We start from the raw sequence: 72,089 nt of genomic DNA on the forward strand, positions 1-72,089 counted from the left end.
GTCCATAGCGTATGAATGCTTTCTGCTGTCTGGTAGACCCTCTTCACCTGATTAGATCCACGGGTTTCACTATTCATTCAGAGGTTTACCTTGTGAAGTGGAAATAAATCATCCGGTAATTACCCACACACCTAGGAATGCCGACTTTTTCTTGCACGCGTCGGGGCCGTTTGGGATGACATCTCAACTTGTTTCATTGGGGTGTACAGACCTTTTCACAAGTACCAAGATATTTGGCCTGCTGAACCTAGGAACTGGAGGTTTGCCGTCAGGCCAGCCGCCTGAAGGTTAAAGGAGCTCAATCTTAGGTGGGTTTTCCTCATATCGTATGAATGAATTGTAAGTAGGAGCAGCAATAACTGTATGCGGGATACTATTTGTCCATAGCGCTGAAAGTAGCTGGGGCCCATGTATAGAAAGGGAGAGAAATTGAAAAACCTTGCGTAGAACCCAGTTTTGCTTTCGTTCGCAAAGGGGAATCTGCAGTTACCTCCTGTGTAAGTCTAGGGTAGTCAATATGGGCATTCCAGATGGTCCATAGGTGCATCTAATGAGGTATGGGTATGCATAGAACTGAGAAATATTGTTGAGACAATAGAGTGTTCGTGGAAGAACTTGTGGTCATAGATTGGCAACGCGTGATTGGGGTCTGGACCCTGGGCTGTGGGATCATTCGATGATCCTAACTCAGCATTGTCTTTACTTCTGCTTTATTTCTCTCGTTGTGCGCTGGCACCGTTAGGGCCACAGTTATCTGGCCAGGGTTGTGATGAGTGGTGATATGTCTTCGGTTGTATCGATAGTGGTTTGTCGAGAACATTTGGTCGGAAGATACTCAATAACTCATTCTTTCTGGTCTGAGTGTTCATTGGAGATACTCTCAGTGTTTGAAGGCTTGGTTCCTGGGTTAGCTGTTTGGACAGTTTATGCACGCCTCTTGTGCACAGGTTCAGAGGTTGATGTGATAATTTGTGTTGTTGCGTCTGGCTGAGACGTCTTGTAGTTAGCTTCCCATGAGGATTCAACACTCATAGACATGAATTGGGGCCAGGAGGAAGGTCCTGTGGTGAGGATAAAGAAGGTGTTTGGAGGAAGCCATAGGGAAGTAGCCCAGGGAGTTGTAGCTGTCATGCAGTTGTTACAGTAGGCACTATAGGCAGCTGCAAACCACAGGGCCTGGGCTGGAACCTGGAGTAGAGGGTGGGCCCGGGTTCCCCCCAAACCTCCCAACTCCTGATCAGACACAGAAGAAGTTGACCCAGACTATGGGGAAGATCACTGAGGTGAGCAAATCTGCCAAATAAGCGCAGGACCCACCAAGGTAGAGGAGGAACTTTGTCACACTATGCAAAGACTGTCTGCTCCTGAGGTCTTTTCCCAACGTTCATTAATAGATGGCAGGAGACAGCTTATTCAGACCACTGGTTTATACAGTTTTTATGGCCCATTGTAATCTATTTCTTCATTCATTAAACCAGAGTCCTCTAAGGAATGTTGCAAATGCTGTATTTTGCATTTGGGTCTCTGAGATTGCTAAAGTATGTGGAAAATCACACACGGTCAGACAATTCTCAATTGACTATGCAGCTGAAGAGGCTCACGAATGCTAGTTACTCCATGAAGTGATACAGAACAAAGAGCACTCATTGAATTTGCCTGTCTGGGACGACATAACATGAATAATTAGAGTATTATGAATAACCTCACACTTTTATTCAATCTATTTGGGGAGAGGGGATGTACTAGCACAGATCGATTAGACCCACATATTTACCAGCCTGATACATTTATTTGTAGGATAGCAGAAATCTCAAAAGAGCAACAATGTTGCATGTAAGCTGCTGATAGCTCCTCAGATGCACAGATTACTCAATTTTTTGATGATATGCATATGTCAGTCTTAAAGCAAAATTGAGCCCTTAGGGCAAAATTCTCCTCTCAGATCCACACATCAATGGGAGTTCCACTCATGGAGGGAGAACAGACTATTGTTGTTGAGAGCTAGAATGTGTACTGGAATGGACAATTTTGTGTGTAATGTTTATTTTTTTAAATGTTACAATTTAAAATATAAATATAATTTGTTCTAGAAATAAGGATTTTAACGATACCTGGAGGTGACCTTCCAGCATCTCAGCGAGAATACCATGAAGACAAATATAAACCAATTTTCACTTTGCATTATGTCTTCAAAATGTACCCTAGCAAAAAGCTAAAGACCTTGAATTTCAGCCTCTCTCTGAAATGGTGGATATCTTCAGTGGGAATCACAGAAATGAAAAGCACTTTAGGTTAACAACTCCAGTGGTCATGATTTGTTTAAAGGATCAGCTCTGAGAAATCCTTGAAAAAGGGACAAGTCATCACCAACAAGAACATTTCCAAAAGAGAACTCTTAATAAGAGTAAATCGTATTAACACTTAGCTCTGATGTAGTTCCTTTAATTCATTGATCTCAAACACTTTACAAAAGAAGATAAGTTTACACTTCTAACCATTTAAAATCTTTCACTTGGGAATATTCTAGTGATTTTTAGGAGGGAGAAAAATTATATCTATTCTAGTGTAGTCTTTATAGGTTCTTATACCATAGTATAGCATTACTTTAGAATCTGAGCAGCCTCCAGCAGCGCATTAAAGGACAGGTCTCACATCTGTCACCTTTTGTTTTTTATCTAATCCTTTTACCAGAGGGAGAAGCATATGCAGTGGAATGTCTTGTTTTTGGTAGAGTTTTGATTTGGTTTTGTGTAGGTTTTTTGTTTGTTTGTTTTTATTAATATATCTGTTGCTGTGTGTTTATGTTACAGGTGAGGACAAAGAAATGTGCTGTACACTTGGAGTGAAGGTGCCGAGGTTTGTGATGGTCCTTAGTTCCTGGGGAGTACATTCTACAGTCTTGGTCCACCCCCTGGGGAAGATTCTCTCTACCTAACAGAAGAGCTTTACTTTTGTTGTAGAGAGTTCCACTGTGCTGGAAGGACATATTTGTCTTCTAAAATCTTCATGTCAGAGCTTTCGATCATCTTTTAGGTATCTTGGGCTCAGGCTATGGGGTGATTTGAAGATAAGGAACAAGACCTTGAACTTGATTCTAAATGCTATAGGAAGCCAGAGTAGAGAGTGGAGAACTGGTCTGAAATGAAGATAAACCATTGCATGAAACCAGGGAGAAATGCAGCCATGAAATCTAAACTATTGTCAATCCCACTTGGAGTTTGCCAACTTCTGGAACTCCAGACTGAGCCTCCAGGGGTTCCGTCCCACCCTAGGGACTACCACAACAATGGTTACCAGAGCCCTGTGACACTATTACCCAGCACACTTGGAGTCAGGATTGGGCACAGGATGAACTAGAAACTCCTGGGGAGGCCAATAGGGAGGATTCTGCACAGGGTAACCTGGACTAGCAGTTTGCTGTGCCAATGATGAGATAAGGATGCTCAGCCCCTCTGTGGGCAGGGACAACCTGACTCAGTGACAAAGACACTAGTTTAGTTTCAGGTTTGGACTGTTGAGTTTAGGAGCTGAAAGAGAAGCAGAATGGTTCAGGGAGTGTCTGATTAATCCCATTCCTCACACAAGGAGTCTTTGAACTGCTGTGGGATCTAGTATATGGATTAGAGAGCTCCAGTCCTGCAGAGACCAGCATCCAGAGTGGCAGGTATATGACCTGGTGTTAGCTACCAAGATCCAGCTGAGACCTCTACAGGAGTCCAGACCAGGTAGCTGCAACCCTGGTAATAGCTAGGAGAAGACACTAGCTTCTTGTTTAAACCAGCCAATGTTCACAGCCCTGCAGCATTCATTTCCAGATTCATCCACAGCATACCATCTGCTTGGGAAAGGGCCATGGAAGGAGTTAGGAGTTGGGATGAGTTGTGAAGGTTAGCAGTGGTGGAGACAGGTTTTGCAACAAGAGGTGGGGAAGGGGGGTGGGTCATTGGTGGTGCCACCTTCTTCAATTATATCTATTGACTTTGCTTTTTAAAAAATAAATAAATAAATAAATAAATAAATTCTCCCTCCTCAGAAGACTCTTCTGGTACCCCAGTACAGAAATTAATTGACCATTTGGTTTCATTTCCCAAGTCAATAATAGCTGCATAGCTTCTTCTTCTTCTAGCCTTGGTCCCATCTATACAAGGTTGAGTCCTTCTTCTCCACTCCAGTCTGTCTTGAAGCATTTCCTTGGAAACTGCACAGCTAATCAAATCCTTTTGTCTGACATCAATCTAGTCCTCCAACCCTTCTCTTACCCTCCACTTTTGAGTTTAACATACTATTTCTTATATATTGTTCTGATCTTCTTTTCACAACCAGCTAAACCTGGATTCCCTCAACTTTTCTGTAATTGGTGCCACCTTCACACTTCCCCAAATTCATTCATTCTGAACATGGTCCATCCTTGTAACTCCAAGCATTCATCTTAACATTTTCATTTCCCTTGTATTCAAGATTTGCACCTGGCTCTTCCTCAGTGCCCAGTATTCAGAGCCATACAAAAGTGCAGGCCTACTTACCATCTTGTGGATCTTACTTTGATAGGCATTTTTTCTACTGCAGATCACTCCTCTGTCTTCTCTACATTTAGTCCATGTCTTGCCTGTTCTGCTTATAAGTTCATAGCTGAGGTCACCTTTATCCTGTATTATTGTACTTGAATTTCTGTCTCTTTGATAATGGCTGGTTTCCTAGAGTTACAGTTTCTTTGTCTTCCTGGAGTATCATTGAATCTACAGATCATATACTCTATTTTATTTCTGCTGATTTTCATGCCCTTTCTTTCAAGTACACAACCCCATCTCTCTAAATCTTCTACCACATCCTCTTTGTTCTCCCCTACAAAAACAACTTTGGCTGCAAAAAGCATGCATCAGGTTGCCACTCTCTGGATGTTGCATTGCCACTATCCAGTTTTGCTTTCTCAGCTGTGACAGCCCAAGACTATAACTCTTACAGAAAGAACAAATGTACATTTACAAGTGAAGTGAACAGATTTGTATGCATGCAGTTAAAGTTTTAAACACAGTGTAATCAAGTGGATTCAATGGCAGATGCAGCCTCCCTATTCAATGGGTGCAATCCTCCGCTGCCATCACCTTCTTCTCCTCCTCACCCTGCTGAGGGGGCATCAACCACGCACAGCAGCACCCTCCACCCCAGAACTGCAGCCCCAATCCCAGCCTGATGCAGAGATGAGGCTGGGCGGAGGGAAGCTTGGGCCACATCTGAGTGAATGGCATTCCAACATGGCACAGTGGTTTGCAGCACCACTGGACCCTGTGTACCATGAGGCAATGCCCATAGCAGGGAGCCGGGACTAGCCCTCCAGGACAGGAGCCTCCATTGCTGGGTGAGTGCAGGGTGAGCTTCTTTTGTCAAGTACATAATACTCTTCAAAAGGTGCCCCACACACACCTAAAAGGCACCATTAGCTCTGCCACTGAGCATTGGGAGGTTGGGGAATATGTTGATTTGTTAATGTTTAGCACTTATTAGTTAAGCCTAAACTTTTACTTCCCCACATCCTCATTTCCTGCTCCCAATAAAGTTAATCTTTGTTATATTGTTATCTTTGGTGTGTGTCACTTCTTTGTTTTCTTGCTGTATTTTATTGCTTCATTGTGTCCTGGGCCTTATTCTCCTTACCGATCTATAGCAGTATTCATTCTCTCAAGAGACAGCACTCTTTGTGTCCCAGACACAGTGAGGAGTCTCTTTGGAGGGAGGCACCAGGGGTCAGAGAAAAGAACCCGGACCAAACCCAAGCAAAGAAAGGAGGAAAGCCACTCCAATTAGCAGGCACCACAGAGGAGCTTGAGCCAGGCCCCAGGGGAGGGGCTATACTGTAAATAAAGAATATCCTCTCGGTAACAAGAATTCTTGAAAAGAAGTTTGACACTCTTCTTGTATACAGCTGTGTTTTTTTTTCTCAACCTCACCATAGTGTTTCAGGTTACTAAAATAATGACCTTGAATTAATACACTCAGGACTCTGTCCTACAGGGGTTGAGCACCTCACAAGATCAAGCCCTAAGACTCACTACTAAAGTAACTATCAGCTTTCCTGAATATTTATGACCCAATCCAAAGCCTGCTGAAGTTTTTTAAAGTACTTTTATTGACCTCTAGATGAGGCCTCACAGACGGCATGGACACCAACATGGAACAAGCTAAAATCCTAAAGTTCTATCCCATATCCAATGTATAAGAAAGAAATTAAGTTTTCAGGGTGGGAGGCAAGGTAATTATATCTGTTATTCCAACATTCTAATAAAGAACCTTAGTGGAATCTTCATAGGCCTTTACCCTCTCCCCCTGTACCTGAATCTGTGTTTAATGTTAGGACATTTGGATTTCCAAAGAAAGTGGTTGGGCAAAGTTGTTATTGTACTTAAAGTGCACTCCTGAGACAGATCCATCCTCATTTTATCCCTAGGGAGTAGGCCAGAGCTAAGCCTATGAAATTTCACAGAAGACCTCAAAATAATACTTATGTAGGATTTTAGTGGCACATAGGCCTTGTACTGACCCTCTGGATGGGTGTGATTTTTCACCCTAAAAGCCAATAAAGTAATGATGGTTTCATCATTTTATGCTTGTAGCTTCATTTACGTTGAAAGACTCTCTCACACTCATGCTATTTGGTCTCTTTCAACACCTTCTTGCTTGAGCACTTCTATATTCATTTGTCACTATCAAGATCATTAGCACTCAGCCTGGGTTCTCCGTAACTGCTCCATAAAGTGCCTTCTCATGTTTCTTACTGCAATTTTGGAAGCATTGATACTGCAGGAGGGTGGGGAGAAAAAGAGCTTCAGACACATACAATATGAGTGTAGCAGCAGTCAGGGACAACATAAGGCTATAAAAAAGCAGAAATATTTTAAATCATTAAAAACAAAGAGCTAAAATAAGCAACACCGTTAACATGCCTGTAAGTACTATGCATCCCCAACACAAAAGTTTATGAATTTTTACTAAACATTTAGGTACTATTTAAATAAATAGCTATATCCATGTGATGGGGTGTTTGCCTACACCTGCCCAGAAAGGGTTAAATCAGAGTGACCAGGTGGCTAATTAACCTAATGGGTCACAGCTGAGGGGAATCAGGTGTCCAAATAATCCCCTGAGTGAGTGAGGGAGCCCAGCCGAGGAGGAATGACCTAGGCTGGACTTATAAAGATAGAAAATTTGAAGCGGAGGGGGCTACCATAAAATTCTGCAGTCACTCCCTGGGAGAAGGGAGGTGCATTTGGGCTGGCAAACCCAGAGAAGGGAAAGGCAGGAAGGTAGGATGTGACTCAGGCAAAGGCAATAAAATCTACAAGGGAACAGACCTTGACTATAGACTAGAGGGTCCCTGAGCCAGAAGCCAGAGCAGAGGATGGGCAGGCCCGGGTTCCCCTGCCAGTCACTGAGGGAGCGACATTACAAGGCAGTGAATAGGAAGACCATCTAGGACTGCTGGCAAGGAAAGACTTTGATATCCCAGAAGAGGAAACACATATTTGGTGACCTGATTGGAGGGCCAAGTCACAAAGAGGCAGCAGCATCTTGTGGAGGAAGAAATGGGCTGCAGACCGAGAAAGGAAGGCGGAGGACAGCACGCAACCATGGGAAGAGGTGTTAAGCTATTCCCCAGAGTGACCAGGAGATGGTGCTGGCCTAGTGGTAAGTGAACCCCCCATCACAGTTTGGTGGAGAATGCTGGCAATTATGGTTGCCCCTGACACAAGCGGAGTTCAAAAGACTGTATGGGTGATTGCCCTGATACAAGAGGGAGTCTGAGAGATTGAGACTCTTTAAGACAGCTGCCCCTGATATAAGGAGGATGGGAAAGGAGATAGAAGAGACACTTGGATAAAGACAAAATGGAGTCATCATGTGCAAAGGTCTTCTTTGCAGAATGGAGCTGTATCCTCCCAAGCTCCACCACAGATTTGCTGCTCCCAGTGAAGGGGGCTGATGAACAACAAAGGGAGATACAGGCCCTGACGAGACAGATTCTAGAGAACCAGTGGAGACACTGTGAGGCGCAGAGATACTGCCTACAGTTGGTTGAAGAATGGCTATATTTGTTCAAGATTTTCCAGAAGGTGAGTAAGGGCCAGAGAGTCTGGGGCAAGAAAAGAGATCTTAGGGTCAGGAGACCAGAAGCCCAAGCAAGGTGTTGTTATGCCTTTAAGGGAGAGTGCCCCTATTGGGAAGATACGACGCCTAGCCCCAAGGGAAATAAGGTAGAAAAGCCCCAATGTTTCTGACCCATAAAGAAACCAGGAAGAGGGGATACTTGTTTCACTTGTGGGGAACCAGGACATGTGAGGAGGCAGTGGCCTCACAGACAGAACAATAGTCCGGGGAAGGGCAGAGAATCAATGAGGGAAGAGAAAAAAGAGACAAGCCAAAAGAAGGGCAAAGGTCCAGAAAGGACCAAGAACTGCCAGATGCCCAGAGGGGGTGCACTAATGTGATGGAGAAGACTAAAGGGGCAGGCACAGAGAAGAGAAATGAAAATTAGAGAGAAGAAAGTGTCCCTCAGAGGTCAAGTTGAAGAATTTGGGGACTCATACAGAGACTAACTGCGGTGAGATAGGGATTCAGACCCTGGGAGAAGCGGTGCTACAGCACAAGGACCCAGGGTAACAGGTGAAACTGAAAGCCATCAAGTGGCTTTGCAAGTGTTGCTAGAAGTCACTAGATAGCAGAGTTTTAGGGCTGGTCTACATTGGGGTGAGTATCGATCTAAGATACGAAACTTCAGCTACGTGAATAGTGTAGCTGAAGTCAAAGTATCTTAGATCAATTTACCTCAGGTCCTCACAGAGCAGGATTGACATCCACAGCTCCCTGTGTCGACTCTGCTACCGCCGTTCGCTCTAGTGAAGTTCTGGTGTTGACGGGAGCACGTTTGGGGATCGAGATATCGCGTCTAGATGAGACACGATATATCGATCCCCGAAAAATCTATCGCTACTCGCCGATACGGCGGGTAGTCTGGAAGTACGAGTGGGAAATTCAGGGACGCCATGGATGAGAATGACTAGTTGTTCCTCATGGCTGGAGACCTGGAGCACAAGCAGGATGACCAGTGGGCCCAGCTGTGACAGCTCCAGGGAGAAGGTACCTACCCACCCAATGGTTGCAGTCTTGAGAAGGAGGATATGTGATGGGGTGTTTACCCCACATTTTCCCAGAAAGGGTTAATGCAGAGTGACCAGAGGACTAATTAATCCAAAGGCCAGAGCTGAGCGGAATCAGGTGGCCAAGTAATCCCCTGACTGAGTGAGGGAGCCCAGCTGAGGAGGAATGAGCCAGGCTGGATTTACAAAGATAGGAAATTGAAAGTAGAGGGGGCTGCTGGGAAAGTCTGCAGTCAGTCCCTGGGAGAAGGGAGGTGCATTTGGGCTTGCAAATCCAGAGATAGGGGGAAGCCAAGAAGGTAGGACAGGGCTCAGGGAAAGGCAGTAAGGTCAAGGGAACAGACCTTAACTGCTGGCTAGAGGATCCCTGAGCCAGAACCCAGAGCAGAGGGTGGGCAGGCCCAGGTTCCCCTGCCAGTCACTGAGGGAGTGGCACTACAAGGCAGTGAATAGGAAGACCATCTAGGACTGCTGGCAAGGAAAGACTTTGATACCCCAGAAGGGGAAATATATATATGGTGACCTGGCTGAAGAGCTAAGTCACAAAGAGGCAGCAGCTCATGAAACAAAAGAAGGACCGCAGATCCAGAGAGAAAGGCACAGGACAGCACACAACCATTAGAAGGGCGTTAACATCACAAGCTGTTCCCCAGAGCGATCAGGAGGTGGCACCAGTCTAGCAGTGAGTGAATCACCCCGTCACAATCCTATTTCCCCTCTGGACATTTATTTGGACATTTCTAGTATTTTGCTAGACTAGACATGAAAAAGTTAACACCCTATTTCCTCTTGAGAGACTTCAGACTTTGGTTTTGTTAAACTGGTCTCTGGGAGATGTATTTTTGAGACATTTCTCTCTAACTATATTTTAACAGGCTTTTTCCATAACACTGTTTAATAGGAATAAATGTTCTTTGAGTACCGGTATTAAATGTATCCCATTGATTGGAATGACTGTACTTTTTAATTTGCTTCGCAAAATTTGAGGTATGCATAAATCAATAGTTGCAGTAAGTTGTTCTTTTCTAACTTAGTGGCTGCTCATGTTTCCCATTTGAAATACAATGAGTATGTGTTGCCATACTTACATGGAGTTTCTGAAATAAAGTTGATTTCATCATGATTCTTACATCCATATGCAAACAGCTGAACTCTGTTTGCTTCTTTCAGTTCCAAGCAACATAGGTACAGCAAGTCAGTTTAGCTAGTTAAAACAAAATGACTGTATTTTCACAAAATGCAGATATTTAAAAGTGCAAACACTATGATGGATAATAATCCTCAGACTTTGCCAGTGATAAATGCTAACACAACATTGCATGTATAGATAAAACTTTCATAGCAAAAAGGACCATTTGGAGTATTCCTGTAAGCAATCTTGGAACATATGGTGATGATGATGATTTTAAGTTAGCAAGAATTTTTTTTTAAAAACAGATTCTTTAAAGTATGCTTGTTTTGCAAACCTAAAACCTCTTGTGTGCTAGCCCAATGGAAAAGTGAGTAAGTGGTGTTTCAGAAGTCAGAGCAAATAGCTGAGAAGGGAGTACATGCAGTGCTACAGAGGAACATACAGTTCCTGGAACTCTGTACAGCTATAGTCGAGATGACTGAGGTATGATAGTCTCACTCTCCAGACTGGAAGAAAGTGCATTGTTGGACAGGACTCATCTCAACCTACTGGATCTAGCCAGGAACTTAAGCTTCAGAGGATTCTTCCTTTTGCTGATTGTATTTTGGGCAAAATGTGAACTGCTGCTCTGTGACTGATGATTATATGCAGGATGAAAATGGCATCTCAGAGTAGAGATGATAGAAATACACTTGAGGCTAGATCATTCCTCAGAAGCTTTAGTAAATAGCTGTCTTACATCATTCCTTCAGAGACAACAAACTAGAGCTATTTTGGACCAATGCAGGAAGTAAGTTCCAAAGTTGAGGAGATCCCCTGCCAGCAGCTCACCTCTCATATACCAAGTAGAGTCCAGCTCAAGCACCCCCACTGACCAGTAATACACAGGGTGGTCTCTGAGGTAAGTAGATTCCAAGTAATTAAAGACTTTAAATGTTGAAACCAACACTTTAAACTTCAACTGGAAAAAAAAAAGGCAGACAATGCAGATATCACAAAGCAGCGGTGCTATGTGCTGCCAGCAAGATATATCAGCTTCCATTTCTGAGCGGATTTAAGGTGTAGCCTCATGTAGAGCACATTGTAATACCAGCAGGCAATGCTCCTGCTTATGAGTGGAGGACCATTCAGCTCAAGATGAAGTCTCACATCCTGAGACCTGTAGTCTCCATAGGTCATAACTCCATGTTGAAAAATAAGGCCTGCACTATAATGTGATGTCTAGCTGTGGAATTAAGTGAGTGATAGTAATGTGTGTGTGACCTTTTTAAAATAAGATGTCGCAAAGAGCAGACATTGAGAGGTGACACCATCTGGATGGAGTCTGGTGTTAGTAAAACAAAAGGATATTGAATAATTGACAATGAAGAAAAGTTAAAATAATTAGATTAGGATCAAATGCCAGAGTCTTGGGGCTTGATCGTCTCTGCCTTGTAGGTACAAGTAACTTTGGTGGAATTTACTCATATCTGGCAGGGAGAGAATCAGAGTCCAGACATTTAAAGGAGATAAGAGAAACTCTGATTTGGAGAGCTAGCCAGGAGATTATCCTCCCCTGCTATCACCTTCTTTTAGTGACTAGTTCACATAGGCTATGTCCTCCTATCTAGTAATGCAATGATTTTCAGCCTTTTTGCATTTGCAGCTCCATTACAATTTCAAATGGAGATGCAGACCCCTTTGGAAATCTTAGACATAGTCTGCGCACCCCCAAGGGTCTGAGGACCACAGTATGAAAACCATTGTTTTATGGTAACAACATTTTGTGGACCCCTTAGCAGGGCCGGCTCTAGCCATTTCGCCGCCCCAAGCACGGTGGCACGCCGCGGGAAGCGCTCTGCCGCTCGCCGGTCCCGCGGCTCCGGTGGACCTCCCGCAGGCGTGCCTGCAGAGGGTCTGCTGGTCCCGTGGCTCCGGTGGACCTCCCGCAGGCGTGCCTGCAGAGGGTCCGCTGGTCCCGTGGCTCCGGTGGACCTCCCGCAGGCGTGCCTGCAGAGGGTCCGCTGGTCCCGTGGCTCCGGTGGACCTCCCGCAGGCGTGCCTGCAGAGGGTCCGCTGGTCCCGTGGCTCCGGTGGACCTCCCGCAGGCGTGCCTGCGGGAGGTCCACCAGAGCCACCTGCCTCCCTCCCGGCAACCAGCAGAGCGCCCCCCGCAGCATGCCGCCCCAAGCACATGCTTGGCATGCTGGGGCCTGGAGCAGGCCCTGCCGCTTAGACATAGTCTGCAGATTCCCAGGGGTCTGTGAGCCACAGGTTAAAAATCACTGTACTAATGCAATGAACTTTGTATCTCAATTGGTGACAGTCTGTATTACAGTACTGAAGGTTGACAGATCAAACAATAGTGATATGTGATGGGGAGGAGGCTTTTGCAGGTGTATGGAATAGACCTTTGTTTTTCCTTTTATTTATAAATAAAACACACACACAAAACTAGGAAATTACACTCACCAAAACAAAAAAAAAATGACTCTGTGTTCATAGAATTCCATTATGGCTGCAAAAGCAAACACTCAAAAGTTAAGAAATGCCAGTATTGAAGTTGACTGTGCAGTCTTAATTCTTCCCCTTCTCCTTATGCATTATGATACAATCTCTAATTACATGATGAGTCACATACCATTTTGTCCACAAGACCACTGCCTTTTTCAGTGCACAGTGCTCAGGAAATAAGACAGCTGTTCAATATTTGTTTTTAGCCTCATGCTTTATTTACTGCACATCATCCAACCACTGCATTGAAGACAGAGCTATTAGTTACCTCATGGGTTTTGATATGGTGCTCAGCAATGTAGTATCTTAGCGTATCACAAACATTAATTTATGTATTATCTCAGTCCCCCTGCGAAATAGGAGAGTATTGTTATAGCCATTTTATAGATTGGGAAACTGAGACAAGAAGACAAAGTGACTTGCTTAAAGCAAAGCAGTAAATCCATCATGGAGCCAAGATTAGACCTCAGGACTGTCTGAATCTCAGTGTTCAGACCTCCAAATCACACTGCCTTACTACTAAATGTATCGAACACCCATAACTTTGGTTGACTTCAGTTTCAGTGGCGAGTGCTCTGCACTTATGAACATCAGACCCCAGGTGTCTCAAGTCAGGCACTCAGATAATGAAGAACACGTTTAGTGACCACATGCAAAAATTTTGGTGTCAACAATTTGCCCAGAAGCACTTAGGAAGTCTGCGGCAGAGCTCAGGATAGAACCTTCTCCTTCTGGGAGCGGGGAGGGGGACGGACATTCTCAATTGTCTTAAGCACAAGACCAGCCTTTATTTTTCTGCATTAATTTGCAACCTGCTTTATTCTCTGCACATGCATACCTTCCATTTTACAGTGAATGAGGAGGGGTCCTAAAGAAAACAGCACAAAACCTTGACTGAGTCCCTGAACACAGACCATTCTATGCACTGAATGAGGCAGAGGTCCTGTGGAAAAAATATTGTGTAATCATGTAATTAAAGACTGTCATAATGCATGGGCAACCTTAATTCTATATTTCATTTCCAAAGGTACATATAGTCCCCAATCAGAGCTTTCTATAACCAAAAAAGAACAGAAGATTGCATCAGGTGTCTTAGAAACTTAGCTATGCAAGTCTAATTTACCTAGAAAATGCTTAGATACTGCAGTGGTGGGCTCAATAGAAATCCAGTAGATAGGTAGACAGATCTTCCTTCCATGTACCTGCATAGGAAACAGCTGTAATTTGGTTGACTATGCTCCTAGAAGACACACTGTGAAGAACAGCCAGAGCTCAAAATGTCATTCTCAGCCCAGGAGAGTAGCCTCCGCATCAACTCCATCACTAATTTGTGTCTGTGGAGCCATGCTGGAGACAACACAGTCTGTTTGCAGACGAGTGTAGTAAATTCTGCCGCTGGATATCTCATTGCCCCCTGGGTGCATGGAAGTATTATGCCTATTCCTAGCCTACATGGCCATAGTGCCTCCAGCTAATCCCACTGGAGATGTGTACCTCCTCCTTCCTCTCTAATACAGCTCTGTAGTGGTCCCTCACTCTCAAGTCGTGAGGGAGGCCACTGTGCCTCACTGAGTCAAGCAGCAGCACTTGGGCTCGAGTCCTGCTGGTGGGGCCAAGCAGTAAGCAGTCTATAATTCATAGCCTTCTAGCAGAGGCAAACAATCATTAGCTGCCTGGAGCTCTAATCCCCTAGGGTGGGGCAGAGCAGTAAGCAGTCTTTAGCCTAGAGTCTCTCAGCTACAGCTGCCACCAATCAAGAGTCTAGGGCTCTGGCCCCGTAGATAAGGCAAAGCATAAGCAGTCATTAGCCCACAGCCTCTTGGCTGGGGCAGACAGCAATTAACAATCTACAAGGGAAGCTCTGGCCCTCTGGGTAGGGCAGAGAGCAGACTATTGCCTACATCTCCTGGCTAAGGCAACCAGCAAACATACAGTCTGGGCCCACAGATATGAGTAAAGGACATGCCTTCCGGCCTAGGGGTGAATAGGCTACTACCTCAGGGGTAAGGTTGGGGGCAGGGGATAGGGAAACTGGGCCCACCCTGCTCCACAAGGTCCCATCCCAGGGCCCTAAAAGGTGAATGGTTCCACCATGGGGTCAGTGGGGATCCTACCAAACACATTGACCCATGTTCCAGCAACAAAACCTGACTAAAGTCTGATTTTCCAGGGCTACTTCCTACCAAAGTCAGGGCAGGGGGATCCATAGTCCAAGAGTCCTGTCTCCTCGGCAGTACTGGCAACCCCTCTATAGGGTTGGTCTCCTCTGGAAGAGTGCTACACAGCTCCAGCATTCGACAGTGGGCTGGAGAGATCTGTCTTCTTCCTAACTCCACTCAACTGAGCTGCAGGGCCCTCCCTTTATATTTCCTGTCCCACCCCGGTACTTCCAATGAGACATGCGGGACAGGTATGGCTCCGCCCACCAAGGGGAATGTAGTAGTCTCTCGATGTCAAGTCTGGAGGGAGGCCACTCCACCTCACTATAAGTTCTCACCTTTAGGACACAATCCATCTAGCCCTGAAATCAATAAGTTCTTTCTATTGACCTAATGGGAATTGGGTCGGCCTTTGGAGACTATATTTTTTATAGCCAGTCAGTAAAGTTTGTAAAGCATTTTGAGAGATAGTTAAATGAAAGATATTATGTCAGAGCAGGATTATTCCCCTTAATGATATGGTAATGAAGTCTGGATATTTGGTTTGGAGAATGGAAAGGATTTCATACATTTTTCTTTGTTTTGGTACTCACTCTATAGCATGTGTTACTTGAGCTCAGATAATCTCTCTTTTCTAGGCTGATCCTGCGTATCTTAAATACACAGATCTCCCATTGACCTCAGTGAGAGTTTTCAATGTGCAAGGAATGCAGGATTGGGCCATATATGTGTGAGATTTTCCATGTTTCAGATGTACTATGGCCAACAGCTACCCCATCCCGTTTCTTCTCTCCTCATATGTTCATTACTACATTTCTGTACCTCAGGAAAAAAGGCTGAGAGAGAAGCTTCTCAGGAAAGAAAGAAATACATTTGTACTGACAACTTTTAAGGAATTTGTTTTGTTACTGTGTTTATTCTTATCCTATTCAAATTCTACAAAGAGAACTAGAGACAGTATCAAAAAATGCTAATGGCAATAGGTCAAACTATAACTTTTTGGAATTGAAAATAAATTCTCACTTAAACCAGAAGAAAAATAAATACAAAGTCAGGCAGGAAATAACCCTCAAAACTGCCAATGATTTCAGAAAACAATCAGACAAGTAATATTTGAAGGAACGTACTTAGTCTTCTCAACAAAAATAGAGAGGAAAAGGATGAAGGGTTGAAAATAAATCACTTCCTACAGGCCAAAGCTCAAAAAAAAGTGTAATTGTATTTTTTGACATTACTAAATTTCCTATAATCATTATTTTCTTTAGTTCTCTTTTAAATATTTTAGTTGAGTATGAATAGACACAAAAAGAGAATTAAAAACACTTATTTATAATTGCTATGAAATTATCTTCTGCAGGAGCTGCTCTTTGAGCACAAAATTATGTAGTTTATATTTTGCGTGAGAGATCCTATAGTACATATTCCTGATCACCATCCATTGTTTGAGTACTTTCAAGGAACAGAAAGAAAAGATTTTTTTTCATGATATCCCATCTCTTCCATAGTTACAGACTTCATAATATTTTTTAGGAAAAGCAGAATATCAATGAGTAGTATTGGCTGGGTGTGAAACAGTAATTGAGATATGTACTGACGGCATTCTATCTATATAACAAAGAGCAAATGTAAGAGCCTCAAACAGATGAGCAGGATTACAAAAGCCAAATTCTTGTTCTGACTTCAATTTACATAAACTGCTACAGAAAAGAAATAAAATAAATATGGCTCTAATAAAAAGGCACACTGGCAGGAATTTGGAGAGTTCCCAGTATAAGGAACAATCACTCTTGTAAGGCTGATTAAGCTTAAATACAACAAGGATATCATGGACTGTGTTTCCAGAGAGATTAGAAGTATGGTTTAACTCTTGAATGACCTCTGAATTTAGGGCCTGGTCAAAAGTGCGTTGAAGTTAATGGAAAGACTCCCATTGAATCCAATAGGGTTTAGACCAGGCTGATAATGAAGTTATGCAATGAGCAGTGGCAAGAAGGTAAATTGGATATACCTTTCCACCTCAGGGTTCTGGATTTACTGCTCGCAGGGGTTAAGTTATGAGAGAAAATTGCATCCAGTAGACAGACAGTGAGGGACATGACAAATTTCCTTGCCCCTGGCCAAATGAGTATGACTTCAATGGGCTTTGGATCAGATCCACATAGTCCCAAAATGGTCATGCGTGCATAGTCATTTGTTTAAAGGGATGATGCTAGAGGAAAAATTAGCAGCCCTAAAAAAAAAAATAATGATCATCATAGACATAAAAGTAAAAGTGTAAAATTGTGGCATCTGTTCATCATTGCTGATCCATATCTTGCTATCCATTTCTATGAAAAACTTCCACTGACTTCAGTGAATACAGTCTGATGGCAGGGTATAGCATATTGTATTCGTTCTCTGAAAAACCCTAAAGAATGAAAAATGGTAAATAAATGAAAAGCTCTGTGTATGTTTAATGAGGTAAATGGTCCACTATTAAATAATCACTTTGGCATCAGTTATTTTGAGTATTCTTTAACACATGATTACAAATGTTTATAAGTTTATTCATATCTCACTTTTACAAGATGTACATTCATATCATGGATTCAACATAATTCACTCTGGAACCGGAACTCAACATGTCTGGTGAATTCATGTAGGAGCATGCTGACATAACCAAAACCTAAAAAAGGTTTCTTCCACAATAACAGAAGGGTACAAACTTTAAGACCAGTTGGTTTTGGAGAGTTTTTCATTTTAGCAATCCCTGAAATGTCTGCAAACTCAGACATACTATGTATGCATAAGCAAAACAATGCAATGGTACTGTAAACCATACTGGCTGCCCATAATTTTGCAAAAGCAACAGATTTAAAAAATATAAAAATAAAAGCAAAGCACTGTCAAATTTACACTCAACATAATTAAAATATTACAGATTTAGAAATTTTCAAACAAAATAATAAATAAAACATCCACATACATCAATAGAAAGAAACAGAGATATTTACCTGTCTTTGATGTAATTAATACATACCATAGGCCTAGATTCATGAAAGTATTGCCTTTCAATAAATATCTTCAGCTTCAAAATTTGATATTTTCTACATTCTTCAACTGATTTTAATTAAATATCTGTATGAACTGCATCAAGCTTTAATCTTTATTAAAAATCAGCAAATTCTTAGGCTGACTTTTAATAAATTAGGCACCGGCTGATAATGCAAACCTTGTCCAACGGACACCCAATATTCGAGGGATATTAGACATTGTACCTCTTTTGAAGAATGCCTCAAACACAGAAGTCCGTGGCCTATCATTGCCCTTGTTAGAGAAGCCAATTGCCAAGAAATAACTGGTATAATATAAGCAGCTGGATTGTGTTCATGTGACCTGGGTTACAACTTTGAAGGAGGGAGTAAGTCAAAAGGAGGCACCATTTTACCAACAAAGTGAAAGGTTATATTTTCTTCTTGGTACATATAACTCCCATTACCACTGAGCAGTGGTTCCAGTGAGAGGATATGTATTAGTACAGCATATAGGGCTATTTCGTTGTTGTTGTGTCCAAAGAATATCAGGCCCTAGTTGATGTCACCACATCCTCCTGCAACCATCGTATGTTTTTCAAGGTACTGAATCAGAGGTTCTTCCAAATCACTATATTACCACTGCCACTTGGAGTTGTTACCACATGGGAATTACATGCACACTGAGGGAAGAATGCAACATAAAGGATTTACCAAGCTACTTACAGAAGAGGACTGGGCACATCACTGTCTGCTTTAACCATCAACAAGAAAGATCTCCAGCCACGTGGATTGTGTCACTTTACAGAGCTGAAGATGGTTAGTGATTCAAGGATAGTAGATGTTATAAAAATAAGTACGTTTATTCAGAAATATGTCATTTATTTTTTCTACGTTTTGGTAAAATTTCCTCAGAAAGAAAGGGAAAAGGAGGATCCTGGCACTGCCATAGTAATAACATCTCCATAAGTTATAATTATCTATAAAAAGAAATGAAACAATCCTTTTGCCTCGCATAATTAAAAGAGTAGAATGCATATGTAATTTCTCCCACCCTCCAAAAAAATCTGTGTTTATCCTTATTGTTGTCTCAGATTTCCACAGGACTGTATGTACTAAAGTATTTGAATCAATGATCCCAGTGTGTCAACTCAAAATTATGTTGCTAGGGCTTTTTTTTTTTTTTTAAATCATTTCATGGGCAAATGTCAAAACAAAAAAGGGCAGAACAAGCATGCAAAAGAGTGACATCAGGGGTGTTTAGTCTGTGTGAGAAAATGTTAGTAGATGAGACTGGCAGTCAGGATATTCTAGGGAATTGTGCATGTGATTAGGCGCTAGGAAATTCTGAGTTCTAGTCATATTTCCAGCACAAACTAGAGACCTGGGATGAAATCCTGGCTCCACTGAAGTCAAAGGAAAAATTCCATTGACTGAAAAGGGCTTTCGATTGGGTGGTAGCTGCATGGTCTTAGGAAAGCAAATTAAGGCTTGTCACCCATAATCATGCTGAATATTACCTTTGGAGTAAGGTAGTAGATGGTAAACTCTCTGGTGCAGGAACTCTTTTTGTTATATGATTGGATGGTGCTTAGCACAATGGAGTCCCATTCCTGATTGTGGCTTGTAGATGCTACCACAGTACAAAAAATAGTATTCAATATGATTATGGATGGTAGAATCTGGTCCTTAATTTCTATGCCTTCATTTCTTCCTCTGTAAAATGGAGATGATAATTTTTACCTACTTCATATAAAAGGCATTATATGAGTGTTAAGGATTATAATTAATAAACTAAAATATTACTACATCTATGGTCCTACTGATCCAAAAAAATCAGATCTCGTTGGTTTATTTCTTGACTTTCCCAAATCAATAAAAACTGAGTTATAGAGTCAGCTGCTTATTCAAATTGATACAAATACTTACACATATTTTGACAGTTCAAAAAGAAATCTGTAGCGAGTTTCATCTTTTGATTATAAAGGGCTGTGTATGATTAAAAACTGGGACCTGTTTTGAATTTTTAGATACTTGTTTCTAGGCAAAATTATTTATTTTGAGGTGGTTCAAGTTATTTTCAAAATAGCATGCCCAATTTTTGAGGAAGACCTTTGCCGGAAGCCAGTTCCCACTAAATGAAGACGCACGCCAAGAGAATTCCATCCAATGCACATTGTTCTGATGATCTGTGAAAAGCTCTCGTTTCTCAGAATGCAAGATTATGCAAAGACTAACTGGCCACTGATGTCCAATAAATGATGCTCATGCTATCTGTGAAATTAATTCAGTAAAGATAATCTTTTAACTTTACTAAATATCTCAGAACCTTAATTGTCTTATCTTCAACCACTTACCTGCTGAAGAAGTTCACGACAAAATGAAAGAAAAATAGAGCACAGTGGTTGAGATAGAAAAGAGACTGAGGTCCAGATCCTCACTATGTGCAGATCAGGGCAGTCCCACTGAGGTTAACAGAGCTGCACTGATTTTCACTCACTGAGGATTTGGCCCTTACAAGTGCCAGCTGAAGCAGGAGTTCTCACAAGGCCAGGAAGAAAGAAGAGAGGGCCAAATGCATGTCCCATCCAAAGCTGGACCCAGTGAGCCTTTTGGACCCAGTGTCACTGCGACTATTCTGCTCTTGAAATAAGAAAAGCAGAAGCAGTTTTGGCAGCAGCACCTTCATTCCCTTGTCAGGATTGCATCTGGCATGTGTGCTATGCTGAATGAAATCCAGGAGCAGCATGTAGATACAGTGAGGCATCCTGCCCTTTTCCCAGGATGATCTATTGTTCCTACTTCAAACACTGCTAAACTAGTAGCTGCTGCCACTTGCCTCCAGTTCTCCAGTGCAGTTTAGATATCTCTGAGCCACCCACTGATATGATTAACCAGTCTTAAGAAACCGGTAGAGTTTTCAGTAATGCAAAAAAAAGTAACACCAACCCAGACAAATTTGGAGAAATCTGACTGGCATATGAAAGTTCTTACTGTGCTGATATTCAGTATAACGCCAAAGATCCACTTGTTAGTAGGCAACTGTTCTCAAAATGTAACCAGATATATTTTATAAATGTAATACACTTCAGGAAGTGCAGTTAAGCAGATAACTTCACTTCTAAGATGGTTGAAGGCTCTCAGGGCCCAAATCTGCAGCATCGCCTCACTTGAGAATTTCCACTGAAGTCACTGGAACTATTTAAATTCACTCCTGTGTAGAAGCCCAGAGCATGGCTGACGACCACTCAAAATAGGGCTTAAATGGGATGTGACCAGTGCATAAGTTTGTGCTAGCCCTCTGCACAAAGGTGAGTTTCCTACCAAGTAAATAAAGGCTGCAGGACTGAACCTTTAGCCATCAATATTGTGCAACACACTACCCCACAGTATTGTGGGTAGCCAGTATAACTGCTCATCTGTTAGAGGTTAGTGCCTCCTTATGGTGAAATTCCCTATGTGAATGTTAAAAATATGGAGTTGAAAATGCTGGAGTTGTTGTGGGGAAAAGAATTTATTATTTTTGTTGTAAAATGTGATATCATTAACAAGATTGGAACTAAGACCAAACTTTATCTAGAATGTATAAATGTTATTTATAGTAATGATATAGTATAAAGTTTATACTTCTAGATAAAGTTTGGTCTTAGTTCCAACCTTGCTAATTGTCTGGGTTTATTCCCCATGTCCCTTTGCAATGGTTAATGTTATATTAGCATTATGGCCTTGGTTTAAAGAGATATTAGGCTTTCACGAAGAGGTAGCAAAGACAGGTAAAATTTATAAACTCTAACATGTCCAAAATATAACCACTTCTCACATAATAATAGGTGGAAAATGGCAGCACTTTGACGTTTCAGAAAATCTGCTTGTCGTAAAGTATCAAAATTGGGGGGGAAATGCAAATATCTAAAACTGAAAAGATCTAATGCATTACTTTTTGCCCTGTGGAAATATTTGGATTTGATAAATATCAGCAAAAGCCAAAATTAGTAATGGATTACTAGATGATAAATACACTTGAGAAAGAAAAAACAGGCTTACTGGCAGTACTATTGAGAGGATAAGCTTTCATGAATGCAGGCCTTGATAACAAAGGCAAAAAATTGAGCTATCTTGTTAGAAGTAGACAAGAGCAGTATTTGTTCTCACAAACGAACCCACAACATAATAAATTGATTAGGAGAGAATTACATAACAAATAAAAACATGGGGGATTAGTAAACCCAGACACTTTGGTAATATAATTTCAAGGGAGTTTTCCCCATTTAGACTAGCTATGCTGCTTAGACAAGTTTGTATTTGGTGTCTCCACAACTGGAAAAAAGAAAAATTGGCAAACACTGAACTTGTCCACCCCTACAAAACATTTACTTTTTTTGTTTTGTTTTACTTAAAATGATTGCAAAAATGTCATACAGGCTTTTCATCTTACTTCCCAGAAATATGGCACATTAACTTGACTAGAAATCATAGTATCTATCTTTTTCCATATGTGATACATATATTTTTATCCATTCCTAGAAGTCCCGGACTGTCATTTTGGCACTAAACTGCAATGTACCCAGTCTGAGCATAAAGGACTTAAGTTATGGTTCTTGCAGAACTGGTTATTAACAGAATAAGAATGTACGGCTATTTTTTAATCTATAATATTTACAGTATTGCACTTTACTGCACTTAATTGCATTTCACTAAAAGTAATGCTGCATCAGTATTATGCCTTAAAACCATATGTCCATCTTTGTTGTGTGAGTCATTCTTTCTATATCCTGTAAAATAGCAAGATTTCAATTCAAAGATCCAGACACTGGAGACTAAAAATCAGAAAGTCGACCTGTTCCTATGGCACAATGCATCTCAGCTAATTCAGGTGATCCTGGGTAAAACAGGTGCATTCATATTGTTCCCATCATTCAAGTCACCACTAATGGTTAGTAAATTCTAGTCTGTCTCGTTTTTTTTCTTCCTTCCAAAAGCCTTTTAGCCATTTGAGACACACTTTTTTTTTTTTTTTTTTTGTTATTGCTGCTTTTTTTTTTCAGGAAAAAAAAAACCTGCCTTGCCTCAAATCTGAAATTCCACATTTAAATTCAAACCAGTTCTTCAGCAGCAGCTCCTCAGCGATGGAAGATATTCATGGCAGTGAAAATAATACTGTTGGCAACAAAGAAATGTCATCTTTAATGGAGACCAGCCCCAAGGATCTTTTTTATGTTTTTGTTTGTTTTGTTTTAATAGATGTTACGATCTTGAAAATGTGTTGAGTTAGACACATGCACATGGTCGCAGAACTGACTGCAGCCGATGACCTCACGCTGATGTGATCACTTTTGCCAGGGTCAAAATCCAAATGTCCCACTGTTCACAGATTAGCATAATTTAAAGATTTAGTTCCCCGCCTACTTTATCCTCCGGAAAGTCTTTACTTTTGTGTGTGCGCGTGTGCGTATGTGTTTAATCGGATGACTTAAGTCAGGTCCGAGATGGTCTCACCCTACCATTGCATCTGGGGGAGCAGGTTTAACTGTGGGGCGCTAGGTGCCTGGAAAATAAAAAAGGACAGGCAACTGGGCCCCCTCAGTCTTCAGATGAACCGGGTCGGATGCGCAGGCTTTGAGCGCGAAGGGAGGAGAGAGGGAAACCAAACAGCGGAACTAGGGACTGGAGGGAGCTGTTGTGATCGTCTTTAAAAGTACCTGCAGGCCTTCCAAAAGCCGGCGCCCCCTGTTCCCCCCCAGGCCTGGGGCCCGCAGAGTCACGCGGGGGTGGTGCGGAGGGCAAGAGGGAGCGGAGAGGGAGTCCTGGCCACACACACACACAGCACAGCGGACAGTGTCAGAGCCCCAGCGCCTCGGCATGTTTCCTGGCCTTGAGTCGCAGGTCGGCGATGCTGGAGTTTTTGCTGTTGCTCTTGGCAGCAGCGGCCACCACCGCAGCAGCGGAGGCGGATTCGGCCAAAGAGGCGATGGGGAGTCCGAAGGGCGGCGGGGGGAACATCAGGTAGGGAGCGTGGGCTGCCAGGTGCGGGTGGAGGTGGGGGTGGGCGTGGGCCACGCCTTCCAGCTGCAGCTGCGCTTGGACCTGGGAAAGCAGAGCGAGGGGAGCCGGGTGAGAAGGTGGGTGCGGGCTTTCCGCCCACCGCGGGTCACGAGCTGCCTTCTCCCTCCTCGCCCACCCCTGGCAGGGGATTAGCAACCTTCCGGGGCACTAGCAGCAGCAGCCTCCGCCTCTGGCGGCGGGGTGAGTCCTCTACTCTGTCAACTAGCCACATGCTCCGAGGGCAGGAAATGGACTCGGTTTATGAAGCCGATCCACTTGGCAGCCAGCTCACCTCTCGCTACCCACCGGTACTGAGCAGAGGTGTCAGTGGTAGCCGTTTATTTGCCGTTTCCTCGACTGCCTGCCCGCCGATCCGACCTAGTCTTAGTGCGGGGCCAACTTCGGCTGTCCTCGCAAGGGTGACTGCGCATTGGCAACAGAGCCGCTCGCGTGGTCTGGAAGCACAAGATGTGATCTTGTGGCAAGAAAGCGCAGCGGGGTTCGGCGGGCGGAGGATTCGAATCGGCGCAGTTCAAGGGGAACACAATGTCCACACCCTTCTGAACAAACGAACACGTGCGCCCTTTCCCCAGCTCACAGCACGGGTTGTGCAGGTTACTGCGTTCTCAAGGAAAGGACCAGAGTTGCAAGTGGGGAAGGGGCTTGTGATTGGAGTCACCGATTTAACCCCTTGCACTCAGCAAATGCGGGGAGCATGAATAAAAGAGACAGCTAGGCACTGGCTTGAGTCAAACAGGTACTGCAAAGCTGGACGAGAACTGACTGGTTGATATTAAACACTCCGCTCAGCACTTATACAGAGAGAATGGAGGCATATTTAGGCCTTCCAGTATTTAGAAAAATGACTTGGCCATCGCATGGGCGCCAACAAGTGCTAAATAGCATTTTTTCCTAGGGATGTTTATTTATAGCTTTCTAAAAACTCTTTAACCTTGGAACAGGGACCAATCGCCAGTGTTTACTTCGGAGCTTTCTAGACCAACACAAACACTGGATTGACAGAGAGCTCCCCGCCTCGGGTGTGGGTTTTCTGCCTCAAGATATGTGTTTCTCAAAAATCAATAGCATTAATCTATACCTTCTACCTAGTTTGCTTTTGGAAAACCGATTCCTCCGTCGCTTATGTAAAGACACAAAAAAGAAATGCCACAAACTGTAGCTTGCTGTTAAGTGGTTATCTGGGCGGGCTTGCCGCTCTTCTCCGTTGTTACCTGGGTTGTATGCCAGTGTAACTCCGCTAACTTCAAGGGGGTTGCTCCTGATTTACACCCATGGAGCAGGGAGCAGACTTAAGCCCAATATATATATAGACAGAGTGAAGGGGAAAACTTTCCCCCCATATAGAGGTGCTGGAACTAGGGTGTTGAAGGGGTTTCCATTATATACAGGGTTTACAATTTGAGCCAACCTGAGCGCCCAGCCCTTGAACTGGGAGCAAAAGCCAGCGCGTTATCATCCCCTGCCCCCAGGTTTTACTAAGGAAAATGGACACAGGCAGCGCCAGGAGCATTTTTGTTTCCTGGACTCTCCGCAGTGGAGTCCATTTTGCAGGGAGGAGGCCAGCTCCGGGCGAGTCACCTTCCCTGGGTTTGGGCTTGGAGAAGGGTCAACTCCTAACGGGGAGGCTCGTCTTTGCCACGTCCGGGCCCAACGAGCCGGCTGCTGCACAATGCACCGGTTTCATCCTTCCGAGGGCGGCCAGTGCTAGTAACACACACACACACGGCCCACGTGTCGCGAAGGAAGAGGCTCCCCACCTTCCCTTCCTGTTGTCCTGCGCTCTGTCAGCATCAGGGGACCGCGAGGGAGGATGCTGGGCAAGGCTGCCCTACCCTTCCCTCTCCTAATGCAAGGGCCGGATCCTGCAGCCAAAATGCCCTTCGACCGAGCGCAGGAGACTTGAGCCTTCCAGGGGGTGGAGGGTTTGGCTGGGCCGCTGACTCCTTCCTTTGCGCATGACGCTCCCACAAGGCTAGAGCACACCGGGAAAGGAGGGGCAGACCTACAGCCGCCTGCCTCTGCCTGAGCAGGGGAGGGGAGAAGGGGGGGGGGTTGGAAAGAGGCCCCCTCTGAAGTTTTACAGCTTGCTTTTAATACGTGCCAACTTCGCTATAAATGGCACTTGTAAAGGTGTCCCACTTCCTCCTTTGGCGGTGAAAGGGCAGCAGAGGAGGAGTGCAGGCAGGAGCTCCAGACATTGGGGCAGGCGTTTAACGGGAAGCAAAACGAACTACCTGTTGGAAAGGCATCCTCAGGGCTCCCATATTCACATAAGGGGCCACTCGGCAGGCGTCTAAATGGCTGGCAGTTCCCAGGATCACACCTGCAAGCAGAGACATGGCACGGTCAGCCCCGTGGGTGGTACTTTCCCTTCATGCCATCCCCGGCCTTCTTGTCCAGCGCTCAGTAACCATGCCACCCATGCACTGCTTGAATCCGGGCTCTCAGACCCACCTTTATGCATCTGATTCTCCTGCTTTCGGCACTTTGCTCTCCTGTTTTGGAACCAGACCTGCAAAAATAAAAACAAAAAGGGGAAGGTAGACAGACAGCTGCTGAGACGCGGGACTAGCAAGCGGAGGCCAAGCAGTTCGTATAATTTTAATGATGTGTATAAAATAAACACACACACACACAAGGCTTCTGAGTGGCTACTGCGCGTTGTGTGAGTGATTATGGCTCTTACAGTCCTGTTAGACTGGCTCAGAGAACGTGGGACCGACACCAAAGAAACAACCAACATTCATTCTCCTCCTTTTTTGATTGGCAGTGGATCGAGCCAGGCCAGCACATCAAACGTGACCGTAAAGCCTCTACAGACCTGAAAACAAACGCTGGAACTCTGGCCCTCTTTCTAAACCCACGGCCCCAGTATTCCCCAGGCTTGCAGGATTCAAGGCTTTCACTCCCTTGTGCCACCCATAGAGGGTGAGCAATCGCGATTGTTAACGCAAATAGCAAAATTGTGTTCCTCTCAGATCTTCCTTCATGATGGATCTATCAGTCTTTTTCTCGTCATATTTAAGCCAAACCAGTAACATTTTGTCAAGCTTCAGTGCTCGATTTCTAGCCCATAAAATCTGTTACCAATTGGATTATCTGTTCCAATCCAAAACTTCGGTTTTATGGGGTTTGAGAGATTTTAAGGTCGCACATAAAATCCAGACTTGGGTAAATGGACTGAATTATTCTCCATTACATTAACTTTTTATTTTTTTTAAATGTTCCTGCTGACGTTTTCATGTTCTTACTTGCAGGCAATAACAGACTCTTTCCAGATTTGGATTTAAGGAATTATTTATACTACCAGCAGGAAAATATCTATAATTCAATAATCCTCATCTAATTCCAGTAATTATAACTGCTAAACAAATGCCAAAATCCAGTTGTCATTGTTTCTCTTTGACTTCTATTCGAGAGTATTTCAAACGTTTGAGTTTATTGTTTCCTCTCCCTTCTCAAATGGCTAGTTAATAAAGTGAGTTGAGTTGATTGTCAGACGCTCAGATTCAAATGTTTTTGCTCAGTTTTATTCTTGCACGAAACCTACTAAATGTGGACAAATATTGACTTGCGGTGCTGATAAAATCTTGTAGCTAAGAAACACCTTCAACCTTTGATGTTCTTACACTTGCCAAGTGATCATATGGTTAATTAATACTAACTGCACTTCCTACATCAAGTTTTCCCTTCAAGCTTTCTTCAATTGCCTTAATGATGGTCATTTACAACGGAGTAATTAGTGCAGAGAAAGGCTTCCAAAGGCATTAATTACCCAGGGTACCTCAGTGATTTTCTTAAGTAGGAATTGGCCTTCTCCACTCTGGAGCGCAATGCTTTCTGCTTAGGGTTGCTAGCTGTTCGCGCGAATAACAGCGAGTACTCTTCAGCTGAGCAAACCCTGAGCTACGGGTATAACTGAAAACTGTAACCTGGATTTTTCAAGAGCACGACCTTTCCGTGTGCTAACAAAATATCTGCCTTTCAAACTCACGCCAGCTTGGCTTCGTATTATTGCCACTCTGCTTTCTTGAACTACAGGCTACTGAAAAATCGTATTTTTCAAACCAAAAATATACCCCAATAATAGACGTTTAAAACTTCGTACCAAGCTACTGCAATTTCGGGTGAGGACCTGTGATGCAGCGACCACGCTGTATTTGGTACGGCTGTGATCGTTGCATGAAATCTGGCTCTCTCTTTTTTTTTTTGGTGAAGGAGTTTAAATCGTAATGAGGAATTTAAGCAGCGTGTAAACAACTTCCCCTGCAAATCAGAATATCCTTCAAACAAAAATTATGTTTAAATCTGCAAAACGAAGTGCCCTTTCCCTGTAGCTATGAAAAATAAGGTTAAGAAGAATAAAAGTGATGAATTAGCCACTGCGTTAAGCGATAATAAATCAGGCTTGGTGTGATTCACGATCAATTCCAATTAGTCATGAATATGCTAAGTAAAGCACAGTACACTGTTTTAGACAGTTATTTCTTCATTAAGGATCACTCAGTGATTTCTTTCACAAATGCTCTAATCTGATTTCCTTTTGATTTCCATTAGAGACAGTGAATAATGACATTTAATTTAGCCCTGCACCATAAACCCAAAGATATTTGTTGTAATTGAATTACTGCCTGCTCCTCACTATGGACTCATAACTTTCAATTATAACCCTGACAGCTGGGTGATATGAGTTTCCAGTACAACACTAAAAATAAAAGGTTAATAAGGACTAGCTACCATAGGAGCTTCAATTTATTTACAGCAAATTTCCACACTAAATTGAAACTATATCCTTTAACAACAAGGGACAGGCGGTGCAGACAGGGATTAGAGAACAGTTCTGGAAGTATTAAAATATCCTTCCTTTCCTCCTTTCTTTTTTCTACTCCCTCTTTTTAACTATATTGAGTCCTCTGTTTTTTTTCTACTTAATTATCTTATCTAAACGCTCTCCCTGTCTATTTCACTTTTTTTTACATTACTATTACCAGCCTTTTTCATGCCGTCCTCTTTTTAAAAAATAAAAAAATGAAATTTTGTCTTATTTATAACTCCCACCTGAATCAATATCACCATTTTTTTTATATTTTATTTTTGGTGTGGTATTTCAAGATCTACAAGCTCTTGAAGCACCGATTTTGCTGTAACTATGAACATCCTGTTAGGGTGCTGCTACTCAGTAATAAACTACTTGAAAGAAAGAGTGCAGAATTCAATTACAAGTAATTTATTTTTATAGAAACAGTACATCAAGGCCCTGGAAAGATATTACAGAGCCAAAGCAAGATCTGGGAAGATGACATAAGATTTGATGTCCCCTTCAGCAAAAGTTTAATCTTTTCATTAATTTATATGGTGCGGTTAGATCAATCTTCCAGGAGAATGTAGGCCTCCAGCCCTTTCAATCCCTACAATATTCCCCTAGAAGTCTCCCTTTTTAAGGCATACAAGCCAAGGTCCCTTCTCCAGCTTATTTTATACAGAAAGACCCCACAGCTGAGAAAAAAATAACTAGTCACACTATTTATTTCGGGAAATGCCTCAAGCTGGATAGCCACGTACTCAGTACTGGAAGGATTTGGAAGGCACAGATTCTCCCTCTTTGCTTTCCAATGACTAGAGGTTTATAATATTTAACGGGAAGAAACAAAAGAGAATCCCTCTGCTCTCCGAAGCCTAGTGTGTATATTTATTTACATATATATGCCTATATACAAATAGTAATTTTTCTTCAGAGAAACTGATGTGATTAAAAGGTAAGAGGATGTACTTCTTCTGTTAGCCACGTAGAGAATAATAAGCTGATAAGAGTTTTTCTTTAAATTTCTTCGCCCTGTGCTCTTGCTCAGAGATCCACAGGTTGATCTTATTAATTCTTTTTTACATAACATTTGCTTTTGGAATGGATTCCCTGTTTAGTTCTTTTTTTTTTCTCCCGCCGTGGCTATCAAGGAGAAAGTTAAAATATTTTTTAAATCGATTCGAAGACACAATGAGAAATTCTGTGAGGTTTTGATTGCCATATTTTTTGTGGCCATGTCTAAGGATTATGAGACTTTAAAAAAAAGGCAGAGGGGGGAAATATACCAGATGGGGTGCAATGAATTCATATGCTTGCTATGCGAGTCGGATGGGAGCACCTTTCCCCCGGCTCTAGATAATCCAGTCCCAAAGCACCCAAACTGTCTAGCCTTATCCATGACAATTGTCTTCTGATTTTTTCATAACGTCCTCATAAAAGGAGAGCAGGGAGAAGGGAAAAAATGGGGATTAAAGGAAAGGATATTGAGTGATCAGATGAGTTTACAAAAGCAATCCATTATGTTATTAGATAATTACTAAAAACGTGCCCATTAAAGGCAGCAATGGAGGAGTTTAAGAAATATATTTAGCAGAACAAGTACACCGGAAATACAAACGGTTTCCCATCAGACGTGTTGTTTCTGCTTTCACCTTTCCTGCTTTGAATGAAACAGGGCACTGTGCTAGATAGAATCCACTGGCAGTCAGGAACTGAGGTGAGGACATTTCCAGGAACATAATGCAAGAGTCTTTCTCTTACCTGAACTCTAGCTTCAGAGAGTCCCAGCCTCTGGCTTAGTTCCTCCCTCATGAAGGCATCTGGATAGTGAGTCTCATCAAAAAGTCTTTCCAGCTCATTCAGCTGCTCTAGTGTGAAATTGGTTCTGCTTCTCCTCTGTTTGAGCTTGGTCTGTCCATCTTCATCTTCTGACTTCACGTCTTCCCTCTTCTCTTTGCACTCGTAGATCCCTGCCGGGTGGGGGGTGAGCGGGGGACACAGAGCTTTGCTTTAGTATCTCACAAAAGTTTCTTTTGCACAGGAGTCTAGTTTCTCTTTTCCTCTCCTCTTCCCTAACCTGATTCTATACTAGAGGAAAGTGCCATTAAACAGAATCACTCCCATGTTGTCACACATAGAATTTTTGCTTCGGGGGAGGGGGCAGTGAAGGGAGGGCAGTTTTTTTGTGTCTTTATAGGGAAATATTTATTATGTATCCCATCCCATGGCAACGTACATATTCTAGCACGAGCTACACCCTGTCACTCAACTAGAGCAACAATGTAGGGAAAGCGTAAGCAATCGATTGGAACAGAAAAAAAAACACACCATCACAGAGCCATGTCAGGGATGTTACTCCAGTGGACTACAGTGGAAGTTATGCCTGAGTGAAGACTGCAGCATCGGGCCCCAAAATATAGCTGCACTCTAGGGGAATGTTGCAAAATATTTAATCACTGGGTCCCACCATCGCTCGTTTTAAATAGCAGCAGGGTCTGAGCCACTGTTTCAGGAACAGCAAAGGAGAGGAAAAAAGTGGCTTGGAGGAGGGGAGGGGGGTTGGTTAGCTGGTTAATTTCGCCATGTGAGGTCCATTTAAAAACAAGTCACTAACCAGCACCTATTATCCTCTGGTAACTGCAGTTTACGAAGTGTCGCAGACAAATACTGGAAAATCATTCTGCTAACACTATGTAGAGCCAGTGGAAAGTAGCGTGGGGAGGGAGAGCTCTGCGGTGCTGTTTGCTTTAGAAGTAAATGCTGTTATGCAGGGCATGGCCCACCGCTGTTGGGGTGAAGGCAAAACATTTGCGTGGTAAGATAAATTGTCCATTGTTTAGTTACACCTTCGCCAAAAATCATACCTGGGGAAACCTCAAAACTCCAAGCTGTTGGCAGGGGCCGCTCATCCTTCTGTGTCGCTGAAAGAATCTGGCCTTGTTATATCGGGGGGCGGAGGAACAGACCCCCCCCCACCCATCAAGGAATAACTTGCTTCCTTTCTAGCTCCTCACTCCTATCTTGTCCGCCTTTGGGGAAATCGCTAGAAAAGAAGGTGCCAGGGGCGGGGGAGCGTTTATAACCTGAGCTGATGCATGTGGAGATTTACACTGAAGAGGGGAAAACATAAGGAGGCCAAAAACAAACCCCCGCGTTTTCTTTCTGGCATGTTGTGGAAAAGAGACCGAGACCTAGAGCGCAAATCCTCTTTTAATCATCATAAGGAAAATGACCAAAGCCATTAGATCAGCAGAGGGTGTCTATTTTAATCACGCTTGTGCCAGCCAGCAGCATGTCCTCGACCAATCCTGACTGTATAGCCTCGAAAAGATTCCCCAGATTGTTCCATCGCCCGCTATTTAAGGAGCCCCAGCAAGTTATTCCCCCCCGCCCCCAGCTGCTTCTTTTGTTCTGATCCACCTCACAACCAGTGTGGGGCTGGGAGTGAGAATAAATATTCAGAGATAATGCTGAATTGTATTTCTCCCCCCCCCCCACCCCTCAGGAAAATAGATGGTGACTAAATGAAAATATTTGAATGAAGCAGGGTTTGTGCCAGTGGAAATCCAAGGGGGAAAGGGCACCAGAATCCAAATGTTTGTTTTCACTTCTTCCCTTAAAGCTACAACAGTTCAAATCAATTCACTGCCCCCTCGTCATAGACTGTTGTTCGATTGCTTAACACGTCCAAGTTTGCGTACCCTTTGCGGAAAACAGGCGTTTGGCCCGCATTCCTCATTGTAATAATGTGTATGGTTTTCATGAAGCCGTATTTAAATAAGATATTTCTGACTAAATGAATAAATAAAGATGAGCCCTGTAAAAAGAAAATCTGCGTCTTGTGGTAGATGTATGTTCTGCAGAGAGTCAAGCGTGCCCACACTGCATACAAAATATTGGATAGTCAGATCGGTGGGATTGGAGTAGCATATTGAAATTAGACTGAATCCTCACCCGAACAGAAGTTGTCACAAACACCTCATCTTGCACAACTCCGCCCTCTCACCTCCACCCCACCCCTCTATACATGGACTGATTAGATTAGATAAACACAGTCTAACATTTATATGCACAGAACAAAACAAAAAAGGAGTTTTGAACAATATCCTGGTTTCGACTTCCTCTTTGGATCATGTCTATAAATGGTGTCCATGCTTTGTAATCTTAATCACTAAAAATAAACATAGCGAAGTGCTAAGTGAAATATACTTCTGTGTACATTATAATACTTAAAGAATGTTTAACTTAAAAAAGAATTATTCTAAAAATTATTATATATGGGGTTTTGACTATGAATTCAAGTGTCTTTCAGTCAGCGTTTCATTAAACGGGGTTTTTTTGTTTGTTTTTTTGTTGTTGGGTTTTTTTTAATTGAAAGGTTGGTTGTTGTTCACAAACCAATTCAACGATTTTTATTATCGCCAGGTGTAGCCTAGTAGCTCCCTGGACAGGTCGACCTGTCCAACTTGCCCGGAGACACTTTCTCAGCGTTTTGTTCCCCCCATGTTTTGTGTGTGTGTGTGAGAGAGAGAGAAAGAGTGAATGAATGAAAGAAAAAGCACTAATGTTTTAAAATTCGATAGCGGCTAGGGACGTAGAGATGAAACTAGTTTGACAAAGGTGAGATTGCCGGACAGGACTGAATGTCCTGAACCTGATGACAGCATACGTATACAAGGCTTGGAATGTTTCTCTGGCTCCAAGATTATCTGCCCCTTAAGAGTACACGCAGAGGTATGCAGCTTTATGACTTCTCACTACCCACATATATCTACTGACTGATCTGTGTTCTGAAATACAAAATTGTCCAAAGGCAGCGCCTTAAAGTCCAGCTTTCTCCCAGAAGAAGCAGCATCCTGATGGCCCGGAAACAGGAAGAACATGTCTTCTGATGCATTAAAACTCCCTTGACAAGATTTCCTCATTTTCCTACACATGGAACTTCTCCCCCGTACAGAGCATTGTTAAGGCACTTAGAATCTGTCCGATTTCCGATTTAAATGAGGGGATCTGGCTAAACTAAAGTGACTACTTTACCTTTCACGGTTAAACCAAATCTCTGTACACACACACACGCACACGCGCACACACACAAAGGCATGAAACGGAGGAGCTTGTGCTCTCATCGGGACGCATCGGTTTCAATTAATTGAGTTTCACCCCTCATTTAAGGCGACCGGCAAAGCTGAAGGGCCGCAGTGTGGAAAGAGGGAGAGGAAGGCTCCCGGCGTGGAGCAGGCTTTGCGGAGGGGGCTGCCGCCTGCACAGTGCTTACCTTCCGAAGTCCTGCCCGTGCTGAACTCTTTCAGTTTGTCCTTGTCACTCTCTACGTGGTCCTTGAAAAGATGCACCGGGCAATGGTTGCTGCTCTCAGTAATGTCCTGCAGGTTAGTGTCAGAGTTTCCAAGCTCCCTAGATCGAGCCAACCCACTCTCCAAAACTTCCCTGTACGTGATAGTCTCCTTCTTGCTGCTGCTGCTGCTGCTGCTGCTGCTCTCTTTGCTTTTCTGGTCAAAAGATTTGGATACAAAAGCTGTAAGTTCTTCCATGGCTGCCCGGCGATCTTATCCACAGAGATCCACTTGTTTTCAGTAGGAGATCTGGCCGTCCTCTGCCCGCTTTTTTTTTGCACGTAGAAGATGGGCTGTATAGAGTTAGATCACTCCTGCTGTTATTTATGCCTTTCAATTTGAGATCACACTATTTATACATGGCTACCTCAGCCCAACCCCCAGCTTTCCCTGTCTCCAGCAATTACTGACTGCTCCATAGTCGCAGGCGGACTTCTAGCAGCTATCTCCCCCACCTCAGTCCAGCAATTGGCTTTCTTTTCATTTCATCACTGTTTGGCATCTTTGCACCTTGATTTAGGGAGGCAAAGAGCACAAGCAAAAAGAGAGAGAGAGAGAAAGGGGGGAAAGAGAAAACACAAAACCAGGTATCTGCATTCTGTAAATGGGTTGCAGAAATGAAAGTCAAGGAAGACTTTATTGATTGTAAGGACATCCTAAGCTTACCGACACTGTGAGTAAAAACGGACCTAGCTAATCAAATAAATCTGTTCTTGCAATTAAATGTATAGATATCAATGGGCAAATACAATGACTGTTCAATAAAAAGGTAATTAATACAAGCTGGATATGTGCATTTACTATAATATTTATGCTTCTACGTGATGACGAGTTTCTGTTTTAATTAAAAATTGTCAAATTATTCAGTGAACAAAAATGTTGTTTTAAAGTGTTGTCTGTTGCGGAGAAAAACACTTCTTGCAATGAAGCTGGTTGTTGTAAATCTCTGAGATCCTTATCAGTTTTTGTCTATAGGTACAGGCACCTCCAGATGCGTGTAAACATTATAGGATCTGTTTTCTAGCTAATGCTATTATGTTGCCCGAAGATATTTTCTGGGAAATTTAGGATCTAGAAATGTCTAATTTTTGTCTAATGCAAACCTGTCCTGGTGAGTGGTATTGAAGGGTGATTTGTTAGCAGGAGTGGTCCTGTTTGTAGACATCAAATAGAATATTAGATTTGTCTACATTTTTAAAGCTAAACGGCTATTGTCATATTTAAGATGGAGCTGTCACTAATTTTTCCATCTTATTCATGGTGGGCGGTTATTTTTGTTGTGCACCGTGTCATAATTACCACCCTGTAAGTTGGAATAACCGCCTGCATGTAATGTCCAGATAATAGCAGTGACATTTCTAACTCCTCTCTGCACAATTCGATCGGAATATAAAGCTGATCTCCCCCCCCCCCCCGTTTGGACTTAACACAAAGGATTTGGCATTTGGGGGAATTTCTAGTTACCACTGGCGTTCATTTTGCATTTTCTTGTGTCAGGTCCTCATCGCGAGCATTAGTTAATCAAATCACATCATCATGCCCACCCTCTGCTCTGAATTTTATCCAAACGAGATCTCCTTGCGTGAGTCAGAGACCATTGTTTCCATTCCAGGAAAGTGTGTGATTGCTCTGAAAATTAACAGAGCATTAAAACAATACAAATGTGTTTAATTAATCCAAGGGTGCACAGCTCCCCCCGCGCCCCCCCCCCGCATACTCAGGAGTTAACACCTCCGCAGGGGGGGAAAAGAACATCGAGGAAACAATTAATAAAGCACTTTAAAAAATCAATTCCCCCTGTGTGATTTTAAAATGATTATCAAGGGGACGAGGATTGATCGTTTGATCTTGGCACTGCCAATATCCCTGACATTTATTGTATTGTTGCGTCTCAGTAGCCTCCTACCTATAGAGTTCATTTAACAAGCGAGGGAGCCAACTGAAGCCTTAGAATTTAACAAACAGATCTTGTCTTCGCCCAAGCCAATCAGATCCGAGTTCCTAATATATATCCCACAGAACCCTGTCAATAATAAATTGCCTATTTCTGGATAAAAAGATATAGTCAAAATACCTTGATTTTATATTATATATTATATATATTAAATATATATATATATTGCTAACATATACAGACCCACTTTTTTTTAGATTGGGTTTCTACTAAAACACACACAGGTACCTGTTCGAATAGATATTCCAGAGTTAAACTCTTCTTTATGGAAAAGGAGAGGATTTGGCAAGGATGGTCTTAGAACGCAGTTTCCACGTGTCTTACTCACTCCCTAGGTCGTGAGCCATATGAACTTTCCAGAGCTGCAATTTTGTAGATCAATGAAACTTTCCAAACCCCTCGACTCCTTAATTATGGGTACCCGTCCGCATTAACAGACAAATTGTCTCTCAAATTAAGGGTAAATAGTTGGGGTAAATATTTGTTCGCACGCCCTCCTTCCAGTTTGAACGTCGGTGTTTCATAGCCCCGGTCTCCCATAGTTCTAGTTTAGTTACATTATCTCGGATAGTTTGCAATAACCCCCCTCTAGCCCTATTTTGACCCTCGTGTTCTGTTTTCTTCTCCTGGCTCTGAAGGGAAGGACGACGTCCCGGGATAGTAATCCTCTCCCCACCTCCCCCCCACACCCCATGCGTTCTTCAAACCCACCAGGTCCTGAGCTTGCTCCGTCCTTTACTGGGCAAGTGGCCCGGGGTTTGCTTCGGGCACCTTCACAGAAATGCAGACCTGGATACGGAGTCAGCCCTACCACAGCCAGCTCCTCAGTGCCAAGCACTCGGCAGTTTTCTATCAGAGCCCTTCTGAAATAAACCGGAGAGAGACAGTCCATATTGTTTCCAGTGACACGTTTTATGAACGTCTCATAGAACACATAGTTTCGTCTATTTGCCCCCCAGATTTTGACTTTGTAAAGTATGTGATACATAAGGTAATTAAAAATCTGCGTACGATAAACATGTGCCACTATTTCATTGGGCTACTTAAAGTCAGTTTAACTATTTGACCCACTATTGGCAGAGAGGAACGTGCATCATACAGCTTGGGAGTTTGCTAGTCTTTCTGAACTTGTGGACTTTCTCAGAGTTAGCAAAGTCAACGCGTTTGACTTTTAATGGGGGAAGCGCCTAATATTCCGTGCATTGCTCCCACACAACATCCTAGTCTCCCAGACAGCCAGACGCAGCAGCTTTTGAGAAACATTGGCAAACATGCCTGTTGAGAAGGAGCTAATCTTCTATCCGAGACTTGTTTTGCTGTGTAAACCCCTACGCTCGCCAGGGGTACCTAAACACATTCAGTGGGTGCACGCACACACGATCCTGTTCTGACACACTGCACATTATCTTGAGAGCATAATATTCTCTCAAATTGTTAACTGCTAGTCAAATTCAAATCTTACTGATAAAAAGTGAGTGACATTCCTTCGCCAAAAAAATAATCACTTCCAATAGAGTTAAGAATAATAAAGAGGCGAAACTTTGACTCCATCACAAACTTTCAAATCGTTGCAAATTCAGAAAGAGGGAGGTTTTATTGCCACACAAACCCCTTTGCCTGATCAGGCACTAAACTCCCTAGAACAGCTTGGAAACAAAAGAATCTAAACACCGTTTTAACTTTAAATTAGGCGTTTTGAAACGGACCTGAAAACTCTCGTCTTAACAAGTATCAGAGGGGTAGCCGTTTTAGTCTGGATCTGTAAAAACAGCAAAGAATCCTGTGGCACCTTAGAGACTAACAGACGTTTTGGAGCACGAGCTTTCGTGGTTGAATACACAACCCACGAAAGCTCGTGCTCCAAAACGTCTGTTAGTCTCTAAGGTGCCACAGGATTCTTTGCTGCTTTTGTCTAACAGGTTGTGCTTTCTGGATATCTTGGTGTCTGGGCGACTGGGATCCCAGGGCCCCCCGTCCCACAAAGCACAAAGGAGGGCAAATCTAAAGCACCAGTGCATTGTACCCCCTGATTTAAGCTTTGACCGGGAGACCAGCAGAAACCGGGAATTGTCAGGTGATAAACTGGACATTTTTTAAAAAAATCTTTGTTCAACAGGGTTTTTTCAGTCACTTCGGAGAATTGCCCTAAATCACCTGCACGGAGCAGTCCACTTAATCACAACCCCCACCCCAGTGCTCCGGGTTAAAGGAGCGAGTCATCTATCTCCTCTGAGCTAGAGTGGGATAACTGTGAAATGGGATTGCTAGCCATGCTCTGGTTCCTGTGTAAACGGGATCTCACTTCCTGGGTATCTCGCTTTCCTCTCCCTCCCCCTCTCTCTTCAGAAGTGGTTAAATAATTGCTAAATTATTCTTTCTTGCACTCGCACACGTTCACGCTTAAAAACTTTTTTTTTATTTTATTTTTTTTCCCTCCACTGGCCCAGCCTTTCAGCCTCACCTCAAGAGGCCGGCACGAGCGAACGCAACTCTTTTAGGATTGGGACTTTGTCTTGAATCCATGAGATTTCAGCTCCTTCAAAACAGCCCCCCCCCTCCGCCCTCGCTTACCCTATTCAGAGGCATCGAACAACTAAGGAAGAAGGTTAGCTCAGGACAATGACAGTCACTGGGGTTCCTTTGGATCAGGGCAGCTGGGTCAGAGTACCAGAGCCTTTGAGAAGAACAACCTTGAAGGGGAGAACTAGGAGAACAAATATATCATGATTATTGACACAGGCTCCTCAGTGATTGCAGGCGGACACTATTTTTTTTTAAGGCATTTTACTAGAAAAGTGCCTGTCATCATCACTATAATGATCCTGAACAATTAAAGTAAATTTTGTCTATTGTGAACAATAGCAGTAGAAAGAGAGCATATGTTACTTACACAGGCATGCATACGTGAAAATATGAATATATGCGTATACATATATAAGTTGTATTTTATGTGTGTATGTGTGTGTATATTGCTGTTAGTTACATGACACACTGGGAATATACTGGAGATGAATACATATAAACAACGTAGTTTGTGCATAAAATGCAGCAGTGTTAGACAACAGCTTCTGAAGGGGTATCACAGAAGAGCAATTATTTGTCATAATATGTATAGCTATATATTATTCTCTTTCTGCTTTCAGAGAGACCTCGCGATCATCCAGCGGTTTCCTTTAAGTAAATCAGGAAAATAATTCTGAACGAATAGTTCATAGGTTTAGGTATCTCTAAGGCAAAGTGTGTCTGCTGTTGCATTTACTATTTACAAGGGAAATTAACATTTTCAGTATCCTTTGTATGAGTTTTAGTGAAACTGTTTTTAGGTCCCTTCCAGTCCTGTGATTATATTATTTCTGGTCAAAATGAAGTAACTAGCCCGAAACTATTTTATCAGTTTAATCCACACCTTAATTAGCCCTTAAATGAAGCTCAGGATTTTGCACAGCAGCTACTGAGTTCTCTGTGTGCTCGTCCCTCTCTCTTTCTCTCGATTAATTCAGAGTCTGTAATCATGGGCATTATACATCAAACCTTTCTCCTCATTCTACAGATTCCTGTAGATTTTTATTGGTTCACATGAAAGCGAGTAAACATATTTCAGAGGATGCTCTTCAATCTGGCTCCATTTTCACAGCACATAATTCCAAGGACAATTTGTTTTGATAATAAGAATGGATGCAGTGTTAATGGTTTTCAATTTGTGTTTTTTAAAACAACATTAAATATTTATAAGCATCGATCGAGGGTTTCAGGATTTTACAGACGTCTTAACACATTTCATAGATGGGATTTTTTTTTTAATTTAGAAACCTGCGTCGTAGTCTCTTTTATGCTTTTTATTGATTTAAGCAACATCCGTGTCTCAAATGAGGGGCTAATAGATTTTCATTAAAATAGGCTCTCTTAATTCTGATTGTGAATGGATATGATTGATCCATCCCGCACAGTACACATCTATAATATTAATAAAGGACATTATCGTGGCAGGCTTGCATTTCTCTCATCAACGCACTTTTTTCCCCTCTCTGCAAAGATTTATTTGGGGGGGCATAAAATGTCCCCCAGGAGGGAAATGCATTGGGATGAATAAATTTTATATTAGAACATTTTTGGTTGATTGTTTCAGTGAAAATACTTTTAAAAAAAACCTGTAGTCCACTGTGGCTACATATGGTGAAAATTAAACTGTTTCCTCGCAAATCTAATCTTAAAACATTTATGTTGAGCTTTATTTTTAAAAATCATTTTTCAAAAGAGAGCAAAACATTTTAGATGAAAAGCAAAATAAAGACATTTTAAAGGCTACCGTTTAAACTAATAGGTTACTTTCCAGAATAAGCCTGCTGTATAAACTATCCTACATGATGAATATATTAAGAAGCTCTGCAGACAGCAGTATCTACAGTCATTAATAGAGAGTGACATAAACGTTAAGGGCTTAATTTTGTCTTTATTCCGATTTCTAAAATGGTAGCAAAAGAAAGAAATATTAAGCCAACACAAAAAATAACAGAGAGAATCACACAATCTCCCTCCTCTGTTATGGGCTCATTTTCTGGATATATTCATTATTCATAGCGTCCTTAAAAGGAAGCGAGGTATGTTCAAATCCATCCTTTCTGAGAGTTCTGCAAAATAAAATATAGTCACCTATGTGTGTAGTAGGCTAGACCAAATCCTGATTGCCTAGCTAAAGAGACTAAACTTCAGCGGGACTAACTCGAGCAGGATTTGGCACAGAGACTGGCATAAAAACTACACCAAAAAGTTCTAAGCTGCAAAGTTTGTACTGATTTAGCAACACACCGCACAGAGAGAGATTTGTTTGACTTCTTCAGTAATATGCTGCAATGTTGAACCCCGAAATAATGATTAATAAGTCAAAAGGGCATATATCTCTTGCATGGTATGCAGCGCTCAAGGGAATATTATTGTATGTCTTTAAAACGAAGTAGGAATATTTACACACATGTGTGGAGTTAGCAACAGCACAAAAAGAAGAAAAAACACGAATATTTCAGTGACCTATTACATTTTTTCAATGATTTCCCAATGCGTATTTCAATGAACTGTTACATTTTCCCAATTCACAGGGAAGATTTATGGGATTATTACGATTTCTAGTGGAAATATTATACAGTGGAAGTTAATCGTCTCTCAGGGATTGTACACCATTCGATATCAATTTCCAGATGTTATGATCTTTTTCAAAAAATAATTGAGTATATTAACTTCTTTCCTATACAAGAAAAGGTATTTAGTTATTTTTTTCTGTCTGGGACACAGCTATCTTCCTTCTTCTTCTTCCTCTTCTTCTTTCTTTCTTTGGTGGAGTGAAATTATTGCAACATTAGACAAGAGTTGAATCAGATAATGATTTAATACCCAGGAGAAGGAATAATTCATTTATGGATTTATTACAAACATAAGCCTATGGATTTAGCTGTATTTTTTAACCTATCACATTTGGAAGACTCAACATAAGATTACATGTCTGTAGATTTTATTATCTAGAGGTGTGTGTGTATATACAAATGAGTATATGCAATAAATATGTGCAGAGAGACAGAGAGATGGACAAAGGTGTACTCAGCTTTGCTAATTAATTATACTTTAACTTTCCGCTTTAGAGAGGTGCAAACAAAAAGTAGCACTGGAACTGGGTGGGTGGGTGGCTGGAGGGGAATTTTTTCCGCCCTATTTTGAATCTAAATGCTGCCATCGCCTGACGTAGGTCCCCGTTGCACCCAGAAGAAGGAGGCAAAGGAGATCGCACCGAACAGAGGCAAACAGGGCTGAAACGAGGGCTGCCGGCCGCACTGATTAGAATACCAGGGTCCAGCTGCAGGTAGGGGGCTTCTGGTATTGGAGAGGCTGCCCGGGGAGGGCTGTCTGCTCTTCCTGGCCATTTGCATCCGCTGTAAAGCCTCCTGACCTGAGGCGAAGCTCAGGGCTAAAGGAACAGCTCGAACCGGCTGGACACCAGCCAGCCGCCCACTTTGCTGCACAGGGCTGCCCTTAAAGCACAATTTGCCATCCAAAGCTGCTGGGGGAGGGGGCGGAGCAGTCTGTCAATGGGAGATTGGTATAGGTGCTGTCGAACGAAGGCACAGGGTGGATGCTTCCCATCATTGCAGACAGCAGGGTGGGGGGATGGGGAGGTTTCCCAGCTGTTTTCCTGGTGCTAAAATGGGCAATCATTCCCAAACTGTTAAAGGGGCAGGGCTTTAAGAGGCAGAAGGTGGTAGCGATTGCGACAGCTCTCTGTTACCTAAAACCAAAGGTCTCGCCTCCGAGAGAAGTAGGAACGTTTCATCTTCCTTTCAGGCTCCAGCTCCTGTGTTCAATACACTCCCCATCTATGTCTCTGCGTCTAATCCCCGGCTAAAGTAGGAGAGTTCACGGGGAAAGGGCCAGATTCTGCATGACCTGCCCCTCCCCCAAACGCCCAGCGACCGGCCTTTGGGGTGTGCAAGGGAAGGTCGGGATCGAGCCCAGTTTCCCTCAAGTGCGGTCTTAATCGCTCACAAACAATCGACGTTTTTGCCACCTTGTTTCTCAAAGAAAAAAGATCCTCTTTCTATTCGCTACAGCAAACAAAATAAAGCTCCCGTGCGTTTGCGAGCAAAAGTGCCCTTCCTTGGCCCAGGGCTGCCCAGAGGGGGGCAGGCAAGCGGGGCCCCCACCAGAACATAGTATTCTGTAGTATTGCAACTTTTTTTTAATGGAAGGGCCCCTGAAATTGCTTTGCCTCAGGGCCCCTGAATCCTCTGGGCAGCCCTGCCTAGGCCAGTACAAGACCTGCTCTCCTCAGCTGTGTGCACCTCAGACCGGTAGCCTGATGGAACTGCTTGACAGCCTACTCCAAAAGCCATCTCCCCAGCCCAAGGGTTCCAGTGTAGGAACTGAGCAAACAGGCAATTTGCTGGGGGAGACGGGGAAACAAAATGCCACCAGGTGACCTGCCATTAGAAGAGCCCCTTCGCCTTCCGACTACCCCATCCCCTTTCAAAAGAAAGCCACACAGGGAACAAGGTAGTGTAAAAACATCACAAAGTTGGTTAGATTCTGCCATCCTCTAGGTTTCAACCTAGGCCTGGTGGCCACATTCTGTTAAGAGGCATGGAGCTGAGTGAGTAGGTCTTCAGAAGATCTTAATCATAGGACAAAGAGGCGGAAGCCAATTCTGTGAATAGATATACTCCACAGGTTGGTGCGCTGGGCTTCAATATCATTGCATGCAATATGGGTTCATTTTAGCGGATTCATTTGGGGAAAGAGGGAAGCACACTTTCCACAGGTTGCCTCGCCTTGGATTTATCAAGCTAGCTGAGAAGAAAATCAACTTTAAGAGTCCCATGGTTTAAATAACAGCCTTTGTTATTTTGACAGTAAAATGGAAACACTTAGCAAGAGAAAAGTTTTTAAGTCGGAGGCTGGCAGAGCCCCTAAATTATATTGTCTTCCCTTTTGCTTCAAATTGGACCCAGGATCTTATAACATTTGCCTGGGTCTTTAGCTGCTGCCTTGCTGATTGCAAAAACATAATTGTATCATTTTACACCAGTCAACTGAGCACGGGCCAGAGGAATAAAATCCACAAAGTACACACATACCAGCTCTCTGGCTAAAGCAGTCTGTTCCTTACAAGCTGTAAAGGCCTGCAAATTAAATACCAGTTACTGGAGGCAATAAAATGCTTTTTTATTGCATGAAGTCTACTTAAAACAGAAGAGAATAGTTCTTTTATTTTCAGGAAGGGAAAGAAGGGTGGGTCACGAGGACATATATTGGCAAAGAAAGAATACATACAGTGCCTGAATAGAGCCATAGTGGAGAAATTCTAACGCCTTCGAGAGATAGGTTTTTCTGGTGTTATATAGACCCGGTGTTATGCAGAGGTGGTTATGATGGGGATTATTACAGGTGAGATTATGAAGGGTAGGGAGCCAAGCAACAGTAGTTCTATGTAGGAGAGAATGAGTGGTATAACTACAGAAAGTCTTCTAAGAAGACTGTGTTTTAACCCTCCCTTAACAAATATGATGACTCCAACAGTTTCGTGGTCACTATAAATCGTGAGGATGGTACTATAAATTGATTACTTCCACCTGACAAAGTATATTCTTTGGAATCTTGGGGAGGATCTGGCTCCAGGCTTTCAATCTTTTGAACACTAAAATAAAAATAAATGTTAATTTTTCTATTCAATTTTTCAACCCACTGACTCCCCTGGGAGTTTTTTGGAGGCGCAGAAGGAACACAGAATCGGGAGTAAAAACAATAATGATCAAATCGGCACTATCCTCTGATAAGTGCTATCAGTATCGAAATCTTGAAAATGGCTACTAGACGGCTAGATTTAACGTGCAGAGGTGCTTAACTTTAAGCAAGCAAATGAAAGTGGCAACTTAATCGAGAAAGGGCAAATTTAGCTAGATGAAATATAAGGCTTTGATTTTGTTCCTTTATCATCATTTATAAGAAAGAAAGAAAGAAAGAAAGAAAGAAAGAAAGAAAGAAAGCAGGCCTGGGCTAGGTGATACAAGGAATTGTGTTTTATACAGTACTCATTTTCTTATCTAAATGTCTCTCTTAGATTTTACCAGATTTATCATTTTGCTAGTCGTTCGCTCCTTTATTTTATTAGCCTGAAACATCTCATCACTGTGGTCTCCCTCTGTATATGTTTCACACACTTCAATGTTTCAAATAATTCTCTAGCACAATCATTTTGTGGGACATGCTCTCCGGTATTAATACAGTATAAGTAGTAGTGGCCTCTTGTGATGTTATACAAATGTAAGGGAGCTTGTGTCCGTCACGTGTAAGCATTTTTGGAAAGGGCATATTTTATTTTTCCCAATGATAGCAGCATTTGAGAACTTAAAACTTGTTTTGTAACATGACCCCTGCTTAATTTCACTACATTTTCGTACTGACTAGGATGTATTATACAGATCCAAACTGCTGCAACAAAGAACTCTTCCGAGCTAATTATCTGCAAAAGGAGAGGCTTTCTGTAGATGAATTAGGCTTAGAAGTGTTTGAAGATTAGACTTGGAAACAGGCAAAACTGAATCTATGCCATGTGTCCTACAGTTATTTCAAAGGTGTCTTTCTCTTGTCACACCAATTCGAAACTTCCAAACCAATCGTTTGAAGGAGGGTCCATTTTTGTTTGCACATGAAATTCCGTTATTAACAGATCGCCACAGGCAGGGAACTTTGGTTAGATATGATGCACTCCATGAATCACAAACATTAGGCAAAGTTGCCTCGTTAAAATGAATAATTGCTCTAATATGTTCTTCATTTTATGAGACCATTTGGCAGGCATTCTGATGTGCCAATGCGATTCCAAAAAGCATCAACATGACTGTTTGGGATGACGAAAATGATGGCTCAAAAATACTATTGATGGAAACCACAAGTTGTAAGTGAGTAACTGCTGATTAAAAGCCATGCGAATATCTATCCTTTCGGAACGAGGGGTGACCAGACCTTTACACTCTGGAACTGGTACAGCAAGTTTCAATAAGCAATTACTTTTAATGAAACTTATAGAGGGCAACCTGTGCTCAGAGCTTCTTATTGTAAATAGGAGCTAAAATGGAGAGAGTAGAGAAGGGGGACGGAGGTTAGAAGAAAGAACCTAATAACATTTATGAGGAGGAGTGAGTTATCCGGTGTCTCATCATAGTGAACATGATGGGAGAACAAAATGTTTGTTGAAGGGGGGTGGGTTTGCCTCTTTTGTGTGTGTGCCCGGAATGATTCCTATGCTAGCGAAGGATTTTCTTAGGTGCTGTGCAAGACAAGACAAGAACAACTCATTGACCTCTGTTTGGGAGAGAGGGGGGCTGGGCTATTTAAGGACCCAGTCCTGCCCCCATTGAAATCACTGGACATTTTGACAACTGATTTAAATTAAGGATCGGCGCCTATTTTCTCCCTTCTCCTGTTCCCGCTTTTCCCGACTGCTGCAGTAGTAAATGCCATTGCAGTTGTTCTGTGATTGGTTAAGTCTCAATGCTCATGTTGTTGGTTAGGCATGTGTAGAAGGCGGATTTCAGAAATAGTTGTGGTGTCTCTGTATCAGCGACAAGGAAACTGAGGCCTCAGCTTGCATTTCCAACTCCCAGTCCCTCATTACAGCTAATCCCCCTTGACGCCATTAATTCTGAATCATGGGGGTGCTGGGGAGACGTAGGAAGAAAGCCCCGCCACTTATGAACATACTAGTGTCAGCGCTGTTGGGTGTTGCAGATCAGCTAAGGGGAATGATTCCAAAACTTAGCGTTGTAATAAATGTTTACAAATTGCTGGCACCTCCTCACTTAACCTGTGCGCAGCCGGTGCACACACATACAGACCGTGCGGTGTACACAGAACCAGTCGCATTTACATTCTTCTAGGCACATCTACACTATTTGCCCCTTCTAAATGTGTTCTGGGTTTTGTTTAAAATGGGCTGTCTGCAGCCTGTCTTCGGTTCCTCCACGAACAGCTGGGGGAAGCGGCAAAGCTGGCCAACAGTCCTTGGAGCCCCAGATGTCAATTCGTTTCTCTCGGGCTTCCTTCGGATTCACTGGGCTCTCGAGACCTCCGTGTGCCGGCTTATTTGTACAGCGCGCGTCATCCACTGTCTCCATGTTCTTATTAGAAGATTATCAGCTCTCCGCGGTTAGCTTGTCTGCTGGAGAGACCCTAGCCGCAGAGCTCGGGTAAGGAGAGTGTCAGTCGGTGACTGGTGGGACAGTGCCACCAGCGAACCATTACAGGGATAGGACAGGGGTTGCGAGCTTTCCAGCCCTGCCTATCCCGGCTGCTTTGCAGGTGGCTGGTAAAAGGCTAGCCAGCTGCTGGTGCAGACAGCCCAGGGACGGAGGCCAAAGGTCTCGTGCAAACGTGCAAAGAGCTAGTGTCAGGGTTTAGGAGGAGAAAAAACACCAACTACCAAAAAACAAGAATACGGGCGCTAAAAGGGCCAGGAGAGAGGAACAGCTAAGTGCATTGCCTCTGGACACGGTTGCTTTTTAAACTAGTTACACTGCCTAGACACCTCTGGGGATACGTTTTTAAAAGGAGGCAAAAATTAAACGCATCTGTAATGTGCCTCATTTTCTTCATCCTATATATCGGTCCTCCCTATATTAACAACCCCTGGCTGCATTCCTGGGAATGCTCGTTAGTGTTAGCAACGCTCAGTGCCTTTATCCAGGCTATCCCTGGACCTGTGGCTGGCTGTGGAATTCAAGGTGGGGAGGCTGCAAAGGGAAAAAAGGCTGCACCAGATTCCCCGGTTTGGTTGTTTCCGATGGCTGAACACATTTCAGTCTACAGCTCAGTACCAAACATAGGCTATTGAGCCAGGAGCCTGCCCTCCCATAAGGAAACAAGACATAGAGAAGCCAGCCCCACAGTAATCCAAAGCTATTGGTGCATAAAAAGAGATTAAGTCACCACTGACCAGGAATGAGAGCTGGATTCCATGTCTGTTTCTGCCACAGCTTTCCTGTGTGACCTTTGGCAAGTCATTTTTAATCTCCCTGTGACTCAGTTGCCCATCTATATAATGGGAATAATAATACACCTTTTCTCTATTTGTTCCTTTGTCTGTCTTGGGGGTTTGGACTGCAAGAATTCCAGGGACTATCTCTTAGTAGGTGTTTGTACCATGCCTATCACAATGTGGTCCCATCTCATTGGTGGTCTCGAGACACTACCACAATACATTTAACAGGTCTCTCTTTTCTGCTTCTCCAGTCAAACTGCTCATCAAATCTTGTTCTCATGTGCCAAGAAAGGGTATGTATCTTTACATGATCTCTGGGAAGTGAATAAGGTCTTACCAGGTTACAAGTAAATACACAAGTAACTAAAGATAAAAATAATGAATTGTTATTATTATTGTCTAGCAAGTTGACCCATCTGATCTGTTCTGATAAGCTACCTTCTCAGCATGACCGGTAATTCCAAAAGGAACTACTTTCCTTAGCTACCCTGTTCAAAGAGTGCAACTTTGAGTAAAGGAAGATGTTACCATGATTGATAACAGGTGATTCATAAAATGAGATGAGCAGTCTTAGCAGAACAAGAGAGAATGTAAATAGTTGGGAGATGAGGCAGGTTTTTTTTTTCTTTTCTTTCTTCATATTCAAGAGGAACCTCTGGTATTGAAGATTTTGGGCTTTCAGCAGGACATAAGAAATATTTTCCACTGGAATGCATGGTCTGTTCTGTTTCCCCAAAGCCCCCAATCCTGCACAGGGATATATCTGCACAAACCCTTGTGCCTATGCAGAGTCCCATCCAAGAAAAAGGGACTTGGCAAAGCAGGCAGGTTTCTGTGCAGGAGCTGAATCTAGGCTGCTGTTAAAACAGATCTATCTTTATCAGGTGTGACTGGGAAGAATGCAGCCCAGGTTTTCAAACGCAATCAGTGATTCTGGATTTCTCAGTTTCCGAGTCAGTTTCTGAGACACCTGAGCCAAATTTTAAATGGTGCTTTGTGTGTGACAGATATTGAAACACTGAGCAGTATCTTTGGGGATCATTGTATTCATTTTATCAATGGCTTATGTATGATTGTGTTCTACACCATGGAGAGAGTTAACAAAGCTCCTCCAGGAACTAAAGATGTCTGGGGGCAGGGCGCCAGAACAGGGTGAGGGGGTCAGAGGGTTATATGCTTGTGTTCTGAAAATAACTTACTTTAGAAGAGATGTGTGGTAGCTTGTAAGTGCTGGCATACACTGGTCAGAGGTCTTTGAGAGAAAGTAAAGTGCAGGTGCTGGCCTTTAGCAGACTGGCTTGCTGGGGTATCACAGTGTAAGGCAGGGAGCTGTGCAGCCTGAAAACCTAGTCAGAAGGGAGTGGGACATGGGTCCTTCCCCAGAGACAGCCCATGGCTAGAGGCCTGACATCTGACTGGACACTCCTGGAGTAGACCATAGGGCGGAGGATACAGGCTCAGTTGCCTCTTCATTCCCATTGACTTCACCTGGAGGTGTAAGTGCCCTGTGCTTCTGAAAGTCAGGCCCACAATGTTTCATATTGGACCCCAAAAGATGAGGCACCAAAAATTAGTGAACACTATTAGAGAATCTGGACCTAAATTATTTATGTAAATGCAAACGATATTTGAGATTGTAATGACATCAGCCAACATGAGTTTACACTAGCATTTGGAAAGTTTTGAAAAGAACATCCAACCTCAAGAGTGCCATGGCAACAAATTGACATATATGATAAGAAGTTGAAATCATTAAAATACTAACCTGTAGAAGACAGACACCCAGTGTTAGTAGGATGAGGAAATGGAAATAAGGAAGAGAGGAGAAACCCCTATTGAATATGCATGAGTCATAATGGTGTCAGCCTACTATATTATAAAAGTTGCATCCCAGCTTGTGGGCAATGGAAGAGAGAGAGCTGCAGTCCTTGGGATTTGTCAGAAGGATGGTCACTGGTGATGATGAGGAAGGTGATGGTGATGAGGCAGACAAAGATAACATTTCAGGTTGTCCTGCAAGGGATGGTGTGAGTATATGGATGTTCAGATGTATAGTCTGTAGTCTCTTTATCTACTTTATTGAGTTAGAGTGTTTGTGACTTTGCTAAATGTATTAATTAACTATTGGTTAATATAGAAGAGTTCATATAGTATGAGTGTTGCAACTGTGCACATCAAAGTTCCTAGTTATATAGTAATTTTCATAATACTGGGCCTGATCTTGGGACGGGAACCTGTCAATCCTCAAAGTGATAACTGGGAATTCTTAAGTAATCGATATAATTAATACACAATCTATAGGTCCGGCTACACTAAATAGGTAATTATTAATTGAGATGGATATGTTTAGTGATAAAATATTTTTAAGCCTCATAAATATTCCTTGACAAAGGCCAGGAAGAGGTAAAAAAAATCTAGCTCTGTATCTTAGGGATATCTACAGTACCCATTACCCCTAATCCTGCAAAGACTTCTGCACACATTTAACTTTGCAGATTGTGAATAAATTCCATTGACTTCCATGAGACTATTTGTAGAACGTAAAGTTAAACATATGCATAAGTTTTTGTATGACTGGGGCCTTACTGCTGACTATATTTTTTCAATGCCTCTTAAGAATTTCTCTGTTTATTAAATATATAAGGAAAATGTAACGGAAAGCTCTGGATAATTTTCTTTTATTTAAGTGTTTAGGTATTTGCTCATAGAATTGTTTTTCCTGAAGAACACAAAATTAATTAATTTAAAAATAACTTCCTAGCAACAACCATGGAAGATCTCCATGTTGTCTGTTCCTTATTTTCTAAGATTTACTAAACTCTCTCTTTTACTAGTTTCTTTGTTTTGTTTTTCCAGACATGTATGTTTATCCATGGCTCAGTGATCACTGGTACAGTTTTGAAGATCCAGAGAGAAATTTCTCCTATTTAAAGAAAGAGATATAAAAGGATACTGGCCTTCTAAGAACCATCAAGTGTTTGAGAAAAAGGAAGCTTCCTTTAGTAGTCAATTCCTGCATTATCAGGCAAGTTTTCTTAGAGTCAAGAGTCTTTGGATTTGAATCCCTGACCTTAATATTTCTGTGATAGGATGGAGTTTCTCTCTCCTAGCTGGGGCGGCTCTAGGGATTTTGCCGCCCCAAGCACGCCCTTGGCATGCTGGGGCCTGGAGCCACCCTTGTCTCTTAGAATGGATACAACGTGAAATACAGGTTTTGTAAACTTAAAATTTCTAGAGTTTTTGTTTTGTTTTGTTTGATGAAACATCCCTGTAAAGTTTCATTGGGGTGGTTTTTTGTTTTTGTTTTTTGTGGGGGAGGAGAAAGACTTGGTAGTACATCTGCTAAACCTTAACTCCAACTTAACAAAGTTTGTAGGAATTTCTTTGTTTTTTTAAAAAATATAAATTATTCCTCTGTAATAGGGCTCAAATACTCACCCACTCATGCCAGATCCAATTTCCCCCAAACCTTCAACACATTTAGTATCCTCAGGTCAGATGTAAAATGTAAAATTTCAGGTGTATTAGTATGATTTTCAGGTGAGGGAGGGAGGACAAAAAATGGTCTGCTAATAGGAAGTCATCTTCAACTTTAAGAATGGGTAAACAAGCAACTCTTCAAAATAATTTTCAAGATCTGTGAAATTTATTGTTTTCCAGGTGAAACTATTGTAAAAATAGTATTAATATTTTCTCAATCTATCAACATTTTACCTTTACAAATCTCAGATAACATCCTGTTCTTTTAGTCTGCATAGACGATATCACCAGTATTAAACTAAATGCGTCACAATAAGTTTCTAGCCCTCATAGTTACAGAGGACAGCTTGAAAATGTGACTGCTAAAGGCTCTAAAACCAGAAGGCAAATAGATAGGTCCCTGATTTTATTTATTTAAAAAACTTATAACTTTTAAGCCAATCTCATGATTATTTGGGACCTGACTATGAATTTTGAATGCTTGGAGTTGGCAATACTGTTATGTGTGAATGTAACAATAGTATATCTATATGGATGCATAAGATGAACATTGCTTTCATAGATTGGGTCAAATTCTGGCCCTTTGAAAGTAATGACAAGAGTTCATAGGGAACAGAATTTGTCCCAGAATCATTTATAGTAAATCACTCTCTCTAGAATGTTGCATTCTCTATTATTCCTTATAAGTTAATTTCCTAAAGAGTGGATTGATTTTGAAATCAGGACTTTGTTTCACTGTGTGTATTTAAATATTTAATCTACTGACAGCTCTTCTGCTGTAGTGCCTAGGAGCGCCAGTCATGGACCAAGACCCTATTGTGCCAGGTGCTGTACAAGCATAGAACAAAAACACAGTCCCTGCCTCAAGGAACTTACAATCTAAGCATAAGACAAGGGACAACAGATGGAGATAGACAGATGGGGGAGTATAAGTAAACAGTGAGACTACACTGGTCAGCATCATAGGCTGTAGTCTTTGTACACCAGAAGTTTAACTCTTATAATACATAAACAGTTGCTTGCTTGCTTGCTTGCTGGTTTGCCTTTCCAATAAGGAGTACAGATAACGAGGTGGGGTGAAATCCTAACTCCACTGATATCAGGGGCAAAACTCCATTGACTTCAATGAAGCTGGGATTTTACCCTTAGTTCTTTTCCTTATTTCTGAGGAATGAGCCTTTTGAGAAGGGAGAGGGTTAGGAGACCATTGGTGGATTTCGATTGGTTAATAGTAGATATGCTTGATTACCATTTTTGACTGTTATGTTGTAAAATGAGCATTTGTTTTCACTGTATATGCACATTTTAAAACTGGTGCATTGAACTCACTTTGGTGTCTCAGGAGTTCAGTTACTCATGTGCATGTTCACATGGAATGGCGCCTGAGGCAGTTAGTGAAAAGGAGATTTTAGGTTTGAAAAAGACTGACAGACCCGGCTAACACAAACCAAGCAATTCCATGTCTAAATGGGAAAATCTGAAACCTTAACCAGCAATTAAAGCAATAGTGTGACTAGTTTTGGCAACCATAAGTGACTTTGCCCGATAGCCCAGCCAGGTCCAGATAATTGCCCTCTGTACAAGTGAGCAGACTTTTCCTGGCCAAAAGCAAGCATGCATACATTCAGACGCACAAATGTTAGACATACAGATTTGGAAGGCGTTTCTCAAAATTTGGCCCAGGTCAATAGCAGAGACAGGATAAGACCACAAGTATTGCTGGCTCCCAATCAGTTCAACAGACACAATGAAAATAGTATAACTACACTTCAACATGATCTTCCTTCCTTACCTATTTTCTTCTTGCTTAACTGTAGGGAGATTTGTTTTGACTATTGAAATAAACTCAAGCAGGTGCAGGACTTAATTACAGTGCTTGATTGTGCACTAGGATGCTAATAAAAGGGAAACCATTTGCACACATACATACACACACACACAGAGGCCTGATAGCAAGTGTTTTTGTGTTAGGGAAAATGTACTTCATAATTATTTTGGGGACGAGTTACTAGCAACAGTTTTGAGGTAAACACAATCAACGACATTGTTATATCAAGCAGGCAAGGTACTAACAAGCTTCAACAGGACTTTATTTACAGTGTAAACCTCTTTACCAAGCTGCTACTGCACCCTCTGTAACTCTCACTCTGCCTCCTCAACTCCCCCGTCCTTTCTGTTTCCTGTCCTTTCAGACTCCCAAAGCCAGTGCTTCCAGTTCTAATAATACAAGCAGCATCTAAACACCACAAACATCCTGAAAGTGAAAGCAACAAGACCTGAAAATGAAATAAATGCTTACATGATTAACAATCGCCAGGAATCCTTTTGTGTTTGTATCTCTCGAATTGGAGTTCATATAAAAAAAAGAGCACTGGAGAGTTAAAATTCAATCTGAGGATAATCTGCAGTTTGGTTCTAAGCAGTCTGATTGTGCTGAGATAGTCTCAGGTGGTTGAGGTAAAGCCTCTTTATCTGACAGAAAGTGCCTGGGAGTGGTTCAAAATACATGACTCACAAACTAGCAAGCAAACATTAAATGTTAAAAAATGGCATGTTTATCTGACTAATTGAGCCTTTACAATGAAACACAACACAAAATGTTTTCAGTGATTGGATCCCTTCCTCTGGAGCATCCTGCCTCCTTTGGTCTCACATAGACCAAATCAGTGCATGCTGCACACCATAGCTGGGTGGGCGGAATGGGATAAAGTGAGATGAGAAAGCAGGATTTTTATTTTAGGTGGGGATAGATCTGTTTTGGATATTAATCTTTATCTATTTTTGAATCTGTTGTTATAAAGAGTGCAAATAGCCTAAAATTTCAGATGGGCATTTCCAATAATTTAGGAGGAATAAATAAAATACTGAACAGTATGAGTGCTGTAAAACTAGACAATGTCAATACAGTTAACTGTATATAGGAAGAGAATAACAAATAAACAAGGATCACAGTCTGCTATCATTTATATAAGTGAACAGCTAAAGTAATTCCATTGAAATCAATGGATTTATTCCAGATTTACACCATTGTAACCAAAATCACAATCTGGCCCTAAAGTGCATATTGTCACCCGGAAATGTTAGGGGCTGATTCCTAGTTAGTGTAAATTATCATAGTTCAGTTGACTTCCATGGAGTTTTGACAATTTACACAAGCTGAGAACCTGCCTTTTAGGTGATAACTGCCAATGATATCAGTGGGAATCGCACACCCATATTCCCAATATGCTAAAAGTAGAATGTCCTTTTTAATTCTGAAATGCTATACCTGCCCTTGAAATATGACAGGAACCTTTGAGCATGGGAAAATAGTGTGTGTTTTTCTCCCCACTTTGTACTGCTGTTCACTACCAGAATCTGATGTGCTTATCCAAATTAAAGTGAGAGACACTAAAGGGCTTCTTCCTTTTCCCATTTAATTTCCAAGTGCATTATCATGTCAGTTAGTCTCACTATATAGACTCTGTGGGGATAAAAAGGTTCTACCAAAGTGAGCAGGAACAGAAAATACTCCAGTGAGGTCAGTTTTTCATGTAAAGTAAACATAAACATTTCCCATCCGTGTTCAGAGGGGCCTTGTACCGGGATATGAGAACCAGAACACGGAAATCAGTAGAAAAAGTGACAGTCTAATCTGTTTCCTTTATCCAAACGGAATGAAATGCACAAAATAAACCAACAACATAGCTGGTGAAAAGTAAAGTAGATTTTTAAATCTATAATCTCAGACAGTGGTTCTCAAACTTTAAGATTTTGAGTACTTCACTTAAAACTCAGAAGTAGTTGTCCCAACATTCTGTGCAGTTATAATGAAATCTTATTCTGAGCCTATGCTGGACTCTTTTAAACTATCCCCCATACCACCTGACTGTGGCCCATGAACTGCCAGGGGAACACCTACCACAGTTTGAGAACCACTGTTCTGAGAGATTATAACAGTTGTGGGCAACCTGCAGCCTGTGGGCCTCACACGGCCTGTCAGGGCAAGCTGCTGGCGGGCCACCAGACCATTTGTTTACATTTGCACAGCTGCCCACGGCTGCCAGTGGCCGTGGTTCGCCATTCCCAGCCAATGGGAGCTGCGGGAGGCCTGCAAATGTAAACAAATGTAAACAAATAGTCTGGTGGCCCATCAGTGGCTTGCCCTGACGGGCCGCAGGTTGCCCACCACTGGATTATAATGATTCTGGTAACTGTAGCACTGCCCTCTACTGGGTGCAATCAGAAATGCACAAGTGCATAACAGCAGCAATACTGCTAACAGCTAACGTAATATTTTGTATATATGATTTTAACTTAGAAGTGTCCCTTTGAACATAAATATTTTGAAAGCCATTTTCATTTTATTGGCTATTAGCTTTAGAATTTGCGGTTACCTAGGTAGGTAAGTAATTGTTACAGACAAGCAAGTAGCAAATGGTTCACTAACTGTAGACCTTTACTTAAAATTCTTACTCTGGGGCAGTGGTTCTCAGCCAGGGGTATGTGTACCCCTAGGGGTATGCAGAGATCTTCCAGGGAGTACATCAACTCACCTACATAGTTGCTTTGTTTTATAACAGGCTACATCAAAAGCACCAGTGAAGTCAGTACAAACTAAAATTTCATACAGACAATGACTCGTTTATACTGCTCCATACACTATGCACTGAAATGTAAGTACAATATTTATATTCCAATTGATTTATTTTATAATTATATGCTCAAAATGAGAAAGTCAGCAATTTTTCAGTAACAGTGTGCTGGGTCCCTTTTGTATTTTTATGTCTGATTTTATTAGCAAGTAGTTTTTAGGTGAGGTGAAATTTGGGAGTATGCAAGACAAATCAAACTCCTGAAAGGAATACATAGTCTGGAAAGGTTGAGAATCACTGTGCTAGGGTATTATCCAAGACTATGGACTTCACTTATGCCTTCTTTTTTAAGATGATCATTTATATTAAAGGTAATCTTTAAAAAATGTTGCTTATTTAATCTTCGCTTTTGATTATTTTTACTCAGTTCATCTCAAAGAAAGAACAAATTCATTTAAGGCAGAAGGGAAGGTGAAATAAAGCATATAGTGTAAATGATTCAAAGCAAAGAAACTTAATCTGTATACTGTAATGAAGCCACAGAAAATTATAGTTAACTTTGTTTTGCAGCTTAGCATAGGGCAATGACCTCCAATAAAAACTCCTCAATACAGTCCTTACCCTTAAGTTGCCAACTTGCCACTAAGGACCTGATTGTCTATAAATTTATGGGAACCTGCAATAACTGGTGTTTGTCCCCTGATAATGTTTTCTGACACATATCAGGAGATTCAGCTGATCTGTATTAGAAATTATTGTACAGAATCTGCAGTTTATACAGGCAATAAGTAAACAGAAGGTCCATTTGAGACCGTTAGTTATAGAGAAGCACATAAGGAAAACGGTTTCCATAGTAACACGCCCCACAGCTGTAGTTAGTAGAGGAAAAATAGTTTTTATGATTATTTCAATGAAGTTTTACCTTTTACCTTTTGTTTTTGGTACCAGACATATGCAAAAGATTGTTTCATAGGATGTGCTCAGTGGGATATGGAGGTGAAATTTACCCAGGTATGGAGGGCCCACATAAGATCTCAAGTTAGAGTCTCAACTGAAACTTAGAGTGCATTAGGCCCTGTACAGACCATCTGCACCAGAGTGATTTTCACCTGAAATGAGTACAGCTTTGTGTATACATTAGGAGATGGCTGCTTTTACTTTAATAAATATACCATCCAGAAATTCTATATTAAAAGTAATATTGCTTCATAGGGACTTGATAATCCAGCTCCCAGTAAAGCCAATGGAGAGAATCCCATTGATTTCCACAGAAATTGGATTCGGCCCTGGTTGAGCTGGTTGAGAAACACGGGGTGGATGAGGAAGCCTTGCAAATATTTTTGCAACGCTTTTGACAGTTTCATTCAGATGGAAAATTTCTTACCCACGAATTGGCAAAGTTGGTGCTTCCACAAATCGATTAACGTGTTCCGGTTTTAACTGAGGTCTTGGTTTCACTTTTTTGCAAGATTTCATTGGCATGGGCACTAGGAAAAATTCCTCTTGAGAAAGTGAGAGGACAGAATGCACCCCCAGGTCAGAGTTTTCTCCTCTTTATTTCAAAAGTGTTACAAGGCATTTTCCATTCCTGCTTTGCATGAATATGACATCATTGGCTACCACCAATGTATGTGTGAGACTGACAGAATAATGTCATGCCTTGATTGTTTTAAATCAATCTGAAATCACCCCTTGATTAATCTACTCAATTTGTACAATACATAGCAGAACCTCACTAATGCACACTATGCCTGGGAGAACCATTGCAAACTATTGGATTTTGTGAATTAGTAAATGAACAAACACAAAAAGTGAGGATGATACCACACAGAATCTACTTAAATCTGTTAGTTTGTCCACTGCAGGGTAGTTTTAAGTATTTATCATAATAACACTGGTTATTTTGCTGCTTCTGTCACTATCAACAAACAGGAATCAAGTCATGTCCTCTCAGGGTAACTTTGCTGATGTCAGTGGATTTATAGGCATGTCAAACTGGTTTAAGATGGATGAGTATCTGGCCCAGTGTCTCTAGACGGCAATGTTTCCAAAACTCACATTTCATACAATAAGTAAACTCAGGCCCAGATTTTTAAAGGTGGCACTGTCCCACTCATTGCTGCAAGGCCTTGTCTACACTGCCCCGCAGTCCTTACTGCATGGGGGTATGAATAGCAATGCGCACCAAGGATCTGGAGTGAAACTCCCCTGTGTGCACATTGCGGGCATGAACTAAACGATTCCTGAAGGTAGTCCTCTTCAAACAGGATTACATTAATGCAAACTGGGAACCTTTTAATTTGTGCCTGCAGCATCTACACAGCAGAGTTAAAGTGCAGCACTTTGGTGCACACTGCTATTCATACCCAGTAGTTAGAACTGCAGGGCAGTGTTGACATAGCCTTAGAGAGCTAAGTCCCATTTTCAAAAGTGGCTGAGGCCTAGTTCCCATTGACTCTCAATGAAACGTAGGCTCCTAAGTGAAATCTCAGCCTCACTGCCTATTTTTCAACACAGGCAACAGATGCAGTGAAGTTACAAAAAGAAATTAGAAACATTTGGTTATTAATACATCAGGGTCCTGATTCTCTCCAGTTCACACAAGATGTGAGTGGAGAATCAGGCCCAAGAAATGACAAATGTAGAATGACCAGATGTCCCGATTTCCTGCGGACAGTCCTGATTTTTGGATCTTTTTCTTATATAGGCTCCTATTACTTCCCACCCCATCCCAATTTTTCACACTTGCTGTCTGGCCACCCTAAACAAATGTATATATTTTATAACCAAAACAAAAAGAACCCACCAGATTTCAGGCCCCAGATGGCTTGGTATCAATTAGTGGAAAGGCAGGATGGTTGTTAGATACTTGCTGATTCTATCAAACCACCAACAATACATTATAGAAAAGGAGAAACATAATTCACCAACTTTTTAGGCATTCCTTCCTCAGATATAAAACCAATACAAGTTGGTGTCACTACAGAAGATTTAGAGACAGATCACTATTGAGTGAGTTTCCTAATCCACTGATATGAGGGCGATAAACACTCCACACACTCCCAAAGCAGTGAATAAAATCTTTCATTCAATAGTTTTGTCATTTTCTTTTCCTTTTATGGTTTAAAATCTGACTCATTTTGGTTCTTCAATAATTAAAGCAAAATATCTAGAAAACGATTTTGCCAACCACACTTGATTTGTCAGTGGGATTTGTGGGCACACCTCCAATGCACATCAAGAAATTGACCATTCATTGTTCATGATAGCTAGACAGGGGAAAGAATAATGTGTCATACAGAATCTATCCATAGTGTCACCACCCTTTGAAATGAATTGGCATAATTATTCAGTGGAGATGTAGAGAGGGGGAAGAACAGTTCTGATTCCACGCTCATCTGAGGAATTCAACTCATGCTCAGTTGTAATGGTTAGTACACTATTACTTCAGGAGATCTGAGTATCATTGCTTTTCGTGACTTGCAATACACCAGACTGAATAAAATAGTATGTATTATTTAAAATCTTTCCCAAGAAGGATCTCCCCAGGCTCCTCTAAAGGGACTTTGTCTTTCAAGTATAGCACACAATTTTTTTATGCTATAAGCCAAATCCTCTTATCCATCTTTCTAGGTATTTATGCCATGCCCATCACCATAGGACAAGGATTTGTTTGCTTCCCTGCTAAAAGTTTTGAAAAGCTACCGCTGAACTCCAAAAGTAGGATTTGAGTTTTTAGTATGAGACAGCTAATTAGGAGCTGAGGGTACAAAAAATGGGATGGCTGTTGAGAAAAGCTACAATGTGACACAAGGAGAACAGAGGCAGAGGGCCTGGAAGTCTGTTCCAGATAGTGAGAACAGTATAAGAGAAAGAGTTACCATTCCCTGTACAGAAGAAAGGATATGGAACAAAAAGAAATGCAGTTTTTAAGGAACACAGGGAGCAAGTGACTGAATAGGCAGAGAGGATATCAGAGAAGTAGAGGAAGTAAATTCATGAAGGCCCTTGAACATCGGAGGTGAAAACCTGCCTACGCTGAAGTCAATGGCAAAACTCCCTTTGACTTCAATGCAGCCAGGCCTTCACCCTAAAAGGGAGCAGTGCTTAGATGCCAGTCCTGATTTGTGAGGATGAGTGTGATGAATACTCAAGTCCAAGTACAAGTGAGATGAACTGCCACGGTTGAGGAGAAAATTTAATGTGGCAAGCTGGGACTGGCAGGCACAAGAAAGAAGGGAACTGCACTGTTAAGGAACAAGCTAGACTCTGGGGTTCCTGACAAAAAGGTGGAATGAAAAAATTGGCTCAAGGATGGAATGTAAGTGGATTTTGGATTGAGGAAGTCTAGGTAGAAGCAAAGCATGAGTTTGAAGGAATTTATAGCTGACCCAGAAGCTAATTGGTAGAAGTTTCAAAAACACCTAACTGACTTAGAAGCCTAATGCCCATTGGTTTTCACTTAGGGGCTTTGGAAAATTTTACCCAGTATATACACTGAATGGATAGTGAGAAAAATTATTCACAAATAGAGCTGGCTGAAAATTTGCAAATGTCGAACATTGGCATAAATTTCTTGCAAAAATGTCACAATTTTCTACCAGCTCTACTGTACGCACAAACATTTTGGTGACCTCTAAACAAAATCAGAAACAGAATTACTCATTCCCTTCTGAGTTATTTTTCATGAACATTCATGTGAGAAAAGCTTTGGCCATGCAAATGTTTGCCAAAAGCAAATTTAGGGCTTGTAGCCAAGCTTTGTTTAACCCCAATCTACGTATGTTTCATAGAATCATAAAATCATAGGACTGGAAGGGACCTCGAGAGGTCAACTAGTCCAGTCCCCTGCACTCATGGCAGGGCTAAGTACTATCTAGACCATTCCTGACAGGTGTTTGTCTAACCTGCTCTTAAAAATCTCCAATAATGGAAACTCCATACCCTCCGTAAGCAATTTATTCCAGTTTTTAACTGCCCTGACCAGGAAGTCTTTCCTAATGTCCAACCTAAACCTCCCTTGCTGCAATTTAATCCCATTGCTTCTTGTCCTATCCTCAGAGGTTAAGAAAAATAATTTTCTTCCTCCTCCTTGTAACAACCTTTTACATACTTGAAAACTGTTATCATGTCCCCTCTCAATATTCTCTTTTTCCAGACTAAACAAACTCAATTTTTTCAATCTTCCCTCATAGGTCATGTTTTTTAGACCTTTAATAATTTTTGTCGTTCTTCTCTGGACTCTTTCCAATTTGTTCACATCTTTCCTGAAATGTGGTGCCCAGAACTGGAGGCAATACTCCAGCTGAGGCCTAATCAGAGAGGAGTAGAGTGGAAGAATTACTTCTCGTGTCTTGCTTACAACACTCCTGCTAATACATCCAGAATGATGTTTGGTTTTTTTGCAATAGCATTAGGCTGTTGACTCATATTTAGCTTGTGGTCCACTATGACCCCCCAGATCCCTTTCCGCAGTACTCCTTCCTAGGCAGTCATTTCCCATTTTGTATGTATGTGACTGATTGCTCCTTCCTAATAGGAGTACTTTGCATCATGACTAAATGAAATTCATTTGGAGTGGAAATAAAAGTCATTACTGAAGATGGTAATGACAATAATAATGATTAATATAAATAAATAAAGACATCAAATCAGGGAAGATTGCCATGTGACACAGGTGACCAGTCATATAGCTTGAATATTGAATTTGGAGAACCCAAAGGAACATATATGGAGATATACCTATGTCATAGAACTGGAAGGGACCCTGAAAGGTCATTGAGTCCAGCCCTCCGCCTTCACTAGCAAGACCAAGTACTGATTTTGCCCCAGATCCCTAAGTGGCCCCCTCAAGGATTGAACTCACAACCCTGGGTTTAGCAGGCCAACGCTCAAGGAGGGAAAGGAATCACAAGTTGAAATTTGTTGACAAAAATTTTAGTGAACAGTAAGCAAATTTGTGAAAGTTATGGTCTGTTTGTGGACAATGCATAAACAGAAAAGAAAGCTAAATTCACAGAATAAATTGAACATTGGCAATTGTTCTCTGAGTTCTTTCATAAAGATATTGAGGCAGACAAGCTATGCAAAGAACTGTAGCGCTGAATGACATATCAGAAATCAGCTACATATGCTAGGGTCAACTCTTGAGCTCCTGCTGGCTTAGGAAGGCCTACAGAGGGACTGTCTTGTATTATGTTCAGTACTAGCACAAGGGGGTGAAACCTATAAGCACTATCATGATATATATGTTAAATAACAATAATAATGATTAATAATAAATTCACAATGCCCAATCCACAGTTACCTGTGCCAAATTATTGAGTGTTTCTTTGTGTCTCACTTTTTTCTCCCCTAAGTAATTGTCTGTTTTGCCTGAATTATCATTAGATCATAAAGTATTGTCTTTTTTTCCCCTGGAGTTGCTGATCTGTTTTGTTTTCACATGAAAAGTATGGCAGGTGAAGCTTTTTTTTTTAACTTTCTTTATGAAGTTAAAAGAAAAAAAGTTGCTGCGGATGAATATAATGAAAGGACACTGAATATTTTTAAAGGTGCCAAAACCAGTCCCTAGACTTAGCCAAAGTTAGTACAGACAGAGCCCTTGCAGAAAGCAGCAGCAAAGGTAGCTTTACATTAGTCCTGCACTGGGAGCAACTCTGAATGGACTAGATGACTGAGTAGTTCTTTTCTTTCTCCAAGTTCCATGATTCTGTGATTAAATCACTTCCTTGCATCCTACTTCAGTGTTATAGCAATGGCCCAATTTTATGTAATTTTAAAAAAATGTGGCACTATACATGTCCAGTGCTTCACTGGAGAGGATAGAGATCTCACAGAAAAACAAATTGATTTTCTACTGATGGAAATGTACTACCTTTTGGGAAGAAAGGGAAACAATTATTTCTCCAAAAGAAGGTTCCGTACATCTGACCATCAGTTTCAGACATAGACATATCAAGTGAGGGGAGGAGACCTAAGTAATCTTGCTTTGCTAGCACAGTTTGAACAAAAGCTCATTGAAAACATTTGATACAAACTCTGAGACAGATGCATTTACTACGGTAATCAATGCAAAATTCCCGTGTAATTCACCGGAAGTGGGAAGCAAGGCGCAGGATCCTATACTTCAAAAGAATACAATTTAGGTTTCAGTTGCCCTAACAATGTGGTATTTTTATTTGTCTTTTTGGAAAAACTCATCTTAACTCCACCCATGCATAAACAGATTTTGGGTTCAATCTTGTAACCTCCTCTCATGCGAATGGTTCTTCTTGAACATTAGAGACTACTCACATGAGTGAGCATCAATCATATGAAAGGTATTGGGCCCAGGATCTTCAGAACTGCAAGACTGTTTCATAAGCTACATTATTAATGATTAAGTATTATTATTACTTATTAATTCTATGACTGTAGTACCTAATGATCCAAATCAGGAATCAGGGACTCCTTTACAGTGGCCATCATGCAAACAAGGAATACAAATACAGTTCCTGCTCTAGAAAGCTCACCGTCTCGGATACAGCTCACATAATAACAACAGTAACATATTAAAGCAGTCTACTCAGATCTGCTTTACTTGAAATGCTCTCACCTGGTATTATGCACAGTCTGGAACTCTTCAAATGAGCCTAGGTTTGCAATTTCATTGTACACATGACCTTATGAATCCTGTAAGATGGAGAAACTTTTTTGGAACGCTTGCAGATTATGCTCTGATTCAGTACTGTCAACACATGCAGAGTTCTGCACTAGAAAATCCAAATACAGTTTGCAAAACCGTTGGAGGTTTTCCACAGAATGCTTGAGAGAGCGGCTCCTAATTGCATTGACCAAAATTCACATGGGTTCAGCTTTAATCCAATCAGTTCTACATCACTTGTCTTTCAACATTTACAAAATATTTGTTTTAATTGCAACTCTCTTATGGAACCAAATGAATCAGAAATAAGACTTAAATGAAAACCATTCCAGATTGTTCTACACTTTAACCTTACATCTGTGCCTAATTAGGATGCTCAGTTTCCCTAAACTCGAGTAATAAAAATGGAAGTAATCTGTGGCCTGTTTGTCAGTCATTATAGGGCAACAGACTTGCAAATCAAGCCAGGCTCAAGTGCACTGAGTCCTGTTCTATGTGGCCATTAAATGAAACATGGGAGATGTTATTGTGCAGGATTGAAACAAATCAGGAGACAAGTTCACAAAGAAAGATGTGTGTGAATGACCTGCATTGCTGGGGATGTGGCTGAGTCTTTAAGGAAAGGAACACATTAATGTGGATAACATATGTGGTTATTTAAACTTCATTCTTACCATAAGAGGGGCCCTTATGAGAGATCTCATAATAACTAGTGTTAGACATTATTTTTTTCTACAGAAAAGGCAGTGAAAATCTTCTTTATAGTCAAGTGACTATGAGGAGGAGTCAGTTCATTCAGCTGAAGTGCAACACAACCTTTAGTCAGCTCCTTCCACATAGCTGGCAGAATTAACTGTGGCAAATTGCCGGCACTATTTTGATGGGTCTCGCGCTTTCTCTTCTTTGGGGGTTCAGGACACCATTTCTTACCCCTGCAGTGGAATGTTAACTGTCCCACTAGTGTCCTAGAGGAGGGGAGTGGAAAGGGAGGGACTTGGGCCCACCCTCTACTCCAGGTCCCAGCCCAGGGGCCCTGTTCATAGTGGTAAACCACTTGAACTGACACTTCCTTCCCCTGGGCTACTTCTCTCTCCTGCCCTTCAGCTTGTGGGGGGCTTCCTGCCCTCCCTCTCTACAAGCCAGGTGCCCCTTTACCTAGGGTCTTGGACTTCTTAGCTCACCGCAGCACTTCTCCAAACTGTCCTCTGCTTCCCTTCAAACTGTTCTCTGCTCCAACTCCCACACTATCTGATTGAAGCAGGGGTTTTTATCATGTGATTGGCTTCAGGTGCTCTAATTGGCTTCAGGTGCTCTAATTAATCTATAGCAAACTTTCTTCCCCTTACAGGGAATAAGGCTCCCTTCTAACCCTCTCCTGCTGCCCTCTGGCCATGCTGTATCACATAACCCAGAAGCTGATGTAGAAATACATTAGGAAGAACTTGGCACTTGGCGTCTACAGCCATTAAAGATGCAAAATTTGTGGCTGTCAAATACCAATGGAGGAAAATAAAACCTACACACTATGGTCTGGTCATCATTCACTTCAAACACATCAGTGTATTGTACAATTACATTGCCTTTTGAAATTCCAAGATCCCCATGAAAAATCTCAGTAGACATGCTGTAAATCCATATCTATGAAAGGAAGTTTTCATTGCATCAGTATCATATATATATAATTTGGTCATGGTAAATTAATGACTAGCCTTGAACTCCTCCTAGACTATTAGATCGTACCACAGGTCAGTGAAAAGGTAATTTTCCCTAGATTTCTAATAAGGTCCAGGATTTGACCTGTGACTTTAATGTCACAAGATATTCATTATCTCCATATAGATGATATACAAAGAAATATACAATTTTTACAGATCTGGCAAAAAAGCATATTTGATGGATACATTTTATTTGATGGATTTTATTATCTGGATAAACTGAATTAGCAGACCTCATTAATTTCTACAACATAATTTATTTACACTGAACTATAGCTATTCTTCACGTGGGTAATTAGATCTCATAGTACTTACCATGTAAAAATGTTTGCTAGCTAAAGAGCATCTTGCTTTCATGATACTTAGTAAACAGAATGAAGTAGGCATAAAGTTGCAATTGGAATGATTCCATTTGGGTACAAAAATCCAGTATAAAATTTACAGATTAAATGAATGTTAGGCATCTAGAGAAGGACTGTTCGCTAGAAACTACTGTCACTGTTTCAGTATTTTGCTTTGTCGAGGGGCAGATGCTTCATACACAGCTCAAAATTGTATTAGCCTTATTGGCCTGAAATTTTGTTATACAAATCTTTATTAAAATGAAGTAAAGGTTTTCAGTCCTTACCAGTCTCTTAAATGGCAGGGGTGGGGGGGGTGAGGCAAGGGGAGAAATTCCTAAAAATTAATCAAGTTTAAAAAATAAAAGAGAACCAAGTGTTTGAAAGCCAGGAAATTCAAAATTAAGGCTACAATAAAAAATGGAGAGTATGGAAATGCACAGTTACAATACACCAGTTATTTTTAACTTTGTCCTCAGCACAAAATCGTGAGACAACAGTTAGGGTGACCAGATAGCAAGTGTGAAAAATCAGGACAAGAGGTGGGGGTAATAGGCACCTATATAAGGCAAACCCCCAAATTTCAAGACTGTCCCTATAAAATCAGGACATCTGGTCACCCTAACAACAGTGCATGCACACCCCATACAACTTTAGTAACAGTACTACGACCTACAGCTCTATATACAGGGCAGGTTCTGGCCTCCATTAAGGCTGCTTAGTCCAACTTTAAAGTAGCTTACCCAGTGACATAGGGATTCCCTCAGTGTAGGGGGATCTCCAGGTGATGACATAGGGTTGGTTTATTGTTCCTGGCCTTGGCATAGGTGGCATTTTGAAGGTATGTTTGGCAGAGGCTTCTCTGTGCTCCAGCTACCTCCAGCTGCTAAGTGTCACTTGCACGGGCTGCTGCAGGCAGGTTTAGTTTAGAGAAGCTCATAGGCTATGTCATCCACTAGTGGGGGCTTTACTTGCCCCTGTTTGGGGAGGAAGGCTGATCTAAAGCCTCCTGTGCCACGCACTACTCCAGCATTGCTGAGGAGCTAGCTCTCCGAATGCATAGGTGCTGGAACAAGCAATGCTGGGGGTGCTGCCTCACCTCCAGGCTTGAAGTGGTTTCCATCATATACAGGGTTTATAGTTTGGTTCAGTGGCTTTCAGCGCCCCCACTATAAAAATTGTTCCAGCACCCCTGGATTTACCATCAGATTCTAACTGTGATTTTTACAAAGCAGGTCAAATTTTCAGACTAAACTACTTGGGTGACCGTTCAATGAGCTCCAGTTAAAGGATTAAACCTGATAAAAGGATAAATATCTATCACACCGAGAAGCAATTTAGAGTAGAGAAGTGACCTATAAAATGAACACATTCCAGTGCACTAAGCCAAAACATATTTCATAAAACAACTCTGAACTCTGAAACAGGTCTTGTTAAAACAGCTGACCAGTTAAAATTATGGGTTCAGTGCAGCAAGCTTATATGTTTTAACAGTTCTTCATGTGTTAGACCATGGCTTTAGGAAATGTAATAAAACATTTACCTCACTACTCTTTCTCCTCCCACCTCAAAAAAAAAAACAACAACAAAAAACAACAGTCAATGAATTCAAGGTATAAAGCATGTCACTGAAGGAATTAGTAATATACTAGGCTTTCTGCCCCTGAAACCTCTTTCTGTCCATCATTTTTTTTCCCTGTAACTGAAACATTTTACATGTACTTGTCAGCCAAATGTTTTACCTCCTCTTCATCTTCAGATTCCTCTTTATCACACACTTCTTCCTGGGATTTTTGAATCCAGGTGCCCCAATTCTCCCACCACAGAACAGATTTCTTCAGGGGTGAGAACTGTGCCCCAAGAGTGTGTATTTGCCAATTGCGTCATTAAATACAGGATAATCTAAAAGAGACATGCACATAGATGTATAGTGATTCAGGATGAGCCACCACACTCAGAATACAAGTGTCTCTTATTATTGTCTAACACAATCACTTTCAGGAGTGACCTAAAGAACTTGAACAGGGATTCTCACAAATTTGCATAGAAGAGCAAAGAGTCTGAGAGATGGAAAGGTGAGATTCTAATTGTCATGAAAGCCAATTTAAACTATTTGAGGACCTAAGGCCTAATCCAAAGATCACAAGATACAGAGTGAGGTCTTATTATGTAAAAGAGTTCTGCACTCAGCAAATAGACTTGAATGGAAAATAGATCTCAATGATCATTAGAAACCCCACTATATGAGCATATATTTTCACAAGATTTATGCCAGTGTAACTCGAATACAAGGCCACTGCCTTTAAACCATATCTGAGACAATCAGAATTGAAATTACAGTAAATCTAATCAATTCTTTTTTCCTCTCCCTCCTCCTAGATGCTATAAGTTATGAGCGTATAACATCACTTTTAAAAAAATCATTCACAAAAGTAAACAGGCTTACAATATAAAATGAAAGTGTGTAATGGATGACTTTTTATTTATTTGCTGTGCAGCCTATTATCAGATACACATAGTTCACTCTGGGCCAAATTCTGCTGAGGCAGTGTTGCCAGCTGTTTACAATCTTATAACAAGTCTTGCAATATATGTTTTTTTCCCCTAAAAGACCCAGATCACAGAGTCAGGTGATTACATGAGACTCTCCATTTTCATTAAAGAAAAAAAGATTTTAGCCCTCAGAGTTGCTGAGAAAAGCTGCAAATCTGAACCTTGAAAGTTCAAAACCAGAAACCAAACGAAAAGACACCACATTTTATTTTTTAAAATCTCATAATTTTTAAGTCATTCTCATGATTTTTGGGATTCAACTCATGATTTTTGAACAGTGAGGATATCAGTAATGCAGTGGCTGGGGAATACATGGCCCTTGCTCACTGATCCTGAGACCATTGCCCCAAGTCCGATAGACTGTGCTCCAGGAGAAAGGTCAGCAATGAACAGCTCTATGGTTGTCATTTTTATGTAACCTCGTGGTCTAGTCGTTGGTGGATTTGCATAAGCAGGTTCTGCAGCAATGACACAGGCACAAGCTCACTAAACAAAAGAACCACCTTTGTTCATTACTGCAAGAAGGTGTGCACTCCATCCAACAGCGAGTGCTGTTACAAAATGATACCCTCTCTCCCAGAATCAGGAAAAATAGAAACACCTCTGCATTTCCAGTCGGAGTTAATTCCTGAACCAGGGGTCTATCCCATTTCTCAGGAGCCACACCCTTTAGGGACAGTCTGTGAGTGTGCCAAGAAGCACTCAGTCACCTAGCCAACCCAGTAACTCTGTTACCACCATTCCCAGCTGTTGCCACAGGGAAGTTCCGCCAACAGGGAAGGGTATGAGTGACTGTGAAGCTAAGGGGGTCCATGGAGGGTCCAGCCAGGAGGCTGTTTTTTGCTGGATAAGGTTCTCTGACTAATTCAAAACAAAGCAGATCAAATCAGCCAGCAAAGTTCTTATGACAGAGGCCCAAGCCTGATTATTGAACTACTGTCTAGTCTATGCTCCAAAGCAAATACTGTGCTTTCTCATTAAAAAAAAGCTCTGAAAAGACTCTACATTTTCAATCCTTTAAAATTATTTAAAAATGTACTTGATTGTATGACTAAGTAGACTTTAATGTGTTGAACAAATTTTTAAAACGTGGGAATTTCCTGCCAGGCCACTGAGCATAGTATCAAAAAGTTTCAACACTTATTGAAAAAAAATTAATGCCTGTTTGCTGATATAGGTGACATAAATCAAATATTCTCTGCTGTGATGTGGTGTAAAATGGTTATTGGCACTTGGCTGGGATGACGCACATAACTCAATCATGGCCCCACCATTCAAGAGTAAAGAGTTCATCCTAAATTTGTGCAAATCCAAATTTTACATCACACCATCATGAATTCCTTGTCTCCCCCTCTGATGACAAATTACATCTCCATCAACCATCCAGTCACGTAACACAAAATCTGAATGCTTTGACTCATATATTCTCCTGGGCTGGGGGACTGCTAGCGGCTGCTCTAATTTATGCCAGCTGGCTGGGGTCGACATGAAACCATATGACAGTTCAGAACTGGCTGAACATAGATGTAGTCCAGCTCACCCAACAACCCTTCTTCCACTCTGCATGCCAAGGCTGAGGTGAGTTGGTGTAGGAGCTGACTATGCTACCTTACGATAGCTAAGAAGTTCTGTATGCCAAGGCTACTCTTAGCTGGGTATTAAGGGCCAGATTCTGTTCATTTTGCACAACATGAAAGGCAGAGAGAATCGGGGGGGAGAGGGGGAGAGATTTCTGGCCCTTTATTTTGAAAATGGGTTAGAAGAAGAAGAAGAAGAATGGCAAACTTTTAAAACTAAAGACATGAAAATGTTTAGGCGTGCCTATGAAAATGAAGAAATGTATCTGAAAGACTTTAATGAAAATGACCCCTTTGAATCAAACATTAATAAAAGTTTGCAGAGATATACAGATGATCTCATTCCCATGGTTATTTCCCCTTTGCAGTGCTTTTTCTGTATGTATTTTTACTTCCAGGTGTGGTACAATTAATTATACAATATTTGTATTACAACATTGAATAAAATGTACTGGAGGCATATAAGTCATTGGAGTGCAACCAGGCCAAAGGCAAAAGCATCCATTTTGGACTCATAAGATAAAGGGAGTTCCTTTTCACCGTTACACCTAAATTGTTGGCAATGAGGGCCAGATGGTGTTCTTTGAAAGAGAAAAGTGCTCAAGTTGAAATCTCTTTGGGTATCCCCAGTGCACTAAAATGAGCTTTAGGAGCAGCACATCCTCTGCTAGATTATACCCTTCAGGTTAGTGGTTTTCCAGTTGTGGCAGTCTGGCGGAAGGTTTTACATAGTCGCACTTTATCGACCATTGTCAATGTCCTTGTCCCATATCTATGACTAGATGTAAGCTTGAGGTGCCACATTTTTAATAAGTGGAGGCCCACTTTACCAGCTAAAAATGTGTACCCAGGCACACACCCACACTGGCACATGCAAAATCCATGCGTGCCTGCAAACTGGATAATTATGCATTCAGATTGGTACCAATTTCTACATTCAGTTCCCCGATTTGCACATGAAGCTGTGAGATTTGCACATATAAATATAAGTTAATTTCTGGAAAGTGAAAGTGGGCCTCTAGTTTTTGAAAATTTCACCCTTTATGTTTATTTCAAGAGACTTGGTTCTGGTTTCAAAGTATTTTTAATAATTTCATACATAAACTTTTGTCTGTGTGAAATTTTTCTGATCCTTTCCATTACTTCTAAGAATATTGCTCAGGACTGAGACCATTGAGACTAGACACCAATTTATTTAATTTAAAGAAAGCACAACTTTTAGTCAAATGGAATAGGCCTGACTGATGTGTGGTGAGCATTATGGAGCTGGAGATGCAAAGTTTTGTTACACCAGTTTTTCAGTTGTGACTTGTGTTCTAGGCTATTTCATGTCCTTGGATGGGTCTCAAGTCAGGAGGCTTTTGATATCTCTTGCTAGATCACTTGGGAACGCCCCTTAATGCTAATAGACTTTATGTGTGTGCTCCAATGAGAGGGCAGACTTCATTTAAGGCAAATTCTGCAGACTGATAACATGACAGAGCATCTGGTTCTCAGTGACAGCATGGAAATTAGAATGTATTTTGTCAAATAAGCACCTGTGAGAGTCAAAAGATTTCTACAAAATAAAAATTCATAGATTCATAGACTCAGAAGAACAGACTATTGTTCCTCATGTCACTTCATTCATTAACAACATTTTCCCTGACTTTCTGCTCCTGTAATGAAAGTCAAAAGTGAACTTTAATACTTCTGAAAGCTAACGGGTCATCACTGCTGCCTGGTGAGATACAATGGCAGTTTGCTTGTCTATAACTATTTAAAGTTAGCACTTTGACTAAACCATAAAGGTTTGGGAGTTTTGTTTTGTAAAATATATATTTTTAAAGACTTTATGTTAGACTTGTCAGGTGATAACACCATTTTATTACTATTATTTCTGGGAATTCTGGAAAAAACATCCATTCCTAATGGTTTCCAGCTAATAAAATCTTAAAAAAAGGAGCTATATCCAGTGCTTGTACCTCTTGTTATTGCTGTTTCTCAATTGAACTAAATCCTGAGGAAAGAGGAAGTAATATTTTTCGACTTCTGAAAATATTTACAATGCCACCAACTTCTGCAATTTTATCCTCAGTCTTAACCTATCTGGTATTTTAAAGCCTCAACTCCTGGAATCCTGTGATTACAAGAGCAACTCAGCTTTCACTTAAATAAACTCCAGCCAGAATCAGGGCCTCATTGTCCTAGTAACTCTACAAATAAAACACAAGGATGGGTCCATTTTAACCTGATTTTCTTCTCCCAACCTTAGATCATTTTAATTCCTATATTTCACTGGAAAAATTGAAATATATTATCATTTTACAAGGTTCTTATACAAATTACAAAATGTAAGCAAACAAAGACCACAGTACTTGATGTGCTTAGATATTGTGGTGGTATGTCCTTTATAAATATAGACAGACTTTATATGGCAGTATTCAATGTATCTTCAGATGATTATGATCTAGTAGATAGAGAAGAGAACTTAGGGCATGTCTACATTGCATTTAAAAGCCCATAGCTTGCTCATGACAGCTGACTCAGGCTCGCAGGGTTCAGGCTAAGGGGCTGTTTAACTGCAGTATAGA

General features: G+C 41.6%; 1 protein-coding gene across 1 annotated transcript; it reads right to left on the reverse strand.

The window, feature by feature from the left end:
- Positions 1 to 21,595: 21,595 nt before the first annotated feature.
- Positions 21,596 to 34,412, reverse strand: SHOX (SHOX homeobox). The gene is made up of 5 exons (XM_032785422.2): positions 34,084 to 34,412; positions 30,570 to 30,778; positions 26,462 to 26,519; positions 26,242 to 26,330; positions 21,596 to 24,028 (listed from the first exon to the last, which is right to left on the reverse strand). Exons 1-5 carry the CDS (start codon positions 34,355 to 34,357, stop codon positions 23,783 to 23,785), a joined length of 876 nt encoding a protein of 291 aa, XP_032641313.1. The 5' UTR covers positions 34,358 to 34,412; the 3' UTR covers positions 21,596 to 23,782.
- Between the last annotated feature and the right edge of the window lie 37,677 nt (positions 34,413 to 72,089).

Source organism: Chelonoidis abingdonii, chromosome 1 (genome assembly GCF_003597395.2).
Source record: "Chelonoidis abingdonii isolate Lonesome George chromosome 1, CheloAbing_2.0, whole genome shotgun sequence".
Lineage (NCBI taxonomy): Eukaryota > Metazoa > Chordata > Testudines > Testudinidae > Chelonoidis > Chelonoidis abingdonii.

Bases quoted from the DNA above. Each gene is read 5' to 3' on its own strand.
- SHOX (XM_032785422.2), bottom strand. From the start codon at position 34,357: ATGGAAGAACTTACAGCTTTTGTATCCAAATCTTTTGACCAGAAAAGC. The intron at 30,779-34,083 runs GTAAGCACTGTG...CCCACCCGGCAG, and splicing joins CACGGGCAGGACTTCGGAAG to GGATCTACGAGTGCAAAGAG. The intron at 24,029-26,241 runs GTAGTTCGTTTT...CTGCTTTCCCAG, and splicing joins TGAGGATGCCTTTCCAACAG to GTCCAAGCGCAGCTGCAGCT.